Raw genomic sequence first — 72,089 nt, forward strand, 5'->3', positions numbered from 1 at the left:
GAAATTATTTTTTGGTCTTCGAATACAACCTCACAGAATGGGTTAAACATTAAATCAGATTCTGGTTAAGTTCCTAGTTAGACATTAAGTTGATAAAGATCTTTCTGGTCAGTTTTGTCTTTGCTAGGATAAGGCTCCAAGACAATCTGAAATAGATGTTGGCCTCTCCTTTGATGTCCAGTTCTAACAAGAAAGGCATTTGCCATTTAGGGTGGATCATTGGTTTTGTGTTAGAGGTACCAACACATTGTTAAACATATTTACAGACTGGAGGGTTATAAAAAAAAAACTAGCTACTTCAAAGAGAAACTGGATTGAACCAGATGCTTGGAAGCTAGGGTTAGGACAATGGACAATTAACCAAGTGATGAGAGATTTGTGTCTTTGTCTGATTGGTTTAAAAAAAAATCATGATGTCACTGAAAGACTGCATATAAACTGAGAATACTGAAATGTTCTTTGTATTGCTCTGATCCGTGCTTGGAGAGAGGATACCTGCAAACTGGTGTCACCATGTAACCTTTAAGAGGCCTGGTTGTAACTTTGCAACTCAGAACTTTTATCTTCAATAAACTACACTTATCTGGACTCGAAAGCAAGAAGCCTGCAACTTCTCTTTCGCTGCTGCTTCTTTTATTGCTTATCACAACAGTACGCTTTGTGCAAATCCGATGGTATAAATATTGTATTTTTATTTTTATTGTGAGATCAGGGTTGCAGTGATCCTTACACTCTGTCGAATGAAAATACACTTTAAATAAAAACCCCTGTCGGTACAACCTGCGGCAACGTTAGGTGATATGCAGGACAGAGCTCCCTAGTGGTCATGATGGGAATGAGGACCCATTCTTAGACCCTGGGGGCCCCACTAGGCTAAACAATCTACAGAGTAGAGAAAAACTCAAAATTAACACAAAAATGCATAACAGTACCAGATATGTGACCTTAAGTGGCATAGTCTGCTTCATGACAGGAGACGCTTTGAATAAAGGCCATGCTTTAACCCTTTCAAGACCAGTCACTTATTTATTTAAACCTGCAGACAATGTCAGTAACTGCTGGTGAGATGGTGATCAGCTATGACTTGGGAATTGTTACAAAGTGAACAGCAAATAGATTAATTTAGGAGTGTAGACAACAAACAGCTGATATAGATCCATTCAACCAGCACCCAGTCTCCTGAACCACACTGTATAGAAAGGCATCCCTCGCTATAGAGCAGTCTCTGTTCAGCCCCTGTGCTGCCCATCACCCAGTCTCCTGAACCACACTGTATAGAAAGGGATCCCTCGCTATAGAGCAGCCTTGTCAGAGGACTGCAGTCTCTGTGAAAATGGTAATAAAAAAGATACTAAAGATTGAGATTAAAACTTTATTGAAATAAATCAGAAAAAATACATTCAGAAATACAGAATATTAGAGTATCATTATCATGCACATCCCTTCATACAATACAATGACATGAATCACATATTTTCTTTGGTACAGCTCGTGTGATTTCTATGTGTTTGCATGAGATGAATGTGTTTCATGAATGCATGGATTTGGGCCCCCTCCCTTGCTCCCCTGCTCCCCTGCTCCCCATACACTATAATGGGAAAGTATTTTCCAGTGACCCTGTTATTTTTATGTTTTTACAGTAATGTAAATTAAATATCATCAGTAAAAATAAGACATTTCCATTGAAATCATAAGTTGTTGTTTTTAATGTACTGCAGCATCAAGACCTTCCAGGTGATTGTATAATTATACAGGAGCTTGCTCCCTTCCTCCCTCAGTAAATGTGTTTGTGGTGCCCTCTATGGGATTTAATAGTACACTGCAAGTTGTACATTCATTCTGTAAATCCATGCTCTGCCATGCCATGGTGAAGAGGCCTGTTACTCTGTTAGCACTCTGAATATATTCTTTACAAGGTGAAAGAAACTTGCACCAGCAACTAATGTAACCTCTATTAGAATCATTTACTACATTAAAACACACACACACCTCACCTTAATATAAATATGTGCTGCACCAGTAAATAATTTAACTTATATTTAAATGATCATTAAATTAAAAAAACACCCCCATCACCTTAATATAAACCAGTGCTGCACCAGTAGATAATGTCAGATTAATATAAACCAGTAGATAATGTCAGATTACTATAAACCAGTGCTGCTCTGAAAAGCCCCCGCTTGTCATTGTGGGTGCTGGTATCTCACGGCTTGAAGTACTTCTCCATCTCCTCCTCCTCCTCCTCCTCTTCCTCCTTGTGGAATATCTCCCCGTCTTGTTTTCTCCAGCGCAGATTAACACCGTCCATTGGAATGTTCTTGGAGAGGTGCTCCCGAATCTGAAACAGCAGCACAAGAAACACAGTGTTATCAAGGAGCACCACATCTCTCTGTGTATCTATCAGGGAAACAAGAGGACACTAGAAGGAACTAAAAGGGAAGCAAAGTCAACGTGAGATTAGCTCATCAGTGTCACACAAAGTCCAGTACACAGGAAGCAGTGTCAGTTTGGATTTCTGAAAGGGAATGTCACCTACCTGCTCTAAAATGGCTTCGCTCACTTTGGGGTCCTCAAGATTCATTCCTTTGGGTACGTTTAGTTTGATCCTTGCTGTTGCCATCTTATCTGTGCAGACAAACAGAAGAGTTCACACAGCCATTAAATAAACTTCATGTCAAACAATAAGACCCCACGTAGTGTGTAATGTGCAGCACAGAAGAGTTCACACAGCCATTAAATAAACCCCATGTAAAACAATGAGACCCCACGTAGTCTGTAATGTGCAGCACAGAACGGGAGCAGCGTTCCCTCAAAGCTTTTTAGATTCTGAGAAATTTGCCGTTTTCACTGAGAAAGGGTCCATTATCAGTGAGAAACCTTCTGCCACGCATTAACCCATTGAATGTATTCATTTTTTTGCACAAATTTGAAACAATATTCCAACACAAGTATCTCAAATTTTGCAATTTGCTATAGATTTAAACAAGACATTTATTGTGGATCTGCCTCTGATTCTGAATCATCCGCTGATTATAAATATAAAATGCATATAGAATTTTTATGTAGTGTATATTTACCTTTCTGAAGCCTGTCTGAGATCCTATCATAACTGCAGCCCTGTCAGTTGTTCTCATAGATATAGACAGCATGCTTAACTGGAGGCTGCATGGATTTGCTTTATCCTACCGTATCAAACACGGGCGTCTGCTCTGCCTTCAATTGGAACTATCTTTAGGGATACTGATTTTCCATTCTTGGGAATAGCAAATAATTTTTTTCCCCACAATTTTTATCAATGTATGAATAACTAAAATGATTTCCATTACACGAGAGTAGATGTTAAAACTTCATGCTGATTTGAACTCGGCTCTCGCCAAGATAAGCACCAACTAAGACGTAGCTTTACAGTAAACTAATGTGATCCATATGTGTCTCCATCCATTTATGTTTCCTTCCATATGATGATGTAGATATCCTTCTGTCTGGTGTTAATGGCTGAAGTGTAATGCTGGCTCCAGGGATCAGCTTATTTTGCCTCCCTGGCGCATCAGCACACACAACGGCTGCGATGCTGGCTCCGGGGATCAACCACAGTGCGGCCTCCCCAGCGCATCAGCATGAAAACCATCTGGATTGAGCTAAGTAGGGTACATCTCTGGGGTTTTCATTTGAACAAATATAATGTAAAATAAGTAAATTAATTCATATTACCACAATTATTTTACTAAGCCAAGAGTTATTTTAACAAGACTCTTGTTTCTGTAATAGTAAGTGAAGTACCTGAAGTCACTTCAAAAGAAACAAGGACCAGGGTTCACAAATGGAGATTAGATAAAGGGGCATTCAAAACAGAAACTAGGAGGCACTTTTTAACACAGAGAATTGTGAGGGTCTGGAACCAACTCCCCAGGAATGTTGTTGACGCTGACACCCTGTGATCCTTCAAGAAGCTGCTTGATGAGATTCTGGGATCAATAAGCTACTAACAACCAAACGAGCAAGATGGTCCGAATGGCCTCCTCTCGTTTATAAACTTTCTTATGTTCTTATAATGTTGATAGACATCATGGCTAAGAATTCTATTCGAGTTCAGTTCAGAAACCACATGTCCAGCACAGCTGTGAGAATCATGTTTACACTCTTCCACTGTCACTGTAGTTCTGTCTACAAATGAAGGTGTTTTGAAAAGACCTGTTTATCTTATTGCTGGCAGAACAATAACAATCCAAAATATTAAACCGTTTAGTAACAGTGCAGCAATGTCACGTGAGAGTAATTGTCACGGGGTGACGAGTTTAAGTGTTATATGGGCCCTTTATTATTTATTTGTGTTTGCACGTTTTATTTGGTTTATATTTATTGTGTGTATTTTTTGATATGTATTTATTTGTTTGTGTTGCACGAGATTGTTTGTTTTGTTGATGTACACTCTCTCTCTGCCAACCCAGACTGACAGTTATGGCAGAACCTTGATGACAGGGAATGTAATGTAGCGGTAATTGGGCGAGGCACTGGTTTAAACTACTACTACTACTACTACTACTACTACTACTAATAATAATAATAATAATAATAATAATAATAATACAGAAACAGAGGACGCAGCCAAGAGCAGAGGCAGGAACCAGGATAGAAAGAAGCTGTGGCGGATCGGGTGAATTGGATGCAGTGGCTGAGCGAGTGGAACGAGTATTTATGAGAAGAGCTGACTGGAGGATTCGGCTGGTGTGGTGAAGCGGCGGATTTGAGAGGAAGGCGAGAAAGTACAACAGGAAGGGCGTGTCGACTAGCCCTTCTGCAGAGTTAAGTGCCTCTCAGATTTTCAACCTTTGTTTTGGTGTTTTGCACCATAGAGGAACGCTGAAAACAGAAACCACTGTGAATTAGTATTTTAGATACCCACTGCATCTGGTTTTAGTGTGCTGTGTACTTACTCCCATACACAATTTTATACTCAATATACCCAATTTGGTTCCGCCTCTGCGGTAGTCGTAATATATGTATTGATTTGCTGCTGTAGTCGTAATATGTGTATTGAATCGCTGCTGTAGATAATATTAATTATTGATTGGCTGCTAGTAGTTACCTATTTTGGTCTGAATGATTTAGTTCTGCATAAATATACTACCACAATTCTACTGTTACCGTCCTGAACTTAGTTTTTCACTTTTTTTTTAAACAGTACTTGCCTGGGTTTTTATTCTTTTAAGACAGATTGGCTGCGTGTTTTTGTTTTATTTGTTAGTTTATTGTGAGTTTGCACAGAGAAGATCCTTTGGCTTCTGACGTGACCGGCAGCTACTCTAGTGGATTGGAACCACTAGTTTGCAGAACCACGCAACAAACCGACTCTCTATTTCTAATAAATGGTCCTTGCCTTGTGACTGACGTTTCGTCATTTGGACTGTGTGGTCTTACTGTGTATTGTGTCTAATTATTGTATTAACCCTGTTGTGTTTTGTGTGTGTATTTGATTTAGTTTGTTTTATTCAGTGTCTTTTCATTACTTTGCTGTTTTTTATATTAATCGTTTGTTGTTTTCTTTTGTTATTAGTGGGTTTAATAATTGGTGTATCTAACAAAATAAAACTGCTGTCCACTAATTACAGTTTTTTTGGTGTGCTGTCCATTACTGGGTGTTGGTTAGCCGGTGGTGTGGCTCCCCTCCAGAATATAATTGAACCTGTGTTTCTCTCTTTAGTCTGAATTGTTTAGATACTCAAATATATTTCTGGGGTACAAATCCCCAGTGGCGTAGTCGGAACTTGTATAATAGCATGCCCTGCAACATAATCCTATCTGTACAGTACTGCACAGCTTCAGTTTAGCGTTTTACTGATATTACAATAGCCAGGATAAATATGAAACACTGATAAAGGCGTGTTGAGTGACTCGTTGCTCTAAACTGGTTCACTGCTGTTTATCACCCGATTGTAATTTAAATAGCGCCCCTTTTAATGTAAACGCAGAATTAATCCTCCCAGTTGTTTCTTTGCTAATTCTGCATTTTTGTTATTTGCAAGATTTAACAAGAGGCGTGTCTCCAGACAGAATGTCTTTATGAAACAAATGGTGTGTAGTGTAGTGACCACATCCTTTACACAGTAAAGCAATCACTTTCCTTTAAGGAACATATAGCTAGAAAAATAGCTTTGAGCTTGTTTCTTCATTGTCAGAAAATCTAATTTAATTTAAAAAAATGCCTTGGTTTAATATTGCTAATTACAGCTTTATTAAAACACAGGTAGCATAGCAAGAAATAAAGTAAACAATAATTAAACACTTTGAACGCAGTGTCTTAGATCTCAGTTTTCAGTATAGTGAACGCAGTGTCTTAGACCTCAGTTTTCAGTATAGTGAATGCAGTGTCTTAGACCTCAGTTTTCAGCATAGTGAATGCAGTGTCTTAGACCTCAGTTTTCAGCATAGTGAATGCAGTGTCTTAGACCTCAGTTTTCAGTATAGTGAATGCAGTGTCTTAGACCTCAGTTTTCAGCATAGTGAATGCAGTGTCTTAGACCTCAGTTTTCAGCATAGTGAATGCAGTGTCTTAGACCTCAGTTTTCAGTATATTGAACGCAGTGTCTTATACCTCAGTTTTCAGTATAGTGAATGCAGTGTCTTAGACCTCAGTTTTCAGTATAGTGAATGCAGTGTCTTAGATCTCAGTTTTCAGCATAGTGAATGCAGTGTCTTAGATCTCAGTTTTCAGCATAGTGAATGCAGTGTCTTAGACCTCAGTTTTCAGTATAGTGAATGCAGTGTCTTAGACCTCAGTTTTCAGTATAGTGAATGCAGTGTCTTAGACCTCAGTTTTCAGTATAGTGAATGCAGTGCCTTAGACCTCAGTTTTCAGCATAGTGAATGCAGTGCCTTAGATCTCAGTTTTCAGCATAGTGAACGCAGTGTCTTATACCTCAGTTTTCAGTATAGTGAATGCAGTGTCTTAGACCTCAGTTTTCAGTATAGTGAATGCAGTGTCTTAGACCTCAGTTTTCAGTATAGTGAATGCAGTGTCTTAGACCTCAGTTTTCAGTATAGTGAATGCAGTGTCTTAGATCTCAGTTTTCAGCATAGTGAACGCAGTGTCTTATACCTCAGTTTTCAGCATAGTGAATGCAGTGTCTTAGACCTCAGTTTTCAGTATAGTGAATGCAGTGTCTTATACCTCAGTTTTCAGTATAGTGAATGCAGTGTCTTAGACCTCAGTTTTCAGTATAGTGAATGCAGTGTCTTAGATCTCAGTTTTCAGCATAGTGAACGCAGTGTCTTATACCTCAGTTTTCAGTATAGTGAATGCAGTGTCTTAGACCTCAGTTTTCAGCATAGTGAATGCAGTGTCTTAGACCTCAGTTTTCAGCATAGTGAATGCAGTGTCTTAGATCTCAGTTTTCAGCATAGTGAATGCAGTGTCTTAGACCTCAGTTTTCAGCATAGTGAATGCAGTGTCTTAGACCTCAGTTTTCAGCATAGTGAATGCAGTGTCTTAGACCTCAGTTTTCAGCATAGTGAATGCAGTGTCTTAGACCTCAGTTTTCAGCATAGTGAATGCAGTGTCTTAGACCTCAGTTTTCAGTATAGTGAATGCAGTGTCTTAGACCTCAGTTTTCAGTATAGTGAATGCAGTGTCTTAGATCTCAGTTTTCAGTATAGTGAATGCAGTGTCTTAGATCTCAGTTTTCAGTATAGTGAATGTAGTGTCTTAGATCTCAGTTTTCAGCATAGTGAATGCAGTGTCTTAGACCTCAGTTTTCAGTATAGTGAATGCATGCTTTGTCATTGTTGCCGTCTTGTTTGCTTTTTTGTTCTCTCTACATGTTTATGACTGGCAATATGATCTTTTAATGGTATTGACTCATACATGATCAACGGCAGCACAACTTGAACAATAGTGTCCCACCATCCTCATAGAGATAATCAGATTTTGTTAGTTTGTGCAGCTGTCATGTTGAGTTTCAGCAGAGACACGTGAATGAAGTCACCTAAACTCAACTTGCAAAAAAATGCATATGTATGTCGTCTTCAATTACTATACACTTAAATGTGTATTTTCGACTCTAAATTAATATTTTGATTACATTTTTACCAGTTTCTAAATGCTTGATATGATATTTCTCATATCAAAGTATGAGTATTGTGGTTTTTATTTATGTTGACTATTTATACTTCTAAATAATGCAGTAAGATTATGCTTCAAAAACGTTTTCCATTATACGACGAGTTAAAAACTGCGATGTTCCTAAACAGCACCGAGCAGCCCTCTCCATAGAGGCAGAATCTCCAGACGCCTGCTTCACCCGCCCTGAACTACTGGATTCACTGGAGCCCCAGCGAGCTCTGTATTAATGTGACGCGCATTTTAACAGAGAAATCAGAGAATCACCTGCAAGACACACGCAAATATGCTTATGTTAATGCTTTGCACGAATGCTCTCAAAATGAGATGTTGGAGTCTCGAGTGAGGTTGATATGTGATAACTTGTAAAAATTAGTAAACTGAGTGGAAGGTTGTTGCCAGTTACTGTGTAAAATGTGCGCATTTTAACCTTAGAGGAAACGCTGAACTTGAGTACCTAGTGCTGGTACACAAGAACACAAGAAGCAGACCTGTAGAGGTAGATTTTCAAGGATGAACTCTTGTGTTTAGATGTTCAGATGAGTGGCTAATGTTAGGGAAGTTTTCAACAGTACAGTATAAACAGTGTTAACTGTAGACACTGCAGCATAGCCTACTGATGAGAAAATCATCTGAGTGCAGGGTGCCATTGTCAGGCAATACTTTTTGCTAAAATAAAGACTAAGATTATGTGTCCTGGACAATATAATGTAACTCTATACATTAGGATTCCAAACCGAAAGACAACCTTCTGCTCTCCTAGTGTTGTTGCTGAATAGTTGCACACACTCTCCCACAACTCATATAGCTCTAGTGGATCACATGACACATGAGGGGGGCTGTCAATCACACTGAACAATCTGCCATCTTCAAACTGCACTTACCTTGAGAGAGCGGAGCGGAAGGGGGCCTTGAGGATTCTGCTTCTGTAAAAAGAAAAAAGAAAGTTATAACAATGCCAGATTCCTGCTGTGGGTTGTGAATCACACTGAAGTGTTTAATCTGCATACCTTGAGAGACTGGAGTGGAAGGGGGGCTCGAGGATTCTCCTTCTGTAAAAAAAAAAGAACGTTTATAACAAAGCCAGATTCCTGCTGTGGTTCTGAATCCACTGAAGTGATTACACTGCATACCTTGATAGACCGGAGTGGAAGGGGGGCTTGTGGGGTCTGAATCTGTAAAGAAAACACACAACAACAAGATTTAGTGTTTGTATTTTTCAAATGCATTTAAATGAAACTGTGTCTATGCTGCTGTCTCCACCTGGGCAATGCTGAAAATGACATTCTTTACTGTTTTCAAATAAATAAAATAAATGGACCATAAGAATGTAGAACAAGATTTAGGGGTAGATGTATTAAAGTGTTGTGCCTGTCGCAATAATCGCAAACCAGTTTCAAACGAGTCAGAAGTCCAGGGTGAAATGTACTAAACAAGCACAATGCTGTTAGCGACTTTTTAGGGAATGCTTTCCGGCAGCAGTTTTTCTTTAGATGAATATGTAATTATGGGTGTTCCTGCATAAATTCACATAAAGGGGCGGAGCTAGTGCAAATGAGGGTTCCATATAATAAGATGTACTAAAGCTGTTGACAATTGCGACAATTACAGTTGCATCAATTTAAGAACTTTTGAAAGCATGTTTTAAACAGTCGCAATTGTTGCTGGCATTTCCCAGTCTGCTTTTTCTCGTGCGTTGCTAGTTGTGCTCAATGCATTTTTGTAGTGAACACCCAAGTACCTCATTTTAATTAAAGACGGTGTACTTACAAGCCTTGGGAGCAATAGACTGCACACATGTGCCACTAACCCCTCCAGCTCATTCTGAGCATCTGTATAGGACCGTGATCTATTGTGTGTTAATTGTATTGGCTAGGCAATGTTAAAAAATAGTAATTTTTTTTTTTTTAAATCGCTAAAATCATTTAGTTTCAATTTAAAATAATCTTTTATTCACATTGTACACCAATGTATGCAATGCAGCAGCATGATGTATTTTGTGTTACCGGTAGGCTAAAGTAAAAAGAAAGTGTGCTATGTGGTGTTCATTTGATTTTACTGATGTACTGTATACTGTATAGGCCTACTGTACAGATTTCTATGTTTACATAATGTAATGTGTAGCATACCCAGAACACATTAGTGTTATTTCAGCACAATGATTTACATTTAAAATGCATAAAGCTCTATAAATGTATGTGTGAAGATCCACATCCCCAGTCTTCAAAAGAACTTTCTGCTGTTTTAAAAGTTCAAAGCCTGGTTGATGTCTGGAGGAATTTATATTAAAGCAGTACACTTGGGTTAAAAGTAATATGTGAGCACGGGGTTGCACAGAATTAATTCACGTGCTGGGATTCAAGTGAATAATTAATTAGTAATTGAATCCCAGCACAACAGTATATATAGATGCACGTTTCTTTCAGTCGGGGTTGGGTGTTCGAGAGTGGAGAACGGGTGAGAGAGAAGGAGAACGTAAAAGTAGTAAAGTGAAATCTAGAAGTGTTTGTACTCGCCGTGTTTGTTTGTCTCTCCGTGCACCGTTTGTTAAGTGTTTAGTACGTTTTGTTTGTCTATTTATTTTGGCTACAAGTGCCGTGTCCTGTTTTGTGTTTAAAACCTTTTATTTTCTGTCTGTTAATTATTAAATGCTGAGCGCGATCACGCGCTCAGCCTCACCAAAACCCCAAGTCTCTGTTGTTTATTTCCTGCATCTGGTCTGACGCCACCCACTCCGGCCGTCTTTGTGACACGTGGTGTCCTGCGTGGGATCTACAGCGCCTCCAGGACTCAGGCCAGAGCAGGAACCGCATTTTTGGATTAAAAAAAAAAAAAAAAAAAAAAAAAAAAATGGCAGAAGACGCCATCAAAGTGCGGGACTGGATGCTGGAAAATGCTGGGCTGGAGGCCCAGTCTATACCAGTAGTCGTCCGGTTCCTGCGGTTTATGGATAGGGAACGATGGGAGGCTTACGAGAGGGAACAGACCGTAAGCACCTGGGAGGAAGGTGTGGGGTTGGTCCTCAGCTACCTGGAGGCAATTATAAGTGGAACAGCAGCCCAGGTAGCAGGTCCACCAGCAGAGGAAGAATGCCTGCTGTCCCCGTCTCCACCAGCAGAGGAAAAATGCCTGCTGGTTTTGCGTCCACAGCCCGAGCGGGAGGAGCCAGAGCGTCCACAGCCCGAGCGGGAGGAGCCAGAGCGTCCACAGCCCGAGCGGGAGGAGCCAGAGCATCCACAGCCCAAGCGGGAGGAGCCTGAGCGTCCACAGCCCAAGCGGGAGGAGCCTGAGCGTCCACAGCCCGAGCGGGAGGAGCCAGAGCGTCCACAGCCCGAGCGGGAGGAGCCAGAGCATCCACAGCCCAAGCGGGAGGAGCCTGAGCGTCCACAGCCCAAGCTGGAGGAGCCCGAGCGTCCACAGCCCAAGCGGGAGGAGCCCGAACGTCCTACGCCTGAGTGGGAGGAGCCCGAACGTCCTACGCTTGAGTGGGGGGAGCCCGAACGTCCACAGCCCAAGAGGGGGGAGTCGGTGCGTCCACAGCCCAAAAGGGAGGAGTCGGTGCGTCCACAGCCCGAAGAGAGGGAAGTCGGGGCTTCCACAGCCCCAGGACCCAAGCTGCCAGCAGAGGGAGAATGCCTGCTGGTTCCACCTCCACCAGCAGAGGGAGAATGCCTGCTGGTTTCCCCGTCAAAGGCGGAGCCGCACCAGTTCCCTGCAAGAGAGGCAGAGCAGCACCAGTCCCCTGGAAAAGGAGGAGACTACACGCTGCTCCCACCTCCATCGGCAGGAGACTACACGCTGCTCCCACCTTCACCGGCAGGAGCAGAGCAGCCGGAGCTGCCTCTGCCTCCGCCACCTACACCGGCAGGAGCAGAGCAGCCGGAGCTGCCTCTGCCTCCGCCACCTCCACCGGCAGGAACAGAGCAGCAGGAGCTGCCTCTGCCTCCGCCACCTCCACCGGAAGGAGCAGAGCAGCAGGAGCTGCCTTTGCCTTCACCACCACCACCGCCAGGAGCAGAGGAGCAGGAGCTGCCTCCGCCACTGCCAGAAGCAGAACAGCAGGAGCTGTCTCTGCTTTCCGTACCTCCACCACAGGGAGTACGGTGGCCGGAGCCCCAGAAAGGGGAGCTGTCGGCCACGAAGAAGGGGGAGGAGGTCTGGAGACCACCAACCCCAGCAGCAGTTTCGCTGCCGGAGATCGTGGGGGAGGTCCGGAGACCTGCTCCCACTGCAGCAGTTTCGCTGCCGGAGATCGTGGGGGAGGTCCGGAGACCTGCTCCCACTGCAGCTTCTTCGCTGCTGGCAGTACTGTGGTCGGAGCCCCACCAAGGGGAGCTACCGGCTACGAAGGAAGGGGGAGAGGTCAGGAGACCAGCATCCCCCGCAGCAATTTCGCTGCAAGCATGGACCAGCAGGCTGTCAGCCGTGCCACTACCGGCAGGGGTGCTGACAGCATTGCCAGCCATGGGCCCACTGAAGCCTCCCTTCCCAGCCTGAGACTTTGTCCTGGACTGCTGGATTTTTAAGGGGGGAGGTGGCCGTTGAGGCCATGTGTGCTGCGCACAAGGGGGGGTATATGTGGCAATGCGCCCCGCCCCTGTGTGCATTTGTGTGTTATGTGTTGTGTGTTGCGTGCGTGTGTAAATGTTGGTGTATAGATTGGTACACGGGATATAAACGGGTCTGTGTTTCACGTGTATTTAAAAAATGTAGATTTGTATTTAGGCACGAGGAGGGCACAAATCACTTCACGTGCTGGTTAAAAGTAATATGTGAGCACGGGGTTGCACAGAATTAATTCACTTGCTGGGATTCAAGTGAATAATTAATTAGTAATTGAATCCCAGCACAACAGTATATATAGATGCACGTTTCTTTCAGTCGGGGTTGGGTGTTCGAGAGTGGAGAACGGGTGAGAGAGAAGGAGAACGTAAAAGTAGTAAAGTGAAATCTAGAAGTGTTTGTACTCACCGTGTTTGTTTGTCTCTCCGTGCACCGTTTGTTAAGTGTTTAGTACGTTTTGTTTGTCTATTTATTTTGGCTACAAGTGCCGTGTCCTGTTTTGTGTTTAAAACCTTTTATTTTCTGTTCTGTCTGTTAATTATTAAATGCTGAGCGCGATCACGCGCTCAGACTCACCAAAACCCCAAGTCTCTGTTGTTTATTTCCTGCATCTGGTCTGACGCCACCCACTCCGGCCGTCTTTGTGACAAAGACAAACAGTTTTTAGATTTTTAACAGCATTTTGGGTCTCCGGGAGGCAGCAGAGTATGAGATATAGTAGTATACGACAATGGTGAGACATTGGAAAAAAACAAATAAAAAATTCTTTCACCAATATACTTTAAATACAACCAGGGTTTTGAACCAGACAGTTGAAGAGCTTGATAGAGATATTGAGAATAGAATAAAAAATTACTCTCAATAGTGATGAAAACATATTCCGGTCTCAGAGAGAAAAAATAAACTCTGAGCAGCCAGCTGGAGGAAAGAGTGAAGGGTTCCCTCATCTGTTCTCGTTTCACACAGCTAAAGGACATGGACACACCCACCAAATTATTTTTCAATCTAGAGAAGAAGGTGGAGAGTAAGCAGTTGTTTTGTGTGCATCTGTAAGAAGAAATGAACAGAGCAGCTGTGTATTTCTACACCCAGCTGTTTAGTGCGGAGATGAGGAGCAAACCGCTCTACTGCACCAGAACCTGCCCAGCTTGTCTCAAGAAGAACCCCTAGAAGCCATTTTGACACTGCAGGAGTTGACGGAGGCAGTCACTCAGCTGTCACCAGGGAAAGCCCCTGGGATTGATGGCCTTCAGGCAGAGTTTTATAAAAAGCTCTGGCCAGTGATTGGAGACCGTTTCCGGGTTTTGCAAGAGTGTGTTAGAGAAGGAGAGCTGCCTTTGAGTGGTCGTCAGGCTGTGATTACACTGTTGCCAAATTCCTAATCTACATTAATGTGCTATTCCTAATCTACATTAATGATTTAGATTCTAGTATAGTAAGGAAACTTGTTAAATTATTTGCAGACGACACAAAAATAGGAGGAGTGGCAAACACTGTTGCAGCAACAAAGGTCATTCAAAATGATCTAGACAGCATTCAGAACTGGGCAGACACATGGCAAATTACATTTAATAGAGAAAAGTGTAAAGTATTGCATACATGCAATAAAAATGTGCATTATAAATATCATATGGGAGATACTGAAATGGAAGAAGATAACTATAAAAAAAGACCTAGGAGTTTATGTTGACTCAGAAATGTCTTCATCTAGACAATGAGGGGAAGCTACAAAAAAGACCAACAAGATGCTCGGATATATTGTGAGAAGTGTTGAATTTAAATCCAGGTTAGTAATGTTAAAACTTTACAATGCATTAGTAAGACCTCACCTAGAATATTGTGTTCAGTTCTGGGCACCTTGTTTCAAAAATGATATTGCTGCTCTAGAAAGAATGCAAAGAAAAGCAACCAGAATTATCCCGGGTTTAAAAGGCATGTTGTGTGCAGACGGGCTAAAAGAATTGAATCTATTCAGTCTTGAACAAAGAAGACTATGTGGCGATCTGATTCAAACATTCAAAATCCTAAAAGGTATAGACAATGTCCACCCAGGGGACTTTTTTGACCTGAAAAAAGAAACAAGGACCAGGGGTCACAAATGGAGATTAGATAAAGGGGCATTCAGAACAGAAAATAGGAGGCACTTTTTTTACACAGAGAATTGTGAGGGTCTGGAAACAACTCCCCAGTGATGTTGTTGAAGCCGACACAGGTAAGACCACTATTAAATGTATTTATCTTAATGCTAGAAGTCTCAGAAACAAAATGTTAGAACTTGAAGCTACTGCACTAACAAGTAACTACGACGTGATAGGTGTTACAGAAACTTGGTTGTCTGAGAGTGATGGAGACGAATATAATATTAGTGGGTACACACTATATAGGAAAGACAGGCAGGACAGAAGAGGCGGAGGGGTAGCGCTATACATAAGAAATAGCCTTGAAGCCCAGGTGTTAAATCAGGACAAAGAAAACAATGCAGAATCAATATGGGTCAGAATAATGGACACAAATACAAAGGGCATAATAATAGGAGCATGCTATAGACCGCCAAATTCAGACGCTGAGCAAAATAATCTGTTATACAATGACATTCGAAATGCGTGTAGAAAAGGAGAAGCCATACTAATGGGGGATTTCAACTTCCCCTGTATAAAATGGGAAAACCCAATGGGGGGCACGACGGACGAAATTGAAATGGTGGAAATGACAAATGACTGATTCCTAACGCAATTTGTCAAGGCACCGACTAGAGGGGAGGCATGCCTTGACTTAGTCTTTTCAAATAATGAAGACAGAATAACTAAAACAGAGGTCAGAGAGCCATTGGCAAACTCAGACCACAACATGGTCTCATTTGAAATATTTTTTAAAACCCCAAAAGTAATGACTAAAGCTAAGGTTTACAATTTTAGAAAAGCAAACTACAAAGGTATGAAACAGAGACTAACAGAAGTAGATTGGAGTAAAATAGAGAAAACATCCAAAGAAAAAGGGTGGCTGTTTTTTAAAAATGTAGTACTAGAGGCACAAAACAATTACATCCCAAAAGTAGACAAATCTAAATCTAAAACAAAATGGCCAAAATGGTTTAATAGATCAATTAAAAAAAATATTCAGCGAAAAAAGGCACTTTACAGAGCGTTTAAAAGGGAAAAACAAAGCACACAGAAAGAGTACTTGGAACTGCAAACACAAGTCAAAAAGGAAGTTAGAAAGGCCAAGAGAGAGATAGAAATCAATATTGCTAAGGGGGCTAAAACCAATTCCAAAATGTTTTTCCAATATTATAACAGCAAGAGAACATTCAAAGAGGAGGTTAAATGTCTAAGAGACACAAATGGCAAAATCATAGATGAAGAAAAAAAAATAGCAAATATATTAAATGATTACTTTTCACAGGTTTTTACAAAGGAGGACACGGACAACATGCCCCACATGTCGACCTGTTCCTATCCAGTTTTAAATAACTTTAGCATAACAGAGGCAGAAGTGTTAAAGGGACTAGGAGCTCTTAAAATAAACAAATCCCCTGGGCTGGATGAGATCCTCCCAATAGTACTCAAAGAAATGAAAGAAGTTATTTACAAACCGCTAACCAAGATCATGCAACAGTCTCTTGACACAGGGGTTGTACCAACAGACTGGAAAATAGCAAATGTAATACCAATCCACAAAAAGGGAGACAAAACCAAACCAGGTAACTACAGACCAATAAGCCTGACTTCTATTATATGTAAACTTATGGAAACTATAATAAGATCCAAAATGGAAAATTACTTATATGGTAACAATATCCTGGGAGACAGCCAGCATGGTTTTAGGAAAGGGAGATCATGTCTAACTAACCTGCTTGACTTTTTTGAGGATGCAACATTGAAAATGGATAACTGCAAAGCATATGACATGGTTTATTTAGATTTCCAGAAAGCTTTTGACAAAGTCCTGCATAAAAGATTAATTCTCAAACTGAACGCAGTAGGGATTCAAGGAAATGCATGCACATGGATTAGGGAGTGGTTAACAGGTAGAAAACAGAAAGTACTGATTAGAGGAGAAACCTCAAAATGGAGTGAGGTAACCAGTGGTGTACCACAGGGATCAGTATTAGGTCCTCTGCTATTCCTAATCTACATTAATGATTTAGACTCTGATATAGTAAGCAAACTCGTTAAATTTGCAGACGACACAAAAATAGGAGGAGTGGCAGACACTGTTGAAGCAGCAAAGGTCATTCAAAATGATCTAGACAGCATTCAAAATTGGACAGACACATGGCAAATTAAATTTAATAGAGAAAAGTGTAAAGTATTGCACGGAGGCAATAAAAATGTGCATTATAAATATCATATGGGAGATACTGAAATTGAAGAAGGAATCTATGAAAAAGACCTAGGAGTTTATGTTGACTCAGAAATGTCTTCATCTAGACAATGTGGGGAAGCTATAAAAAAAGGCCAACAAGATGCTTGGGTATATTGTGAAAAGTGTTGAATTTAAATCAAGGGAAGTAATGTTAAAACTTTACAATGCATTAGTAAGACCTCACCTAGAATATTGTGTTCGGTTCTGGTCACCTCGTTACAAAAAGGATATTGCTGCTCTAGAAAGAGTGCAAAGAAGAGCAACCAGAATTATCCCAGGTTTAAAAGGCTAAAAGAATTGAATCTATTCAGTCTTGAACAAAGAAGACTACGCGGCGATCTGATTCAAACATTCAAAATCCTAAAAGGTATAGACAATGTCAACCCGGGGGACTTCTTTGACTTGAAAAAAGAAAAAAGGACCAGGGGTCATAAATGGAGATTAGATAAAGGGGCATTTAGAACAGAAACTAGGAGGCACTTTTTTACACAGAGAATTGTGAGGGTCTGGAACCAACTCCCCTGTAATGTTGTTGAAGCTGACACCCTGGGATCCTTCAAGAAGCTGCTTGATGAGATTCTGGGATCAATAAGCTACTAACAACCAAACGAGCAAGATGGGCTGAATGGCCTCCTCTCGTTTGTAAACTTTCTTATGTTCTTCTTATGTTCTTATGTTCTAATGGGATCCTTCAAGAAGCTGCTTGATGAGATTCTGGGATCAATAAGCTACTAACAACCAATCGAGCGAGATGGGCTGAATGGCCTCCTCTTGTTGGTAAACTTTCTTATGTTCTTCTTATGTTCTTAAAAGGAGATCTAAAAAACTGAAGAATTGGCGCCCCGTCTCACTCTTGTGTTCGGATTATAAAATATTTTCAAAAGCCTTGGCCAAAAGACTGAGGGAATGTATTCACACCGTGTTTCATAAAGACCAGTCATATTGCATTCTTGGAAGGACAATATTTGATAATAGGATCTTGTTAAAACATTACAATCATATGTCTTTGGGCCTAATTTCATGTCCCTGTTATATAATAACGTTTAGTGTTTTAAAAACCTCGGGGAAGGATTGCACAGTTTTGAGAGATTGCAACAGCTTCCTGCACCCTCTCATGAAAAAAGGAGCTGTACACACTCTGTGTTAAAGTGTGTCATGTGACTGCGCTAAAAACACTGCCTGACTTCAGGTGGAGAGCTCATGTAGACTGTGCAGACAACACTGTTCCGGCCTGGAGGTCCTTGTATAAACCGCCTTTGCCTAATCACTCAGGCATCATCACCACTGGGCGCCATGTCCACCGTATTGACCCTGCGGTTAGTAAAGACTGTGTTTTGAGTAGAGAGGAATAAACAGTGTTTCACCTTTACTGGCTGTACAAGGCTGGACTCCTTGGTTAATGTTTTTACCAAGTTGCTGAATTCTTTAAATGTGATTTTTTTTACTAAAGAATTATTCATTTTTAACTTTCCTTACAGTGACAAGACACAATTTAAAAACTGCTTTAATTAATATTATATTTGGCCAAGGAAAACTGGCAATCTGAAAAACCAGGAAAAACAAGCTGCAGGGATCCAGAATTTATTATGCTGCATTCATGTTGAAATTGTTGTTGAAAACAAGAATTAAAATTGACTTTGCTTATTTTTCTTTAGTCCATGTGTAACAGGGGAGATCTGTGTTGACTGTCTGATGTACAGTGCCTTGCGAAAGTATTCGGCCCCCTTGAACTTTGCGACCTTTTGCCACATTTCAGGCTTCAAACATAAAGATATGAAACTGTAATTGTTTGTGAAGAATCAACAACAAGTGGGACACAATCATGAAGTGGAACGAAATTTATTGGATATTTCAAACTTTTTTAACAAATAAAAAACTGAAAAATTGGGCGTGCAAAATTATTCAGCCCCTTTACTTTCAGTGCAGCAAACTCTCTCCAGAAGTTCAGTGAGGATCTCTGAATGATCCAATGTTGACCTAAATGACTAATGATGATAAATAGAATCCACCTGTGTGTAATCAAGTCTCTGTATAAATGCACCTGCACTGTGATAGTCTCAGAGGTCCGTTTAAAGCGCAGAGAGCATCATGAAGAACAAGGAACACACCAGGCAGGTCCGAGATACTGTTGTGGAGAAGTTTAAAGCCGGATTTGGATACAAAAAGATTTCCCAAGCTTTAAACATCCCAAGGAGCACTGTGCAAGCGATAATATTGAAATGGAAGGAGTATCAGACCACTGCAAATCTACCAAGACCTGGCCGTCCCTCTAAACTTTCAGCTCATACAAGGAGAAGACTGATCAGAGATGCAGCCAAGAGGCCCATGATCACTCTGGATGAACTGCAGAGATCTACAGCTGAGGTGGGAGACTCTGTCCATAGGACAACAATCAGTCGTATACTGCACAAATCTGGCCTTTATGGAAGAGTGGCAAGAAGAAAGCCATTTCTTAAAGATATCCATAAAAAGTGTTGTTTACAGTTTGCCACAAGCCACCTGGGAGACACACCAAACATGTGGAAGAAGGTGCTCTGGTCAGATGAAACCAAAATCGAACTTTTTGGCAACAATGCAAAACTTTATGTTTGGCGTAAAAGCAACACAGCTCATCACCCTGAACACACCATCCCCACTGTCAAACATGGTGGTGGCAGCATCATGGTTTGGGCCTGCTTTTCTTCAGCAGGGACAGGGAAGATGGTTAAAATTGATGGGAAGATGGATGGAGCCAAATACAGGACCATTCTGGAAGAAAGATGGAGTCTGCAAAAGACCTGAGACTGGGACGGAGATTTGTCTTCCAACAAGACAATGATCCAAAACATAAAGCAAAATCTACAATGGAATGGTTCACAAATAAACATATCCAGGTGTTAGAATGGCCAAGTCAAAGTCCAGACCTGAATCCAATCGAGAATCTGTGGAAAGAACTGAAAACTGCTGTTCACAAATGCTCTCCATCCAACCTCACTGAGCTCGAGCTGTTTTGCAAGGAGGAATGGGCAAAAATTTCAGTCTCTCGATGTGCAAAACTGATAGAGACATACTCCAAGCGACTTACAGCTGTAATCGCAGCAAAAGGTGGCGCTACAAAGTATTAACTTAAGGGGGCTGAATAATTTTGCACGCCCAATTTTTCAGTTTTTTATTTGTTAAAAAAGTTTGAAATATCCAGTAAATTTCGTTCCACTTCATGATTGTGTCCCACTTGTTGTTGATTCTTCACAAAAAATTACAGTTTCATATCTTTATGTTTGAAGCCTAAAATGTGGCAAAAGGTCGCAAAGTTCAAGGGGGCCGAATACTTTCGCAAGGCACTGTATGTATGGTGCTGCAGGAAGAGGGCAGCAGCCTCGTAAGATCTGCCTGTCAGTCATGGCGATGACACGAAGAGGTGGGGAAGAGGGTGTGTTGGCTTTCCCTCTCTCTGAGTGGCTGAGAGGCGGGCCTTGGGGGATTGCTGGACCTATAAAATAACGTTCTGTTGTTCCCTCAGATCTGCCCCTCCAGACCAACAATTGTCTAGCGGAAGCACTGCTCTAAGAGACTGTGAACGGACGGAGAAAGAAAACAAAAGAAAAACAAAGGGAAGAATATAAAAAAGAGCGAGGGGAACCCTTGGGCAGACCCCCAACAGGGTATAAGAATAGGTGGAGGGAACGATAGAGGTATAGGACGGAGACCCGGGCCATACGGCTAGCGACGGTCCGGGAAATGCTGCGGAGTGCAGCAACTTTATTTTGTAGTTTTGATTAGAAGTGTATTATTTTCTCTTTTTCTTTGTACCTTCTGTTTTTGATTATTATTTATTTAGGCACCTGCAAGTGTCTATATGGCCATTCTTAGTTACCATTGCTGGTATCTGGGAACGACAGACCATTAGTAACAAATAATAATAAACAATAATTAACACCGAGTGGTGTTTAGCACGACAAATTTCTGAATTCCTCACCCTTCCACACCATGATCTGCAGAGTTTTCAGCAGTGTTGGTGTATGAATGAGGGATTGTGTGTGCTGGGGGAGGACGGAGAGCTACAGTTTTTTTGTGTGAAATTAATGTGTGTATTTGCATATACAGTCACCTCCAAAATTATTTGCACCCTTGATAGAGATGAACAAAAAAGACTGTATAAAATAAATACCAGTACTGAGCTATATTGTAATTTTTCAACATATGGAATATATTTGACTTTATTAATGAGTCAATGGAATCAACCAAAATTAAACATTTCTCAAATTATAAATTTATTTCCAAAAAAATGAAGTGTCACAATTATTGGCACCCTTGTTTTCAGTACTTTGTGCACCCTCCCCTTGCAAGGATAACGGCACTGAGTCTTTTTCTATAATGTTAAATGAGATTGGAGAACACATTGGGAGGGATCTTCGACCATTCCTCCATACAGAATCTTTCCAGATCCTTGATATCCTTCGGTCTGCTTATGGACTGCCCTCTTCAATTGAAACCACAGGTTTTCAATGGAGTTCAAGTCCGGAGGCTGAGATGGCCATTGCAAAATATTGATTTTGTGGTCAATTAACCATTTCTTTGTGGATTTGGATGTGTGCTTGGGGTCATTGTCTTGCTGGAAGATCCACTTGCAGCCAAGTTTCAGCCTCCTGGCAGAAGCAACCAGGTTTTTGACTAAAATGTCCTGGTACTGGGTAGAGTTCATGATGCCGTTGACCTTAACAAGGGCCCCGGGACCAGTGAAAGCAAAACAGACCCATAACATCAAAGATCCACCACCATATTTTACGGTATTATTATTATTTATTTCTTAGCTGACGCCCTTATCCAGGGTGACTTACAATTGTTACAATTATATCACATTATTTTTACATACAATTACCCATTTATACAGCTGGGTTTTTACTGGAGCAATCTAGGTAAAGTACCTTGTTCAAGGGTACAACAGCAGTGTCCTCCACCGGGGATTGAACCCATGACCCTCCGGTCAAGAATCCAGAGCCCTAACCACTACTCCACACTGCTGCCAGTAGGTATGAGGTTCTTTTCTGCAAATGCATCCTTCTTTCGACGCCAAACCCACCCCTGGTGTGCGTGGCCAAAGAGCTCTATTTTCATCTCATCTGACCATAGCACCCGGTTCCAATCGAAGTGCCAATGCCGTTTAGCAAACTCCAGGTGCTTACAGTAAAGGCTTTTTTCTGGCAACCCTTCCAAATAGCCTATTGGCATGGAGGTGGTGTCTGATTGGAGATTTGGAGACTTGGTGATCCCAAGATGCAACCAAGTTCTGTAATTCTCCAGCTGTGGCCCTTGGATTTCCCTTTGCCTCCCGAACCATCTGCCTCACTGTGCGTGGGGGTAAGATACACTTGCGTCCTCTACCAGGCAAGTTTACCACTGTTCCAGTGGTTTTGAACTTAATTATTGCCCTAATAGTCGTAAGTGGTATATTTAGTTTTTTAGCTATTGTTAGCTATTATACCCATTGACTGATTTATGAAGGTCAACAACCATTTGTTTCTTTTCATTTGTGAGTTCTTTTCCTTTCCCCATGGTGATGGATGACAAATGGATTTCATATTCGTGTTACCTCATTTTTATACCCCAGTGAAACAAGAAGCCATGGAAGGCCACAATACAGTTCCTTCTTCCTGAGATGAACTTAAACTTAATTTTGTTTGATTTTATTTATAAGAAACTTTAGGGGTGCCAATAATTCTGACACCTATCTTTTTGAGAACATTTTTTATTACTTGTTAATAAAAAAAACTCTGAGCAATTGTATTAGAATAAAAAATATGGTTTTCCCATATATTTGAGCATAAAATATAGCTCATTACCTTGGTGTTGTTTATTTTATACAACCTTTTTTTGCTCATCTTTATCAAGGGTGCCAATAATTTTGGAGATGACTAATATATATATATATATATATATATATATATATATATATATATATATATATATATATATATATATATACAGTACTTTGCAAATGTTTTAGGCAGGTGTGAAAAAATGCTGTAAAGTAACAATGCTTTAAAAAATAGACATGTTAATAGATTATAATTATCAATTAACTAAATGCAAAGTGAGTGAACAGAAGAAAAATTTAAATCAAATCCATGTTTGGTGTGACCACCCTTTGCCTTCAAAGCAGCATCAATTCTTCTAGGTACACTTGCACAAAGTCAGGGATTTTGTAGGCATATAGTCAGGTGTATGATTAAACAATTATACTAAACAGGTGCTAATGATCATCAATTCAATATGTAGGTTGAAACACAATCATTAACTGAAACAGAAACAGTTGTGTAGGAGGAATAAAACTGGGTGAGGAACAGCCAAACTCAGCTAACAAGGTGAGGTTGCTGAAGACAGTTTACTGTCAAAAGTCATACACCATGGCAAGACTGAGCACAGCAACAAGACACAAGGTAGTTATACTGCAATAGCAAGGTCTCTCCCAGGCAGAAATTTCAAGGCAGACAGGGGTTTCCAGATGTGCTGTCCAAGCTCTTTTGAAGAAGCACAAAGAAACGGACAACGTTGAGGACCGTAGACGCAGTGGTCAGCCAAGGAAACTTACTGCAGCAGATGAAAGACACATCATGCTAACTTCCCTTCGCAATCGGAAGATGTCCAGCAGTGCCATCAGCTCAGAATTGGCAGAAAACAGTGGGACCCTGGTACACCCATCTACTGTCCGGAGAAGTCTGGTCAGAAGTTGCCTTCATGGAAGACTTGCGGCCAAAAAGCCATACCTTCGACGTGGAAACAAGGCCAAGCGACTCAACTATGCACGAAAACACAGGAACTGGGGTGCAGAAAAATGGCAGCAGGTGCTCTGGACTGATGAGTCAAAATCTGAAATATTTGGCTGTAGCAGAAGGCAGTTTGTTTGCCGAAGGGCTGGAGAGCTGGAGTACACGAATGAGTGTCTGCAGGCAACAGTGAAGCATGGTGGAGGTTCCTTCCAAGTTTGGGGCTGCATTTTTGCAAATGAAGTTGGGGATTTGGTCAAAATTAATGGTCTCCTCAATGCTGAGAAGTACAGGCAGATTCTTATCCATCATGCAATACCATCAGGGAGGCATCTGATTGGCCCCAAATTTATTCTGCAGCATGACAATGACCCCAAACATACAGCAAAAGTCATTAAGAACTATCTTCAGCGTAAAGAAGAACAAGGAGTCCTGGAAGTGATGGTATGGCCCCCACAGAGCCCTGATCTCAACATCATCGAGTCTGTCTGGGATTACATGAAGAGAGAGAAGCAACTGAGGCTGCCTAAATCCACAGAAGAACTGTGGTTAGTTCTCCAAGATGTTTGGGCCAACCTACCTGCCGAGTTCCTTCAAAAACTGTGTGCAAGTGTACCTAGAAGAATTGATGCTGTTTTGAAGGCAAAGGGTGGTTACACCAAATATTGATTTGATGTAGATTTTTCTTCTGTTCACTCACTTTGCATTTTGTTAATTGATAAATATAAACTATTAACATGTCTATTTTTGAAAGCAATCTTACTTTACAGCATTTTTTCACACCTGCCTAAAACTTTTGCACAGTACTGTATATATATAAAATTAAGATCTGTTTTTAAAAAAGGAATTTTGTGTTTTTATTGTAAATTATTCTATTTAATGTTTTTCCAAATGTTTCAATAAAGGACCGTCAAAGTCTCTCTCTTATATATATATATATATATATATATAACAAACACCATGTTATTTTGATTCTGCAGCCTTGCATGTATAGATGTTATCCTTCGGGCACCCTCTGCTGCAGCAAACCACAACTCAATTGCTGCTATTTATTTGGACAACGTCGCCCGACTCTCGCAATGTATAATGCTAGAGATTGTACTAAGAAGACGCAACACATATTTAAATTAATATATTGCGGCTCTTTCGTTAACATGTTTTCTCTTAGTAGTATGAAAAAATGTAATGTATGTTGTAATGAAAAAGCAAATTGCAATATGTTCGCGCTCTGACTGGCCCATCTCAGTGCATCTACCCCTTAGTGTTATCTGTTTCAAGTGTATTGTTCAAATGCATTTCAATGAAACTGTGTCTATGCTGCTGTCTCCACCAGGACAAATAAATACTAATACATTCAAACAATAAGTAATTTATTACAAAGCCACATTCAAACTGTTCTGATACACTCCATACCTGTAAAGGCTGGTGTTGAGAGAAGGCTTGAGAGGTTTGGATTTGCAGGAGGTAAAAATACATCATTTGCCTTTCTACATTACTGTTTAAATATATTTGAGTGACATTGTGTGTGTGTGTGGTGCTGTCATCACCAGGGCAATGGTGAACAAACTGTTAAATTAGTGAGGTTGATAAAACACTAAGATTCATGGTTTGGGCTGTCAATCACACTAAACAAACTGCCAAACTGCACTTACCTTGAGAGACCGGAGTGGAAGGGGGGCTCGAGGATTCTCCTTCATTAAAAAGAAAAAAAAAAGAGAAAAAATGTTTATAACAAAGCCAGATTCCTGCAGTGGGTTGTGAATCCACTGAAGTGATTACACTGCATACCTTGAGAGACCGGAGTGGAAGGGGAGCTTGTGGGGTCTGAATCTGTAAAGAAAACACACAACAACAAGATTTAGTGTTTCCTGTTTCAAGTGTATTGTTCAAAAGCATTTAAATGAAACTGTGCTGCTGTCTCCACCAGGACAATGCTGAGAATGACATGGTTTATTGTTTTCAAATAAATATAATAAATAGACAGTAAGAATGTATGTCTCTCCTGGGTATAACAATGAGGGGTAGCTGTCCCCTCTCACGCTCTTAATGACCGGGCTGGTTTCTGGTTCTTCAGATCTCTATGCTACACCCTGCCCTGCTCTGGAGGTCAGACAGCTACTGTAGGATCAGATGGACTGAGCCTCTGAGTCCCTGCTCACAGACTGGGGTACAAACACTGAGCTGAACAAGAGCACAGACTGAACAGGGAGCCTTCAGTCACAGCAGAACAAGGGGTACTGATAGCTGCAATCCATATCACCCCATTACCTCTGGAAGGATATTGACCATCCCATCAGCCTGAGCAGGGAGCCTGTGATTGATTCTCAAAGTGGAAACTGTTATCTAATCATGCTTCCCACTTTCAACCTGAAGGTTTACACTGAATTAAATGAGAACACAGTCTGAACAGGGTCCTCACCCTCACAGCAGAAGAAGGAGATCGGATTGTTGCAGCCATAGTCAGTCCATTCACCAGTCTTACTCATCATCACACAGTTCTGATCGCCTCCCCAATTGTTTGGTTGCCCATTGCTCCAGCTGTGAAATATGTAGTTATCCCCCTGGTGTGACCACTTCCAGGGCTCATTGAACAGGCCTATCCAGAAGGGCTTGCCCTGCGCTTTCTTCAGTATTTCTTCATTTTCACTGGCGTTCTTTATACTGACGAGGTCGGTGTGGTGTTCTCTACAGTATTGCTGAGCTTCAGTCCAGGTTTTCAGTTCTTCAATCAGGGTGTATCTCTCAGTGATGTTGCTGGTCTCTGTAAACACAAACAGCAGATCAAAATCAATGTCAGATCTCCTGTTGTATAGTGATTGAACCCGAGTCACACCCGGCTCAGCTATCAAGGTCATGAAAAGCAGCATCTCTAGCAGTGCATAGGAATCTCTTTAATTTATGTCTGAAAAGCATTTTATAGCAAAGTGGGGGATGGGGGAGTCTATTTAATGATTTAGGAATAATGACTGTTCTTTATCAAATTGACCATTCATAATTTCCTCACAGTCGGTGCACAATCAATATGAAGCAAACAGTATCATTAGGAGCACATTTCCCTCCCATGTGCTTTCATGTCTTTTTTGTACTGGCTGCTATTTGTCTGTTTCGAAGTAAGCATGTTCCAATGACAGTTTCAACATTCTAAAGCTCCGAGAGGGTCGACTGCATGATAATGAGCACCCTACTGAGGCAGTGCAATGACTGCTTAGTTCAGGTGGCTGTGGTATTTATTATTTTTATTTTTATTATACATGGTGAACAATAATTTCCTATAATCGTTGTTATTGTACAGTCTTATTGTACACGGTGGTGTCATAAGATTGCCAGTGTATGATAAGCGGGATGATAAAACTGCTAACCTCAATTTCTAAAAACAAACTCTACCACCAGTCCTTGAACACAACAACACTGTTTAAAGAGAAATACAAGTTACATTTGTCACGAGCAACAAGACTGGCTCATCACTGTGGAGGCTGTACCTCATGAAACATGGCATTTATGTAGCCTAGTGTTGGTTATGGAAGCACCTGCCAACCGAGCACATGTTGTGCTATCAGTCTGTCAGATCCTTTGCTCATGGTGACTGAAAATAACTTGTAACATGGAAATGCAACTTTTATAGCACAATACCTGTCAGACCCATTATTATTATTATTATTATTATTATTATTATTATTATTATTATTATTATTATTATTATTATTAATTTCTTAGCAGACGCACTTACCCAGGGCGACTTACAAGATATCACATTATTTTGACATACAATTACATTATTTTTTACACATTGTTTTTCACATACAATTACCCATATATACAGTTGGTTCAATCACTATACATGTATGTGTGTGATATACATTCATGTGTGTGAAGGCCAGCCCACTACACATAATACAGCAAAACTACACCCCCTTTAATCACCTTTTATGCTAATACAAATAGTTATTTTAACTGTTAAACATATTTATTCTACACATCTAATAAGTGCTACATATTTAAGACAAGGATTTTGCTATCAGGAATATATAGAATATAAACACAAAAATAAGAACTGTCTTTGAAGAATACACATTTTCTTATGTTTCTTATGAAGGAAAAAAAATAAGAAGAAAATATGTATGAATAACAAATCTTCTTAACATGTTTCTTAATAACAAACTTAGAAACACTGTATTTAAGAAGGTGTTTCTTCTTTTGAACGTTTCAAGATTATGGCCCCTGTGCAGTATCCAGGGGACCTGGCTTCAACCCTCAGTCCAGTCAGCTGTTTCATTAACAAAGGAATTGAATCTCAACTCACCGCTATAGCACATGAAATAGTTTATCTGATGGCAGAGTGAATCATCCCACTCTCCCTCTGAATTGACTGAAGCACAGAAGAGGTATGGTTCCCAGTTGGAGTAGATGACATCACCTCCACTGGACCACTGCCAGTTCTCCTTGTCATGATACAGCCCGATCCAGTGACCCGAGTTACTAGTTGAAGGTATAAGACCTATAAGCTTATTAACCCTGGCCTGGTCTTGAATGCTGGGCAGGTCTCTGCCTTGGTTTCTGCAGTAGCTCTGAGCTCCCTGCCATGTCTTCCCAGTTCTTTCATAGAAACACTGACCAGAGGAGCCGCCTGGGGAGAGGGGACAGCACAATAAAGATGAGTGAAAACGTGTTCTTCACAGAAAAGATTTCCACTGGAAATGGAACCAAAAGTCACAGATTACTGGTCTTGTAAGAATCAGGGATACTAGTAGAACTGTATGGTGATTATAAATATACTAACAACATGCTTGTGGTCTGTACTATAACATGAGTAACATTCTGGCATGAGTGACGAAGGTCATGGAAACACCAGCTAGCCAAATAAATCATTGTGAGAAACACTCAATTCACTGTCAATTAATGCTAATGTTATTTTAGAATGTGTAAAGGTACATGTCTTGTTATTATAGGATATTGCACAGCACAGCACAATACCTTAAAGCCTAAGGAAATATAACTGGTGTTTTGTTTACCCTTTTACCCCATTTAGACTATGATTGATTCTCTATGATTGAATCTCAAAGTGGAAACTGGTAGATTTGTCACCACCAGGACCTATTGAAGAGATCTAATCATGCTTCCCTCTTTCAACCTGAAGGTTTACACTGAATTAAATGAGAACACAGTCTGAACAGGGTCCTCACCCTCACAGCAGAAGAAGGAATTCTGATTTTTGCAGCCATAGTCATTCCATCCACCAGTCTTACTCATCGCCACACAGTTCTCATCCCCTCCCACATTGTTTGGTTCCCCGTTGCTCCAGCTGTGAAATGTGTAGTTATCCCCCTGGTGTGACCACTTCCAGGGCTCATTGAACAGGCCTATCCAGAAGGGCTTGCCCTGCGCTTTCTTCAGTATTTCTTCATTTTCACTGGCGTTCTTTATACTGACGAGGTCGGTGTGGTGTTCTCTACAGTATTGCTGAGCATAAGTCCAGGTTTTCAGTTCTTCAATCAGGGTGTATCTCTCAGTGATGTTGGTGGTCTCTGTAAACACAAACAAACAGTAGCTGAGAGGCTGGGAGCTGTGGAGGTGAGCTGGCTCTAAACCCAAAACAAACGGTGTGTTTTAATCAATTCTACAATTTATCACAAACTGTGTCTTGTCTACAGTCAAGTACATGTTTGTGTTGTTTAAAAATAAGGGGCAGGGGCTCTCGAGTGGCACATTCGGTAAAGGCACTCCGTGTGGAGTGCAGAATGCACCCTATAGCCTGGTGGTCATCAGTTCGAGTCAAGGCTATTCCACTGATGACCATGGATGGGAGTTCCCAGCGGTATTCATTGTGAAGTCATTTTAGAGAATGGCTTATGTAAGTAATACAATGTCGTCTGCAGTACTAGTGGAAAATATTTTAAGATACGGAGGCAGATGTTTCGCTAGTAGAACATTGCATTTGAAGAGCCGAAAACCTTGTTTTGTGTATGGTAAGCTATGAAGGAGTTTCTATTGTAATTGCATGCAATTTACAGTTTTGAAGCTAAGCGATTAGAAGAGAATCTCTTACAGTGAAATCTATAGAAGTTGCTTTGACTCGAATGTTATTAGTTAGTTCATTGATATATTGTTGTCTAAATGCCTTGTTTGTCGTAACGTTGCTCAATGAAATATTGACTGTGCAATTGTTTTAATGTATTGCCTGCTTCATTGTTTATGTTGACATTCTGATGTTTTTACATTGCTTGTTTTTATTTTTCTGAACATACTATTAGATTGAATGCATGTTTAATAAATCCCCTTGTTTTAATAGATTCCTAATAAATCATTTGCCTGTGTAACAACCTCGATTTATGAACTAGATTGTGTTCTATTTGTAGTTTGTTGAGTAGAATCCTTATGCCTCTTCTATTGCCTATTATGTTTTCCCCTCATTTCTCCTTACTAAACTTTTACTTTTACCCACTTGAAACCCCAGAAATGTACCCTACTTAGCTCAATCAAGACGGTTGTCATGCTGATGTGCTGGGGAGGCTGCACTGTGGTTGATCCCCGGAGCCAGCATCGCAGCCGTTGTGTGTGCTGATGCGCCAGGGAGGCAAAATAAGCTGATCCCTGGAGCCAGCATTACACTTCAGCCATTAACACCAGACAGAAGGATATCTACATCATCATATGGAAGGAAACGCAAATGAATGGAGACACATATGGATCACATTAGTTTACTGTAAAGCTACGTCTTAGTTGGTGCTTATCTTGGCGAGAGCCGAGTTCAAATCAGCATGAAGTTTTAACATCTACTCTCGTGTAATGGAAATCATGAAGATCTGTATACATCCAGCGACTGCTGTGAATAGTGCAGCTGGCAACAAGGGAAAGACCTTGTGACAGCCTGGAGAGACAGCTGACAGGAGGAAAAAGACCCCATTGGGGCTGGTAAGGGTTAGCTACCCTTGTCGGCAGTATCCAGCTCTGTGTTTACAGGATGCTAGAGACACCCAAGGCTTCTAAGAAATTAAAGAGAAAAATACCCCTAGAGTCTGAGAGCGGGGGTGGAAGATGACTCAACGTTAGACAACACGGGTAACGACTTAGGAACGGAAACGGATATGAGTATGGAGAGTACTTCACAAAAGACTAGTTCAAGATCTGCAGTTAGCAAAGACATGGAACTCCAGGTTTGTGTCTGCGGCTGGAGCAAGGCGACAACGGTCAGGGGTTTGAAGATTCATCAAGGGAGAATAAAATGCTTGAGGGAGAAGGGACAAGGGCCTCGCATTGATCAGTACTTCTTACAAAGTCAGTCAAGTCAGTCGAATGAAATCCAGTGACAGGAAGCAAACCACAGTTCGCAGGATATCAGCACCCCCGTCATAGACGTGAGGACGACTTGCATGGACACAGTTAGTGATGAACTTAATGATCCTTGTCAACCCGGTCAGACGCATATGGAAGTGAGAGGTTTAGAGTTGAAAAAAGGAAGGAAAAAGTACAAACTTCTCCTGGAAAGTCTAGATGGCAACAGGAGATTGAACGCTTAGTTAGAGAAAGGAGACAGCTGAGGAAGCAATGGAGAAGAGCAGAACAAAGTCAGAAGGAGGGACTCAATCTCTTACAAAGGGTCATAAAAGATAAACTTGCAACATTGCGCAGAGCTGAGCGCCTACGGAAACACTACAAAAAGAAGAAGCGTGCGAGAGCTAACTTTTATAAAGACCCATTCAAATTTGTAAAGAAGTTATTCACCAGTGAGAAGAATGGCACACTAAAAGCATCTAAGGTTGAGCTGGAGAGATATTTGGAGGAAACACATACAGATTCAAAAAGGCAGGAGCCTATGTCAATTCCGTCAGACATCCCACCTATCAATCCACCAGAATACCAAATGGAGGACTGTGCACCTAAGTGGAAAGAAGTAGAGCAAGCGGTGAAAAAAGCAAGGGCTTCATCATCACCAGAGTGTACAAGAGTGCTTCAGGAGTTCTACGAATTCTGGGGAAATTGATGAAAGTGGCATGGGAAAAACAGGTTGTACCAAGAGCATGGCGCCGAGCAGGTGGAGTCTTTATACCTGAAGAAAAAGATTCTACAAGTATCAGTCAATTCCGTCCTATTTCCCTATTAAACGTAGAAGGCAAGATTTTCTTCAGCATTATTGCTCAGAGATTGTCAACTTACCTATTAAAGAACTGCTTCATTGACACTTCAATACAAAAAGCGGGCATTCCAGGTTTCCCAGGATGCTTAGAACACATCAATGTAGTCTGGCAACAAATTCAATCAGCTAAAAAGGAGAGGAAGGAGCTTCATGTGACATTCCTGGATTTGGCTAATGCATATGGTTCAGTGCCACATGAACTACTTTGGGCAGCATTTGATTTTTTCAGTGTACCGATTACAATAACAAATTTAGTGAAAGCCTACTTTGGAGATTTGCAATTTATTTTTTCAACCTCTGAATTCAGCACTACATGGCAATGCCTAGAGGTTGGAATAATGGCAGGACGCACCATTTCTCCACTGGCTTTTACCATGACAATGGAAGTAATCATTAGGGCATCAAAATGGGTAGTAGGAGGAGAGCGCTTGGCTTCTGGAATGCGACTACCACCAATTCGAGCATACATGGATGACATGACAACCATGATTACAACAGTAGCCTGCACTAATCGGTTATTGGGCAAATTAACCAATAACTTTGAATGGGCACGAATGCAATTCAAGCCCACTAAATCAAGGAGCATCTCTATAATTAAAGGCAAAGTAGTAGATAAAACATTCTTCATTAATGGTGAGGCAATACCAACAGTGTCTGAGAAGCCAGTGAAGAGTCTTGGGAGATGGTACGACGGGGATCTAAAGGACACAGTTTGTGTGGGAGAAGTTAGACAACAAGCAGTGGAAGGGTTAAAGAGCATAGACAGCTGCGCTCTACCAGGCAAACTAAAACTCTGGTGCTTTCAGTTTGGTCTACTGCCGAGGTTGCTGTGGCCACTGACTGTGTACAAGGTTTCTTTGACAACAGTAGAGAAGCTGGAAGCTTTAATCAGTTCATACATCAGGAAATGGTTGGGAGTTCCACGCTGCCTCAGCAGAGTGGGACTTTATGGTAAAGGAATACTGCAGCTACCAGTCTCCCCTGTAACCGAGGAGTTTAAGTGCGCCAAGGTCAGACTGGAAATGACATTAGTAGAGTCACGCGACAAATGCGTAAGGGAGGCAGCACCTGTGTTGAAAAGTGGAAGAAAGTGGGCGGCAAAGAAATCTGTGGAAGATGCAAAGGCTGCCCTTCGAATCGGTGATATCATGGAGCAAGTTCAGCATGGAAGAGGGGGTCTTGGTCTCAGTTCAGCTCCTCCTACATGGCACAAGGCAGCCCCAGCTCAAAGGAGGAAGCTGGTAGTCAACGAGGTGCAGGAGGAGAGGATGAGGTGTATAAAGGCCATTTCCCAGGCCAAGCAGGGAGAATGGATGAGATGGGAGAGTGTGGAACAACGCAAGATTGGCTGGCAAGACCTATGGTCAATGGAACAGAATAGGATCAGTTTCCTCATCAGGTCAACATATGATGTTCTCCCATCACCACAGAACCTAAACCTCTGGGTAGGAGAGGATCTCTCATATCCTTTGTGTTCATCACCTGCAACATTAAGGCACATTTTGACAGGATGTAAGGTGGCTCTCAGCCAAGGACGGTTTACTTGGCGCCATGACCAGGTGCTGCGATGTTTGGCCTTAGCATTGGAAGACAAGCGTAACATGACCAATAAGTTGCCACCTGTTCCATCAAAACATTACACACAAAAGACAACATTCCTCCGCCCAGGAGAGCAACCACCAAGTAAAGGTGTTAAAACCAATCCTCGCCCAGGACAACTGGAAGCTGCTAGAGACTGGAAAATGCTGGCAGATGTTGGTCAACGGCTTATTTTTTTGCCACCACTAACCTTTGACTAGATATTGTCTTGTGGTCTGGATCAGCACACCTTGTTCACCTGGTAAAGTTAACAGTGCCATGGGAGGATGCTGTAGATGAGGTGTATGAGAGGAATAAACTGCGCTATGCTCAACTCGCCACTGAAACGGAACAGTGAGGATGGAGAGTCCGGGTTTACCCAGTGGAAGTGGGTTGTCGAGGATTTGTGGCACACTCTACAACCCGGTTTCTCAGATACGTCGGATTCAGTGGCCAAGAGTGGCGTTGCACAGCGAAGAACTTATCTGAAGCAGCAGAGAGGAGCAGCAACTGGCTGTGGTTGAGACGGAAAGATTCTGGCTGGGGATCTCAAGCACAATAGAAAGAAAGAAACGCTGATGTACAGGTAAGTAAGCTGGGCTGAGTTGAGTGGGGGATGGAGGGGGGTGATGCTGGGACACCAGAATCACAGTCGAGCCCTCTTGAGGTGTCGTGGGCTAGTCGACGAAACACTGAGGATGGAAGGTGCCCACTTGAAGACCCCAGAGATGTACCCTACTTAGTTCAATCCAGACGGTTGTCATGCTGATGCGCTGGGGAGGCCGCACTGTGGTTGATCCCCGGAGCCAGCATCGCAGCCGTTGTGTGTGCTGATGCGCCAGGGAGGCAAAATAAGCTGATCCCTGGAACCAGCATTACACTTCAGCCATTAACACCAGACAGAAGGAAATATGGAAGGAAACACAAATGGATGGAGACACATATGGATCACATTAGTTTACTGTGAAGCTACGTCTTAGTTGGTGCTTATCTTGGCAAGAGCCGAGTTCAAATCAGCATGAAGTTTTAAAATCTACTCTCATGTAATGGAAATCATAATAACCATCAATAATATTTGTCTATATTTTAATATACCATTTTCCTTCAAATTTAAGCCGCACTTTCTGAACCATTTTTTGCTTCTCAAATAGACTGTGTCTTAAATGAGTACAGTATAGTGATGAGTGTATTAAAATCACCAGCAAAAGATGTGTCTACCCGAGTACACAAGCGGCAACGTGTATTCAGACAGTGATGTCTTTTTTTCTCTTTTCTCAGCAGTCAGTCACGTTGCTGCTTGTGTATTCAGGCAGTGATGTCTCTGTTCCTCATTTCTCAGCAGTCAGTCACGTTGCTGCTTGTGTATTCGGACAGTGATGTCTTTGTTCCTCTTTTCTCAGCAGTCAGTCACATTGCTGCTTGTGTATTCGGGCAGTGATGTCTTTGTTCCAATTCTCAGCAGTCAGTCACGTTGCTGCTTGTGTATTTGGGCAGTGATGTCTTTGTTCCTCTTTTCTCAGCAGTCAAAGACATCACTGCCCGAATACACAAGCAGCAACGTGACTGACTGCTGAGAAAAGTACCAAAACCTTCCTGTCCAGTCTTGAATCATCCATGACATACAGGCAGCCATTTTCAAAGAAGCGTCATTGGCTTCATGAGGAAGTAACAGGAACAGGGAACTCTGGACTATGTGGCTTGACACTTAATTCCGAGGGGTAAAAAGAAGTCGGTCACATAGAAAAGAGACAGAGCTTCGGTTCACTAATTCATTGACCTGTAGGGGAAATGATGTGGCAGCTGCAGATCATAAAAAGCAGCTGCAATCGTTCACCAAGGGGTCATGAGTGACGATGTAAATAGGGGTCAAAGCAATGTTATCTGTTCCTTCATTTTGGTTGTGTCATTGACCTGGAAGGACCCGTACTGTTGATGAAATAAATCGGGAGTGTTTGTTTGTACTGTCTGTTGTTGAGTGTATTAACTAGACGGCTAACATGTTCCGGAGCTTGATTATTTAACTGTCTGTTTTAATATTTTCTACAGTCAATATTTGAAGCTGTTATTACCTTTATTATTTGCATTATCCTTTAAATCAGTTTTACTATTATTGTTAAACTACAAAGTTCAGACGCCTTGAACATAGTCAGATAACCAATCGTTTGTGGAATTCTCTTTTTTTCTTGACTTGCATGGAGAAATGATTTAACTAATTTTGATACAAAAATTAGGAATAACCCAGTTACTCATTAAGGAAAAGATCAATTAGCTCTAAAAACCCTAATTTAATGACGCTGAGTGTGTGATGTGTGGGGCAAAAGGACATGGTCCAAAAGAAAAACCCTAACTTCCTTCCTTACTTCTGATGTAACAAGATTGGAGAGGAGAGTGGGTGAACTTGACCTAAGCACTGCAGCCGAGGATTTACAGAACTGAGAGGAACAGATCGAAGATCTCCAGCAACAGATGGAGCATCAAATAAACCACTAAGTACGCTGCTGCAACAAGAGGAGGACATTCCCAGACTCCATGCAGAGCTAGAACATGGAGAGGAGGAGCTCGAGAAAGCTAACGCAGAGATTTGCAGCCTCCGAAAGGGTCATCGGGAACTGATTTTTACTCAAATACTTTTACTTGGAATTAAAACAACCTCTCCAATTGTGAACAATACTGAGGCAGAGAGCCTAAAGGACTCAGTAAAAACTCTACAGGGAAGTAGCATGGCTCCAGGATAGACCAACGTCTCCAAGAAGCTGTTCCAAGCACTGCTAAGAGTGTAACCTCACTCCCTGAATACACTGCACAACCCAGAAGGCAAGTCCCTGGAGAGCCCAGAGCCCAGTCTACAACTCTGCAATGCGCAATGGTGAAGCACGCCAACTTGAACTGAGAACTAATGGTTTACACCACAAGTTAGCGTCAACTATCAGCAGCTAAAAAGAGCATCACCACTGAGGGACACACCAGTCATATCCAGGACATTTTTGACGATTGGAGACTGACAAGTGATCTGCATAAGGCCAGACTGCTCTTTCTCACACTTGTAGACACTGTACTGGAGTGGACATCTACAGTGTCAGCTAAGACCAGGACAAACTGATAAACTGTGCATTGCCTTAACAGGGAAATGCTCCAAACCACAGCAAACCCCAGCCCAGAGGGGAAGGTAAAACTGACAGCCCTACACCTCACCAGAGTGGGGAAACACAGTGTTATAGATCCATCCCTCTATCACTAACGAAATGTAGGTATTTTATGGAACTGCCTCTGAAACACAAACACATCATTGACTATATGTTTTTGTATCCTTTCAAGGGTAACTTGGATTCAGGTTTTGACTGAAAATATTTGCAAGTTGAAATAGTTTATGAGATATTAGCAGCTGTAGGAGTGGGTGGATTTGCAAACTCTACAAGCTCCCCTCACATGGATGCTTAATAATTATAATAACTAAAATAAATGAATAATCAATTGCAATATAGCAATAATTATGCCTTTACCTTTGTAGCACATGAAGGCTTTCTGAAGGTGGCAGGGTAAATCAATCCACTTTCCCTCTGAATTGACTGAAGCACAGAAGAGGTCTGCCCTCCAGTTGGAGTAGATGACATCATCGCTGTTAGACCACTGCCAGTTCTGTGTGTCATCACGATCCAGCCCGATCCAGGAATCCCCGAGAGAAGCTCCTGTAATAGTTAAGAGCTGCTTTGCTTCTTCCTGGCTGCGCACAGTGGCCAGGTCTGTGTGCTTCTCTCTACAGTAGCTCTGAGCTTCAGACCAGCTCTTCACAGTTTTCACAAACACGTGTTTTCTGATCTGGTTGTATGCAGGCACACAAAACCCTGATAAAGAAAAAAACAGCATGATTAACACTAGAACGAGCAAGGTGGGCATTTTGACCGGTTTTTGGATTTAAATTTAAATATTAAGATACAGAGCTGTGCTTTCCTGACTTTTACTAAATATATGTACCAATTACCCTGACAAAGAAAGAATTGTGTAGCTGCAAAAATTAGAGAGATAAAATAATGTCATACCTATTCCGACCAGGAGCAGACAAATCGACCGCTACATAGAAAACATATTAAAACAATGAGGTGTTGCGGTATTATTTGTATTCATCAGTCAGGACTTGCAGACATGTATTGAAGTTTGATTATATCAGTCTGCATTCCTCAAGTGAGCGGTCTGTTGACATTTCTATTGTTTCAATGAGCCTCCTGATAGCCCATCAATCAGCCTTGACAGCTCACGGTGCCAGGCTGTGTGTGGAGCGGAGCGAGCCCATTGTATATGGAGCGGGGGAGCAGAGCCTGCTCTTTCACAGCACTAACAACTGAACACGGGTTGATTTTTCTTAAATACATGTTTGGCCAGGGAGTTTGCACAGGAAATTAAAGAAAAAAGAAGCAGTCAGTATATAGTATTTTCCATCAACAATCCGGGAACAGCACTGCACTTGTATCACAAACAACTGTGTTTGCACCACGAGCACTACTTCACTCACTAACAGACTTGTGTATGTGTTTTGTGTTTCGTGTGGGTGTATAAAGAACAGGACTATTATTTCGAGACAAACCCAGGGATTACAATTTAAGTAACACACACCGCTGTATTACTTAGCAGCATTTATTGTTTACTGTTTGTTTTGCTGTCAGGCACTAGACATACAAACCCATTAAACAACTTTGCACCTGGATTATAATTCTCTGTCTGTTCATTGATCACCTGCACACTGTTAACCACTTTGCCACATGTTCTTATACAGTTCTACGATTATTTCCCAATACACCAGTACAGAACGGACAAGTAGTAGCATTGCATTCGATAGAACAAAACAATGTAGTTTAACAAAAAAAGGGAATAACTTTTCTGTTCGTTACTTCTTTTTGGGTTTTCTTTTGTAATGAGAGAAACAAACACTATGGTCTGAAACCCTTCTTGCTGGCTGCAAAAATCCACATTTGAATTTCCTTCAGCCTCCCGCATTGTACACGTTTACTTTTACCCGCCTTTCTTCTAAATTTCCAACCCCCAAATGAAAAAGGAAAGTTTCTCAAAATTTAAAAGAGGCATGCTGTGCACATCTGAGACAGGACATGTGTTTACAGTGCCTTGCATAAGTATTCACCCCCCTTGGACTTTTCCACATTTTGTAGTGTTACAACCTGGAATTAAAATGGATTTAATTAGGATTTTTTGTCACTGATCGACACAAAATAGTCCATAATGTCGAAGTGGGGAAAAAATCTACATATTTTTCAAAATTATTTACAAATAAAAAACTGAAAAGTCTTGATTGCATAAGTATTCACCCCCTTTGCTGTGACACCCCTAAATAAGCTCTGGTGCAACCAATTGCCTTCAGAAGTCACATAATTAGTTGAATGGAGTCCACCTGTGTGCAATTAAAGTGTCACATGATCTCAGATTAAATACACCTGTTTCTGGAAGGCCCCAGAGTTTGTTAGGGAGCATAGCTAAACAAACAGCATCATGAAGACCAAGGAGCTGTCAAAACAAGTCAGGGATAAAGTTCTGGAGAAGCACCAATCAGGGTTGGGTTATAAAAAAATATCCCAAACTTTGAACATCCCCTGGAGCACCGTTAAATCCATTATTAAAAAATGGAAAGAATATGGCACAACCGCGACTCTGCCTAGAGAAGGCCGTCCACCAAAACTCAGTGACCAGGTAAGGAGGGCATTAGTCAGAGAAGCAACCAAGAGGCCAATGGTAACTCTGAAGGAGCTGGAGAGATCCACAGCTGAGATGGGAGAAACCGTCTATGGGACAACTATAACCCGGACGCTCCACAAAGCTGGGCTTTATGGAAGAGTGTCGAGAAGAAAGCCATTGCTGAAAAAAACCCATATCAAATCCCGTTTGGATTTTGTCAAAAGGCATGTGGGAGACTGTGACAGAAATACAATGAGTTCTGGTGATAAATCTTCCTCCTGAGCTGTGAGGGCGCTAAAGAACGGGAGGAGAAGTATCTGGAAGGGCTGGCCTGACAGTTCGTTTCCAGGACCGGGAAGTGGGTCAGCCTGGAAGGAAGCGAGACTCTGTTGTAAGACCATATTGGTTTGACAGGTAAACGAGGGGCAGCTGCAAGTAATAAGGCAGCTGCAACCATTTACCTAGATATCATGCGGGATTACATATAGGGGCCAGGGTAACGCTGTTCTTTTCCTTCGTTTTGGGTAAAGCGCGAGAGAGAGAAGGACTGAGAGAGGAGCTCTCAATAATAATAATAATAAAAAAAGACGTGATACGTGTTTTTTGTGTTGTGTTTGTCTGTGTAGTAATTGTTTGTGTTTTACTTCACCAGACAGTTAGAGCACATCTCCGGAGCTGTCGCCGAGGGTCAGCACAATCCGGAGCACGACTGCACTAACTGTCACGAAATACTTGTGTTTGCACTAAGCACCAGCACGACTGCACTCACCCAGGACTGGTGACTGTGTGTTTATTTTTGTTCGGGACTGTGCCCCGTTTTGTTATCCCTGTGCTTTACACATTGGTGTGTATAGCCGGGGGTTTATTAGTTGACGGTCACCAGACCTGGATTATAAATAAAGCACTTTCTTTCCCACTGTATACCGTTGTCTGCCTGTCACTCCTGCATCGCATCACCGCTACACCTGTTCCCCTTCACTAGCCACTTTGCCACAGAGACACAGCAAACATGTGGAAAAATCTTCTCTGATCTGATGAGACCAAAATCAAACTTTTTGGCCTTAGCACAAAACGCTATGTGTGGTGCAAAGCCAACACTGCTCATCACCCTGAGAACACCATCCCCACGGTGAAGCATGGTGATGGCATCATCATGTTATGGGGATGCTTTTCATCGGCAGGGACTGGGAAACTGGTCAGGATTGAGGGCAAGATTTATGGAGCCAAATACAGGGAAATTCTAGAAGAAAACCTGTTTCAGTCTGCAAGAGACCTGGGACTGGGGCGGAGGTTCACCTTCCAGCTGGACAATGACCCTAAACACACAGCCAAAGCTACACTGGAGTGGTTTAAAAACAAGAACCTGAAAGTCTTAGAATGGCCCAGTCAAAGCCCAGACCTCAATCCGGTTGAGAATCTGTGGAAAGACTTGAAAATTGCTGTTCACCAACGGTCCCCATCCAACTTGACAGAGCTTGAGCAATTTTGCCAAGAAGAATGGGCAAAAATTGCAGGATCCAGATGTGCAAAGCTGATAGAGACTTACCCAAAAAGACTGTAATTGCTGCCAAAGGTGCTTCTACCAAGTATTGACTCAGGGGGGTGAATACTTATGCAACCAACAAATGACTTTTTTTTTGTTTAATTAACTTTTGTGTCACAATAAAAAGATATTTTGCACCTTCAAAGTGTATGTTGCGTAAATCAAATTGTAAAAATCTCAATTAAATCCATTTTAATTCCAGGTTGTAACACTACAAAATGTGGAAAAGTCCAAAGGGGGTGAATACTTATGCAAGGCACTGTAAATTGGCCCTAAAACTGAAATAAGTGAATACGTAAATTGAGCCTTATTCATACATTTCATCCGGCAGAGTAATGCCTCTGACGTAGTAGGACTAGCCCTTTGCAGTCCTATGTCGGACCTGGTCCGACATCGCAATTTTTCCTTTCCGGTCCAATGTCGGACCCTGTCCGACATCATCAAAAAGACGCAAAAAACAGGTCTCTAGTCGTATTTTCTCCGGAAAAAGCTAAGAAAACCATTCAATGGCCGAGTGAGACTGATAGGAGTCGAGAGAAGCCGAAAAAAAAGGGGGCGTATCTCATGAATACTGATAGACCCGATTCCACATAGATAACACGGACAAACAAACAAGATAGCTGCTTCCGCATCCAGCACTCAAAGAATATCACAGACATTTGCAGAGCTTTTTTTAGATGTTATAGTAATAAAATAACGACTTGGATCACATTATTGAGGAGTTTGGTGATAAAACGAGTGATCATATTTATCGGTATGTACTATTATTAAGAGTTATTTGAAAACTATAGTGAACGAGGGGTGGGGTGGTGCTGGAGATGCAGTACTGAGTGTCCTGTTGATATGCAGTGCCTTTTAAACCTGTTTTACTGTGAAAAAAACACTTTTAAACAGCGTGTCTAAAATAAACTGCTCGTGTGAAAATAAATTGGGCCTGACGCGCTTGACACGCGCTGAATAAATGGACCGCTAAGGGCTAAGGCTAAGCGCTAAGGACGGATAGAGTGCGTGGGGCATAAGAACATAAGAAAGTTTACAAAGGAGAGGAGGCCATTCGGCCCATCTTGCTCGTTTGGTTGTTAGTAGCTTATTGATCCCAGAATCTCATCAAGCAGCTTCTTGAAGGATCCCAGGGTGTCAGCTTCAACAACATTACTGAGGAGTTGGTTCCAGACCCTCACAATTCTCTGTGTAAAAAAGTGCCTCCTATTTTCTGTTCTGAATGCCCCTTTATCAAATCTCCATTTGTGACCCCTGGTCCTTGTTTCTTTTTTCAGGTCAAAGAAGTCCCCTGGGTCGACATTGTCTATACCTTTTAGGATTTTGAACGTTTGAATCAGATCGCTGCGTAGTCTTCTTTGTTCAAGACTGAACAGATTCAATTCTTTTAGACTGTCTGCATTTTGCAGTTGTGAATAACTTATTGTTGATTAACTGTTTACACATATTTATAATGTGTTATGTTGCTAACTTGCTAATACAACATTTATAGTTGTCCTTGCTTAAATGCACACATGTTGTTGGTTAGAATGTTTCCCATGTTCATTTTATGGTGCTGTGCTATTTAATTATTTTTTCTAAATGCAATGCATTGCATATTCACTGTTTTATGCCATGACATTTTTAAATAGTATTGAGTATTTATTTAGAGTTATTTGTCTTTCTGATGGTATAAAATGTTACTGTTATTTACCTAGTTATCTTTTTGGGGTTTTAACAGAATATAAATGGCATGGCATAATAGCAGTGAAACATCTGGGATATTTATAAATGTGTTCAAATGATTAACTTGAATGACTTTCTATTTAAAGATGTATTCTAACATTTATTAAATGTATTAATACTGTGAAATGAAAGCTGTGCTCATATTGAAATATTGAAGATCATGCTGTTAATAAATGGAGCAGGGTAATCAATTAGTCTTATTAATTCTGATCGAAGTTATAATAGGGTTTAGCCATATACAATGAGTGTTCTGCTGAGTCCTATAACAGTTTATATTAATACAGGTTATATTTAAACGTTTAAGCAAGGGTTAGAAGTTTAAATAATTAGAATCGTTAAATAACATTGATTGTTTACAACTAAAAGTGAAAATAAATCTAATACTTAAAAGTAAACCAATAAGAATTACTAAATTCTCTAAATTCTCTGTAAGTCTCTATAAGTTGCCTTGGATAAAGGCGTCTGCTAAATAAACAAATAATAATAATAATAATATATATTTTTAATAGAAACTAGTAGGAATTTTTGAACGTGCTGAAATGGAATCAACACGAGTTTCTGAGATGTACGTTTCCTCCAGGAAATGCTAGTAGTAACACAGTTCCCCCTTCAGCACAATAGCAAGTAGTTTGTTGTGGGTGCTCACACAGCAAGCACCCAGTCCTGAGTTCATGTTGAATGTCTGTACTGTATTGTTGGTCTCTGATTTAAAGTCCCTTTGTTGTAGACGATACCTGGAATGGTTTTCGATTGTTGAAACCCACATGAAGTCTGGAAAGTCTTACACAACTTTGTCATGTCAGTAAATCATTCATCTGAGTTACTTGTACTGTAACACTTGAAATGTATTTGCTTACGATTGTAAGTGACCCTGGATAAGGGTGTCTGTTAAGAAATAAATAATAATAATAATAATAATATCCCTTTTTAATCAGCCCCCCCCAAGCCCCCTTCAAGCCCCCCTCAAGCCCCCCCTACTGCCGCCCCTGAGCGTCAGCAGTATTCTCAGCTAAATAAATGAAATTTATAATTAAAAGGAGGAGGGGCACGCACCAATCTCCACGTCACCAATTGAATCATTCCATTTACATGTCAGCAATTAATTCCTGCAAACATTATAAATACTCTCTCCACTTACTCCTTGTATGCGTTTTGATTCATTCGTTCTCGTACAATCGTGGATAATATTTTGGATTTCTGCGTTTCGTCGGACGACGAATTGTTTGCTCATTCCCCGTAGCAGAAATCCCTTCTTTCAGTTCAACCAGCTCTCCCCATCTCAGATGTATCTACTCAAAGGCAACTGCAATCTACAGTTTCCAACTCCAACCTTTTCAGCCCAGATGTCCGCCTCTCCATCACCTTCATCGGATCCTTTGCCTGCTCTCCGCCACAACTGCAGATCAGCACAACATTCCGGTCATTCTCCTGTTCACCGTAGCTTCCGCCTGTATACTAGATCGGCTCCAGCTTCAGACATCAAAAACTGGACAATCCCAAAGCTTCAGCAGTTTCTCCGCAATAAAAATATTCCATTCAAATCGACAGCACGTAAGGAAAAACTGTTTAACATGTATCTATCTAGTCTTCAGATTTCCCCTTGTCGCAGGCGTTATGACAAAACCTCGGATCGTCGCTTTCCAGTCCCCTCCGCACCCTCTGAATCAGCCTCTCAAAGCCCCGCCTCCACCTCCTGAAGACCCAGTGGGTGGAGGCACCACAGCAGCCATCTATCAAAGGCTCACACAGCAGCTCCTGGGCAAGTGAGTACTGAGGCTTTTTTTTACAGTCAGAAGCGGCTGCTCCCGTGATTCGTCCCGGGTTTTCAGTGTCTGCTGCGGGTATTCTACAGGCCCCTGCCTTGCCTTCAACTATAACCTCCCAGGTTATTCTCCTCAGACGTCCAGCAAGCCTCGGCAGTTACATCTAGGACCACTACAGGTGTCCGCAGGCCCCCTCAGTGGTTCCTTTTTTGTCTAATTCAGGTGTCCAGCAGGCCCCTGCAGCCACTGTGGCCGCTGTGTGCGTCCAGCAGGCCCTCACAGCAGTTCCTTCTCTGTCCAATGCAGGTGTTCAGCAAGCCCCTGCATGCTTTTCTTCTGCCTTTCCAACTTTGGGTGTCCAGCAGGCCCCTACAGCCACTTCCTATTCTTTGCCTCTCACGGGCATCCAGCCTTTCTGTCCAATCTTTCCTCTATCCCAGCATGCCCTTCCTCCTTCACAGGCTTGCAACAGGCTCCTCCATTTCTTCTTTCTATGCCCAGTTCCCAGCAAACCCACACAGCAGGCTCCTCACTCCCATCTCAGCTGGGCCCAGCTCTTTTTTCCTGTTCTTTCCCCACAGCTATGGGCATCCAACAGGCCCCCATAACTGCACCCTCCTCTTACTCTCCCTCAGCATTTTTCCCCCAGCTGTCCAGTTTCTTAATAACCACCCTTTACTTCCTCCCTCAGCAAGTTCTGTTTTTTCTTTAAACAATGCTGTTGCTTCGCCTCCTCCTGAAAACTCCCTGATCTTCAACGCCAAGCCTGTCTCCCTTTTCCTGCTCCACCAGATTTTAGCAGGTGCAGATATTAATTTGGTTTCCCTCCTTACAAACACCCTAGATTCAGCCACTACCAGAGTGGTTCAGTGCACAGATCTTTGTTACCCTCAGAACATCTAACTCCCGCTTATTCAAAACTCTCACCATTCACCATCATCTGTGAATTCTATCCTGACCGGCGCCGTGAGCTGGATGATTACATGTCAATTATTCTAGACCTTTCCGTTAGATTCGGAGGATCATACTTCTTCGAATACCATAAAGCCTTTTCTGCAAAAGCCGCTGCAAAAACGTCTCCAGTAATGGAGCCAAAGGATTTACTGGGGAGCCTTGGATCAAGATTTATATTCTTTTTTTTCTCCGGCTGTTGGCATGCTCCATGTGTAACTCCACCTCTCACTCCACCATTTCCTGCTCCCTTACTGCCCCTCAGCCCCCCCTTTCTGTCCCTTCCTCGCAATCCTTCTTTTTCTTTCAATCCTTCCAGATCTAAGGATGGACATGGCCGTAGTATTACTTTCTCTGGCGGCCATCAGATTTGTAATAATTTCAACAAAGAAGCTCCTTTTCTTCCTGTAACTTCTTCCACATCTGCAGCCACTGTGAGTTAGAAAATCAATTCATGATAGGTCCTTTTGAATCTCCTCCTTTTTCTGTTTTGCATTAACCCCATTGGCATTGCAATAAGAAAATATTCTGGCAAAAAGAAACTGATAATTGACCTTTCTGCTCTCCATAACTCCTCTACTCCCAGCATCAATAGTTTAATTCCCCATGAAGATTTTTCACTACAATATGCAACAACTGACCATGCAATTTCATTAACCAAAGTCGCTGGGAGAAATGCATGTTTGTCCAAGGCTGACATTTCAAATGCATTTAAGATCATGCCCATAGATCCTACTCTATGGCACCTCTTAGGAGTACAGTGGCTTTCCAAATTCTTTTTTTCAGCTCGTCTGACTTTCAGCTGTAGAGCAGCCCCAAGATTTTTAACACTGTCAGAAGCCCTGTGCTGGATTCTTCTAAACAACAACCGCATTCCCTTCCTGCTGCATCTCCTGGATGACTTTCTCCTCATTGATTTTCCTCACTCTCCTATGTGTTTTCAAATTTAGGTGTACCCCTAGCATCAGAAAAAACTTTGGGTCCACTCACTTCCATTTGGGTTTCTAGGCAACACTCTGGACTCTCAATCTTTTTCAGCTTCACTACCTCAGGAAAAAATAGATTGCATCACATCTATCATTTCTACTTTCCATGTAGGTCCTCCTCCTACCAAACATGATCTCCTGTCTCTACTAGGCCATCTGAATTATGCCATGAGGATAATTCCCCAAGGAAGAGATTTCATATCCTATCTTCTCCAATTAGTCTCATCTGTTGATTCTCTCAATTATGTTATATGTCTAGACTCTTTCTGCCGTGAGGATCTCCGCCTTTGGGAACTCTTGCTGAAAGAATGGAACGGAATCATATTTTTTATGATGACTGCCTCCTGTTCCTCAAATACATTCAACTCTTTACAGATGCAGCTCCTTCCCTCGGCTTCAGAGGAACAGGTTTTATTGATTATAATCCCAGCCTGGTGACCAAACAATGGAAGTAAATAAACGGGTTACAGTCCCAAATAATAAACACATGTATCTTTCCCACAATGCACAAAACACAGTCAGCAGTCCTGGGTGCATGCTGTAGTGCTCGTGGTGGGTGATACAAGTTTATTCATGCCAAAAGTGAAGTGCTGTTCCGGTTTTTGTGCTGGCCCTTGGTGACAGCTCCAGAACGTATTAGCCGTCTAATAATAACAAACAAACAATTATAGATAAACAAAACAAAACACTCACGGTACTTATATCACAGGGTCTCTGGTGGGCCCTTACAGTTTTAAGATTCAAAACTAAGGAACACATTGCGATTCTCCATCCCCTTTTATGCTGTCACACATGACCCCTTGGTAAATGAGTGCAATCACCTCTCCAATATGCGGCTGCCACATCGTTTCCCTTCCGGGTCAATGCGTTTTTGCAACTGAGTCTCGTCCATTTCCAGACTGGCCAACTTCCTTTGAACCCTGGGAAAGAACTGTCAGACCAGCCCGTCCAGATAACTCTGTTCTTGCTGCTTAGCATCTTCACAGGTCGGGAGGGAGATTTACAACCAAGAATCATTGTACTTCTCTCCCAGTGCTTCAAAGAGTTTTATTCTGAATTGTATAAATCTAAATCTATCTCGAGTACCACAACTATTACAGACTTTTTAAAATCTCTTAATTTACCAAAACTGAATGACATAGCCAGAGAGACCCTTGATTAAGATTACACAGTAGAGGAAATACAAGACACAATAAAAGCATTTCCGAATGGTAAAGCGGCTGGACCAGATGGGTTTGTTATATAATTCTGCAAGTACAATAAGGAAATAGCCCCACTACTACTAAGAATGATAAAGCATTCCCTTTGCAGTTCATGTTTCCCGCCTACACTATATGAAGCGAGCATTTCCTTATTATTAAAGAAAGACCGAGATGAAACTAATATGTCATCATACCGTTCAGTGTCCTTATTGACCTCAGAAATAAAAATATTTAGAACATTTTTAGCTGACAGATTAAACAAACACATCTCATCTATTATACACTCCGATCAGACAGGGTTCATTCCAAATAGGTTCTCTTCTTTAAACGTGAGACGACTGCTGAATATTGTGTACAGTAAGTATGAAAAGAATGTAAGTGCCGCTGTCTTAGCTTTGGATGTCGAAAAGCTTTGGACCAAATTGAATGGAAATATATTCTTATAGCGCTGGAGGAGTTTGGGATGGGAGACTTTCATTTCATGGATAAAGACTTTATATGCATGTCCAGCGGCATTGATTCTCACAAATCAAAACAAGTTGGCCCCTTTTCATTTACATAGAGGAACACGACAGGGATGCCCCCTCTCACTACTGTTATTTGCAATAGCAATAGAGCCATTAGCAGTCAGTATTAGAAAACACACAGGTATTAGAGCTCTAAAGGTGGGAAATATTGAACATCGCATCTCTCTATATGCAGATGATATTCTGCTATATATATATATCACAACCAGAACTATCTATCCCTCCTTTTTTAAACCTTATTGAAACATCTGGTGAATTTTTAGGGTATACCATAAACTGGCAGAGGAGTGAACTAATGCCACTTACCACTGATATAGATCCCATTTTTTTAAAGATTGCATGGGATCAGATTAGTTATTTGGAAATGTAGCAGGGTGATTGCCCTGCACGTGTGTATTTAGTGTGGGTATCATTTGTATGGGGAAATGGGTCTGTGTGTCGTTTTGGAGTCGATTTGTTTAATTGAATTATTGTTTTACAGACGGGCGCTCGATTGAGACTTGCTGCCTGCTAGGCTTGGTTGAGGGGAAGGGCAGCAAGTGATTGGCTGTGCTGGACCTCAATCAGCAGGTGGGCAGGTCTTGACCGAGTGTCCGTCAGTTCAAAAGCATCCGCGGGAGATGGTTCGAGGCGACTGCAACGCCATTGCCAGAGGGGAGCGGCATATACTCGGGAGGAGAGGGTCCGCGCTGCAGGAACGACAGCTACGCAACCCTGAGACTGCAAGCGGTGCTTGTGAAGGCAATGCCCAGCCAAGGCCGTATGAAGCAGCACGAGTCGTTGTATGAATACCGGCTCATGAGTAGGTTAGTTAGGGGATTGTGATCCCATGTGATGTATAGCGAGGGTGACGTAGTGTAGCCGGTTCCTGGAGCGGGACGCCTCGTTTATAAGGCTAGCGCTCGCCCTCTGGGGCACCTTTTATTTGTAGTTTTTGTACTGTGTTTTATTTTGCCTTTTGTACAGCTTGCTGTATGTGTCCTCTGTGTGTTACCATGGCTGGTAACGTCACATGACCACTTTTACTTTCTTTTCTGTTTGTGAATAAATCCTGTGCGCCTGTGCCGGCGTGTCAACTCCACCCCCAGTTGTCTCTCTGTTTTGCTAAACAGCGGCTATCCACGCAAGTGACACGAGGAAGACCCGGTACCATATGGTGTCGGAAGGGGATTCCGCTGCATCCTGCCGAAGCAAGGCTAGATCGCTACAGAGAGACATGGAGGAGCAAACCCCTGAAATTTTTTGGGGGGGACAAGGGCAGACCGCAGGTAACCCTGAGGGGCTGCTGAAGATGGATGGAGCCGCGAGATCCCGAATGTCAGTGAGGCTGAGGGAGGTCCGTCCCCGAGAGCTGCAGAAGGAGGAGTTCCGGTCCTGGAAGCTGGCGAGGGAGGAGCCGGAGAGACTGCCTGCCTGGAAGCCAGCGGGAGGAACTGCCTGCCGAGCGTCAGCGAAGGAGGACCTGTCGTTCGTGAGAGATCGTCTCAGAAGGAGGCGGGGCAATCCTCCGGAGCGGAGCCCCGTGAAGGGACACTGGGTTTAGGGGGTAAGCGGGGTTGAATGGGCGCCCCCTCACAGAAGCCCAGGGGTAATTAATTGTTGGTGAATAGTTATAAATGTTAGTTGTTTATTGTTAAATGATTTATTGGATAAATGATAGTTATTGATAATGTGAGATTATTGTAGTGATGTTAATAATTGGTAATTATAGGAATGATAAATTAAGGTTAAATGATAATAGTTAAATAGTGATAATAATGATGATCATTTATAATGATAATAGTAAACTAGTGATGTGTATGGTGAAGGTAATAGTAATAAGGATTATGGTTAAATTTATAGTAATACTTGTGGTGATGGGAATATTGATAAATGATAATGATGGTAAATAATAGTGAATGATAAAGTATAGTTATAATTGTGATGATTAACATTGGAGCCAGTGAGCTGTCTGGTGGCTGGATGGGCTCTAATGTTCCCTCCCACCCGCCCATATGTGTTAGAATAGTATATTTAAAAAAAAATAAAAAAAAATAAAAATTGGGGGGGATGGGGGAGTAGATATAAAGAGTAATTTTTTTGTTTTGTTTTAGACTGGGTGTTTTTGTAGGTTTAAGGTGTCTGTTAGTGTAAATTGTAATATGGTAGTAGTTATATATTAAATGGGAGGTATGTAGCAGGGCGATTGCCCTGCACGTGTGTATTTAGTGTGGGTATCATTTGTATGGGGAAATGGGTTTGTGTGTTGTTTTGGAGTTGATTTGTTTAACTGAATTATTGTTTTACAGACGGGCGCTCGATTGAGACTTGCTGCCTGCTAGGCTTGGTTGAGGGGAAGGGCAGCAAGTGATTGGCTGTGCTGGACCTCAATCAGCAGGTGGGCAGGTCTTGACCGAGTGTCCGTCAGTTCAAAAGCATCCGCGGGAGATGGTTCGAGGCGACTGCAACGCCATTGCCAGAGGGGAGCGGCGTATACTCGGGAGGAGAGGGTCCGCTCTGCAGTAACGACAGCTACGCAACCCTGAGACTGCAGGCGGTGCTTGTGAAGGCAATGCCCAGCCAAGGCCGTATGAAGCAGCACGAGTCGTTGTATGAATACCGGCTCATGAGTAGGTTAGTTAGGGGATAGTGACCCCATGTGATGTATAGCGAGGGTTACGTAGTGTAGCCTGTTCCTGGAGCGGGACGCCTCGTTTTAAGGCTAGCGCTCGCCCTCTGGGGCACCTTTCATTTGTAGTTTTTGTACTGTGCTTTATTTTGCCTTTTGTACAATTTGCTGTAGGTGTCCTCTGTGCGTTACCATGGCTGGTAACGTCACATGACCACCTTTACTTTCTCTTCTGTTTGTTTGTGAATAAAACCTGCGCGCCTGTGCCGGCGTTTCAACTCCACCCCCCAGTTGTCTCTCTGTAGTTTGTAAACAGCGGTTATCCACGCAAGTGACACGAGTAAGACCCGGTCACAGGAAATTATAGTCCCTAAAAATCCTAAACTTATATTCAAAAATCTAATATAATTCAAAAATCTTATAGTCTAAAGCAGAACATTGAAGAGTGTAGAATTGTACCACTTTCGCTGATCGGGTGTGTAAATGCCATTAAAATGGTCTCTCTGCCAAGATGCTATACCTCTTTCAGAATGTACCTTTTTTTTTACCAAAATCTTTCTTTAAGACTGTAGATTCTATAGTAATGCCATTTATTTGGGGGTTTAAAGCGCACAGAATAAGTAAGAAACACTTGTGTAAACCAAGAGCAGTAGGAGGTCTGGCACTTCCTTTCAGCACTATTACTGGGCAGCCAATCTAGAAGCACTGGTGTGCTGGCAAGATGGCTTTCCTGAGGCAGATGTTAACTCTAAATCCTCACTTCATGCATTGCTATTCTCACTGGAAACTTCATATAAAATAACGAATAACAATTGTGTTACACAATTCTCTGAGGATATGGAAACAGATAAAGACTGCCCTTAATTTAGCAGGCACCTCAATCCACAGCCCTATATGTTTTAATCACTCTTTCCCTCCATCCCAGTCAGATGCTATGTTTAAGATTTGGAGAAAGCTAGGAATAAACTTTAGAAGATCTGTATATACAGTAGATGGCCACTTTGCCTCATTTGACCAGCTGAGGAAAAAATACCTTGCCGGCAACCCATTTTTTCAGATATTTACAAACAAGGAATGAAACCAAAAGAACCCGAGGTATATAGACTTTCACTGTGTCCTCCTGATGCTAAAAAGCGTATAACCCGTTTCTATGACTTATTTTCTAAACAAATAGATAGCTCTATAAATTTTATCAAAAGCATATGGGAGAAGGGGATTGGACAATAATGAATACAATCCTGTTCTGTTAATGCCAGACATCATGTAGAATTTATAAGAGTATTTTGCTACACCATTTCTGGACATGCCCTAAGCTTTATGAATTCTGGTGATATACATTTAGGTGTTACTCTGAGATGTTTCAAAGTGATTTTCCACCTGATCCAGAGACAGCAGTGTGGAGTAGTGGTTAGGGCTCTGGGCTCTTGACTGGAGAGTCGTGGGTTCAATCCCAGGTGGGGGGCACTGCTGCTGTACCCTTGCGCAAGGTACTTTACCAAGATTGCTCCAGTAAAAACCCAACTGTATAAATGGGTAATTATATGTAAATGTAATTGTATGTCAAAATGTGATATCTTGTAACAATTGTAAGTCACCTTGGATAAAGGTGTCTGCTAAGAAATAAATAATAATATTAAATCATATACTGGGATGTTCTGAGCTCATTATGAATAAAAGTAAGGAGGAACAGAGTGCTGTAGTATATGGGATGATTATTACTAAAAAATAAATCATCCCATATAAAAAATCAGCATGCTTAAAGACATTTATGTTATCTAGCAGTAACATTTATTTCTTTGTTAATTATTTTATGAAACATTGTAACCAAAAATGCTTTGAGTTTGTGACCCATCTATTCGTAGGGGGAATGACTGGAAACACATGCAATTTACTTACCTTAGACAGCATTGACATGGAAGAGCATAGGTGTGTATGTGCACATATGTTGCTGTTTTTTTTAAATGATCTATGTAACATGTAATCTGATGTTAATGCTCTGTTCTACCCCAACAGTGTATACTTGTAAGAAAAATTATATAAATAAAATATTGAAAAAAAATATTATATATATATATTGCAACCATTAACTGAGAACTGAGCTAAGAATATAAAAACAAGCTGATCATTTAAAAAAAGACAGAAATTTACATATTTAAATTAAGCAGTTGCTTTAATGGTATTAACATAGAATTAAATCTGAAACAATTTATATTTATCCCAATTCAAATCACCTGACATTGTCAATTCATACAGATAAACATTATAAACAGATATATAATTTCTACAATAGATGCCGCTTATTAGCAATTCTGATAAAGACAACTTTTGGTTATTAACATTTTTACAGGAACCAATCCTAACCTTTGTTTTTCACTAAACAACTTTCAGATAATGACAACTTTTAGAGGACTACAAAGCAGCATCTACTGTATATAAATAAAAAGCTGAATTCAGGAGTTGTAAAACTTACAAAAGATCATCCTGTGGAAAATTGAAAAGGGAGATTGTGACAGGATTGACCGAGGTCTGAGACTCAGAGACAGTATAAAGTTCAAAAATAAAGTTTTCAATAAACAAAAATACAAAATAAACCAGCACAAGGGCCAAACAAAGAGATTTAAACACAAAATACAAACACAAAACAAAAACTTACAAAATGAAGTTTCCAGGCTGGGCGTTGCCTTCACTGGAACCAAAAACTTACAAAGACACAGCACAAACAAAACACTCTTCTGGAACTCTCTTTCTCCTACTCTCTCTCCTAGCCAGGGCCTCTCCCCTGGCTTTTATTCCCTGTGGCTGGAGCCCAATTATTCAATAATTACTGATTAGTCAATTAGGGCTCCAGCCACATTCTCACATGTTTTTCTGGCAGGGAGGAATTTTAACCCCCTCCCTGCCAGTCCCAACATTGATCATAAAGACGGGGCAGTACCCCGTCACATATCCCCCCCCTTGTGCCAAGCACAACATGGCCTAAATGGCCACCTCCCCCCTCAGTCTCAGTCCCGGAAGAGGGGGAAGCACAGTGTCCATGGGGGTGGCCATGGTGGGACGTCCGGCATCACCCAATTCTTCGTTGCCGGCAGCTCCCTCTTCCGGGGCTCCGGCCACACACTATCTTGCCGCGAAAGTGCCGCTGGGGGAGCTGGTCTCCTGACCTCCCTCCCCCTCTTCATGGCCAGCAACTCCCCTCCGTGGGGCTCCGGCCATAGTGTAGCGACCCCAGGCGAAGCAGGATCCCTGGCAACCCCAGGTGACGGCAGCAGCAGCGGACCCTCGGGAGGCGATGGCAGCAGCAGCGGACCCTCGGGAGGCGACGGCAGCAGCAGCGGACCCTCGGGAGGCGACGGCAGCAGCAGCGGACCCTCGGGAGGCGGAGACGGGAACGGCGGCCCGGCTCCCTCTGCTGGCGGAGGCGGGAACGGCGGCCCGGCTCCCTCTGCTGGCGGAGACGGGAACGGCGGCCCGGCTCCCTCTGCTGGCGGAGGCGGGAACGGCGGCCCGGCTCCCTCTGCTGGCGGAGGCGGGAACGGCGGCCCGGCTCCCTCTGCTGGCGGAGGCGGGAACGGCGGCTCGGCTCCCTCTGCTGGCGGAGCCGGGAACGGCGGCTCGTCTCCCTCTGCTGGCGGAGGCGGGAACGGCGGCCCCTCTCCCTCTAGTGGCGGAGGCGGGAACAGCAACTCGTCTCCCTCTGCTGGCGGAGGCGGGAACAGCAACTCGTTTCCCTCTGCTGGCGGAGGCGGGAACGGCAACTCGTCTCCCTCTGCTGGCGGAGGCGGGAATGGCAGCTCGTCTCCCTCTGCTGGCGGAGGCAGGAACGGCAGCTCGTCTCCCTCTGCTGGCGGAGGCAGGAACGGCAACTCGTCTCCCTCTGCTGGCGGAGGCGGGAACGGCAACTCGTCTCCCTCTGCTGGCGGAGGCGGGAACAATGGCTCGTCTCCCTCTAGTGGCGGAGGCGGAAACAACGGCTCGTCTCCCTCTAGTGGCGGAGGCGGGAACAGCAACTCGTCTCCCTCTGCTGGCGGAGGCGGGAACAGCAACTCGTCTCCCTCTGCTGGCGGAGGCGGGAACAGCAACTCGTCTCCCTCTGCTGGCGGAGGCGGGAACAGCAACTCGTCTCCCTCTGCTGGCGGAGGCGGGAACGGCAGCTCGTCTCCCTCTGGCTCTCGGGACGATAGCTCCTCCCCTTCTGGCTCTCGGGACGGCAGCTCCTCCCCTCTCTGGCTCTCGGGACGACAGCTCACCCCTCTCTGGCTCTCGGGACGACAGCTCACCCCTCTCTGGCTCTCGGGACGACAGCTCCTCCCCTTCTGGCTCTCGGGACGACAGCTCACCCCTCTCTGGCTCTCGGGACGACAGCTCACCCCTCTCTGGCTCTCGGGACGGCGGCTCCTCCCCTTCTGGCTCTCGGGACGGCGGCAGCAGGGGAACCAGCAGGCATGCTCCTTCTGCTGGTGACGGTGATGGAGGCAAAACCAGCAGGAACTCTCCCTCTGCTGGTGGACACCTGGACCGTGGACGTTGGGCCTTCCCCCTCTTGGGCTCTGGACGCACCGACTTCCCCCTCTTGGGCTCTAGACGCACCGACTCCCCCCTCTTGGGCTCTGGACGCACCGACTCTCCCCTCTTGGGCTCTGGACGCACCGATTCCCCCCTCTTGGGCGCAGGACGTTCGGGCTCCTCCCACTCAGGCGCAGGACGTTCGGGCTCCTCCCACTCAGGCGCAGGACGTTCGGGCTCCTCCCACTCAGGCGCAGGACGTTCGGGCTCCTCCCACTCCAGGTCTGTGTCCGGTAACACCTCCGGGTAGTGGTGCTCCTCATGCCCGTACTGCATGCACTGGGTGCACCACTCCTCTTCCTCCCATGTCTTCCTTCCTCTCTGCCTCCTTCTTCTCCCCTCTGTTTGCGTGGGGCAGATGGCCACTGTGTGCCCATATGCCCCACAGCCAGTGCACAACTCTGCCGCGAGACTTTTTAAAAACAACTCCCCGTCATCATCTGCCTCCTCCTCAGACTCCTCCACGTCTGGCTCCCAGTCGAGCTCTCGACACGCGTTCTCTTCATGCCCGTACTGGCAGCAGTGAGCGCACCACTCCTCTACTTCACTGACGGGAGCCCCTCCCATGTCTACCTCCAGGTAATCCAGCACCATGCTGGCAATATCCTGAAGGGAAACCGGGTGGTGTCGTCTCTCCCACTCTTCCCACCTCTCCCCATCTCGACGCCACAGCATGCGGATGGCTATGGGAAGGTCGTGGGGGAGGTCTGCTTCGGGGTGCACCGGCCACTCCCAGATCTCCCATGATGGTGGTGAAGGCGGTGATGTTGGAAGTAGTGGGGTGGCTGCCGAGAACAGGGTTTGCAGCTGCTCCTGGTTCCGATTGTGGGGGCATCCTGCCCAGTTGTGGCCATCCACCCCACAGCACCCACACCAGTCAGCTGGTGGCCCATCTGGACAGGACCTCCACCGATGATCCAGCATCCCGCACCATGAGCACCAGGGGAAAAGACTGGCTGGGTCCTCCAGCTGGGGTGGCTGTTGTTGCAGCAGCCTACATTTCTTCGGCTGCTGCTTCTCCTGCCTTTGCCGCTGTCTGCTCTTCCCCATTTTCCAAAAAAAAAAAAACTCCCAAAATTCAAGAGAAAAAAAAAAATTACTGCTCTGAGCCTCCAGGTGGCGCTCTCCCACTTCTGACATCAACTGTGACAGGATTGACCGAGGTCTGAGATTCAGAGACAGTATAAAGTTCAAAAATAAAGTTTTTAATAAACAAAAATACAAAATAAACCAGCACAAGGGCCAAACAAAGAGATTTAAACACAAAATACAAACACAAAACAAAAACTTACAAAATGAAGTTTCCAGGCTGGGCGTTGCCTTCACTGGAACCAAAAACTTACAAAGACACAGCACAAACAAAACACTCTTCTGGAACTCTCTTTCTCCTACTCTCTCTCCTAGCCAGGGCCTCTCCCCTGGCTTTTATTCCCTGTGGCTGGAGCCCAATTATTCAATAATTACTGATTAGTCAATTAGGGCTCCAGCCACATTCTCACATGTTTTTCTGGCAGGGAGGAATTTTAACCCCCTCCCTGCCAGTCCCAACATTGATCATAAAGACGGGGCAGTACCCCGTCACAGAGATATTACTATTTTTTTTTACTGTGTTGCCACAATTAAATGAGGAACACCCCCGAGGCATTAATACTATTTGTAGTAGTGATAGTAATAATAATAATAATAATAATAATAATAATAATAATAATAATAAAAGGCCTAATCTACTCGCCACCAAACCAAACCACACCCCAGTCTTGACTGCTCATGAATATGCATGCCAGTGGCAATTTCAGACAGCACTTTGGCGATAAAGAGCTCTTGTCAGGCCAGGTGAATACATCGATCGTAGAAATAATAACACGTATGTGTTAAGGAGTGTTATCTCTAAATAAATATAGGTGAATTGTGTTTAAAAATGCAATCGTTTTAAAAAGAGAAGGCTTGGAATAGGAAGTGAGGCAGATTTTACATTATATAGATAGAGGAAAAGTCGCTACCGGAACTCTTTGGATTCCCATGATGCACCGCTTAGGCACGGATGGAAGTTCCAATGTTAAATCAGCAGAGCTGACCATCTTGTGTAGATAGAAGATCTGTGTCCTTATTAATTACCACCCATGAATACCTATTTTATACACCCGTGTCTGGAGCCTAATTAATCACTTAATCATGTATTCACTTCTCAGCTCCAGCCACATTCAATTGTGTCCTGACAGTGAGAAATGTAACCCCCTCCCTCCCTGCCAACCCCCACCCCCTACACACACACACCCACACACCCCCCCCCCCCCCCCACACACACACACACACACACCAACAAACACACACACACACACACACACACACCAACAAACAAACACACACACCAACAAACACACACACACACCCACACACACCCTGTGACAGGCAGACTGAACACAAGAGGACTGGGAACCTCTCTCGATATATGGAAAAAAATGTGGAAAATATCAAAGCAAACAGTGAGAAAAACAGAAATAAAGGAAACCCACCTGCAAGCAGAAGGATGAGGAACCCCCTCTTCTCCATCACAGCAGACTCTGCATTAGAAACAGAAGACTTTCCATTAATCACCTTCATAGAGGGAAAGCTTCAAATAAAAACACAGCAAAACAAAATAACAATAAAACACTACAAAAAGAATATTCACACGTTCGAACCTCAATATAATTTTTTATTTTTATTATTTATGGAGGAATTACATTGTATATGTGTTCCATGTTCCAAGATTGCAGTTTGCAAAATAAAGACCACAATATATTTGATAGGTCTGTGATACCACAGTGCTGAAGAGAAATAATATAATTAGAACTGAATATTTTAGTTTGTTGAGTTCAGTGTTCAGTATTGAAGAGTTTGATGTATGCCCATGCTTAAATACATAAAAAAAAAAAAAAAAAAAAATTCTTTTGGTTCATGATGTATTGGTACTTTCACAGTTATGTTTTACTTGTTAACAATTACAATAGGAACCTGCAATATCCAATTTAATTGGTTCCAGGGGTCTGCTGGATATGTGACAATAACTCAGAGGGAGTTGTTATACTACTTTGTAGTTTCTTAATGTCAGTGCATTATAAATGAACAAATTCAGATAGAGCAGTGTGTCTAAAACACCGCAGTGCAGTATTGCACATATACTATACAAAGAAAATCTGTAAAACTGACTGCAAAAGAAGTGCAGTACTAAAATCAAAGCATTGTAATACACTATTTGACAATTTATAAAACTGCGTTCCAAAAACAGTTCTTACTTTATTTTACAGTCCATGCCAAAGTAATTTGACAGTTTGGGTTTTCTTTTGGACCAGTGTGTGTGTTAACCCAAGACAGAAATGGAGTTTAAAAAACAACAAAAAAAAATATTATTTCAGCTTTTTAACGGTACAGCGATTATATTAATCACTCGCTTTCTTGTTCTGTTTTATGTGAACTTAGTGACTACTGTAATATATAAAAGGTGAAAGTGAATTGCCAAATGCACCGTCTTTCGGACTCCCTTTTTGACTGCAGCAATGCCCCTCGTCTTTTCTAGTGCCTGGTTTTTCTATGCAACTGAACACATTCTGTCCCGCTAAGAGCGAATTTACTGTTTTAGACACACAATAAAATGTGTGGTGATCAGTTTCCATCTGTACTGTTATTATTATTATTTGTTTATTTAGCAGATGCTTTTATCCAAGGCGACTTACAAAGACTAGGGTGTGTGAGCTATGCATCAGCTGCAGAGTCGCTTACAACTACGTCTCACCCGAAAGACGCAGCACAAGGAGGTTAAGTGACTTGCTCAGGGTCACACAATGAGTCAGTGGCTGAGATGGGATTTTAACCGGGGACCTTCTGGTTACAAGCCCTTATCTTTAACCACTGGACCACACAACCTCCTGTTGGTACCAGCATATGTACTAATATGGACCGATTGGCCTCCTCTCGTTTGTATGTTAATGGGACAGGCCAGAGATCCATTGGTTAATAGAGGAGATCATACAGGATCAAATGCATCTGCTTTTTAAAAGTTAACTGCAGGAGATTTTAACTCTTGAACACTTGTTGAAATGTATTTTTCTTGCATTTCATTTGTTCTAGTCTTCATGTTCATCATTTGTTGTAGCCCGTTTTTTTTTTTATTCAAAATAAACCTGCATCAACAAGACACATATAGATACTGTAAAGTATATGCTCTTTCAGCATTGCTTTCTTAACATAGTGAGCCTTCAGTGTTTTCGAATACACGCTTTTAATACAGTTTACATGAATGACCCAGTTTGAAGTAAAGGTTTTTATATTTCTTATGTTTGTATGTATGAATTCACCTCTTGGTAACAGGACCTGGAAAACATTGGGTTCAGCGGACCTAGAACCTATTGGAAAATACGCAAAGTGTATCCCTGAAGTGTGACTCCAGGATAATGCGAGAGCCAATCCTGGACTAGGTCTGACAACACTGAATCTGGTACAGCTCAGTGGGGACCTGGCCAGCTTGTCCCTCACTTGCCTCAGGATACTTATAATTGGTACAGAAGGTCTTTAGTTTAACTGCCTGTTTATTTTGATATGTTTGCTGCTTTAACTGCATAGGTAGCAGTGGTTAGCTTGTCTTTTTAGATTGCACAGTGGGTTAACACAAACAAGCAGTAATGATGGCTTCAAAATCCTGACGAGGGGTACAAGATATAGGTCTCTGCACTGCTGGTCAGTTTCCAATGTTCTTGTCATATTTACTTATAACAGTAGGAAACATTCAGCAAACTCCCTGTCACTGGATTAGCTATTAGAATGTCTTCATGGAAATGTATGTATTCTTATATTATTTTGTAATATTCCAGGGGGGTCTGAGGAGCTTGACAAACAAGTGGACAACATTTCTTAAAGCCAGACTGGTTTGCTCCATTCCTGGGCCAGATGCACATTTCGATTAATTACGTAAGTGATGCTCCAGATCAAACATATGTCTTTTACATTGTTAAAGTTAGAATGCAATGCATTATCTACTCATTATCTACTACTACCAGGTACAGGATGTATTATCTGTTATTCAGCCTTTCCAATCCAGTACATTAATAAGTGAAAAAAAACACAAATAGATTTCCTTGCTAAGTTCCCGCTGCGTCACCACAAGCAAAACGTTTTCCCTTCTGGCTCAACTATTTTGCATCAAGTTCGCCACGGTGGCAAAGGCTTTGAAAAATGTACTTGTGTAAGACTGCCAGCATGATTGTTTTTAATGTGTGCTGGTAGATGAATCAATACAGACACTGTTTGGTTTGAATTAATTTCGCCCAATGAAAGCACTTGATCATGTAACACATGCATGTCACAAATGTTGTGTTTGGCGGTAGGACAGAGGTTCAAATTAAAAACAGTCAGCGGACGGCACCGTTTGTAAAAATTATTTTTTTAAAAACATGGCATCAAAAAGGAAAAATTCTTGGCATGTTTTTAAAATAAATTTCTACAAACGAATGATCAGAATCATGTCCCGAAAAATGGCAAATGGCCAAAAAGAACACAGCAAGCCAGAAACACACAAAAGATTACAAGTTATTTTTTTCATTGTTTGCTATCTCTTTAAAATATGATAAAATATATTATTATTATTATTATTATTATGTATTTCTTAGCAGACGCCCTTATCCAGGGCGACTTACAATTGTTACAAGATTTCACATTATGCAGATATCACATTATTTTTACATACAATTACCCATTTATACAGTTGCTCAAGTACCTTGCTCAAGGGTACAACAGCAGTGTCCCCCACTGGGGATTGAACCCACAACCCTCCGGTCAAGAGTCCAGAGCCCTAACCACTACTCCACACTGCTGCCCTACTACTCCACACTGCTGCCCTATATGTTGGAAATAGTAACATAGTGGATTCAAAAGAGGAGTAAATTAATAGAATTCTGGCAGAGGTAGAGGGGACCCGACCAAGGTGAAAGGCAATCAAGAAGTGTACCAGCTCCTGCTTCCTAAGGTCTACAAAAATAGGTGTTAACATGACTGCATGATGGTAATGGCCATCAAGGGGAGGAACGAACGATGCAGCTAGTTTGTAATCGCTGCTATTGGCCAGGTATGTACAATGATATTAAGCAGTGGTGTCGAGATTGTGAGTGCTGTACCTTGGCAAAGGAAAGGCACCCCTCTGTTCATAAACATTTGAGTCATCTACTAGCTTCGCAGCCTCTTGAAGTCTTAGCTATTGATTTCTGTAATGGAAGTTTTCAACCTCCCTTGAACCTAAGAATGGTAAGGGGTTATTCTTCCAGGTTCTTTATCCCAACCCGCGTGTTAACTCAATGAGGAGACGTTGTAGTTCTTATTCAAAACATGTTTAATAAGTTTGCAAACTGGAGCGTTCAACAGAGTGACACAGACTCTGTTAGCAATCGCAGAATCGCACACCCAGCTAATTTTTTATGCAGCTTATATAGTTTTCTGGATCATCATGCAAAGGAGGAAATAAAACAGTGTAACCATATAAGGAGTGGCTATAGAACTTAAAAGAAGTGGGGACCATATAGGGTCACAGTCAAGTTATAGAACAAGAAATTATCTCCATTTTTGGAGGATCATAAAACAGTCATAAGATGCGTTTATGCTAAACATGACAGCTAAAATTAGTTCACACTGGTTGCTCCTTGTTACCCACAAAGTTGTTTACTTTTAGATCCTCATTGGTTCATCCGAAAAAAAGATTAATAGTAAGTCTCTGATTGGCTGTCGGTGGGGGATGGTTCCCCCCCCCCCCCCCCCCACGAGTTCCAAGGAACAGTCAGTTCAGTATACTGCAAATTATACATTTTATACTTAATAAACATAAAGATATTATTTCTTATAGCTCGTGTTCTACTCGTCCTATTGACTCGGGACAGGTCTCTACTTAAACTTAACGTTACAACCTATATTGTTATCTAAAAACCTATTTGTTTGCTATTGAGCAAGCTAAGCAAGTGCGATGTTATAAAAATTCCATTACATTTCACACTCTTAGAACCATCTAGTGATGGGAGAGAACAGGTTCTAATCATGACCGACTTGCTGCGTACCCTCCTCCCTGTACAGAAGCGGAACTGGACTGAGCATCTTCCCAAGGTGACATTTGCCTTCAACACTTCAGTACACCAGTCCACCGGTGAGTCCCCTTATCTTTTAATGTATGGACGTGAACCCCAACTCACTGCAGATTTTCTGCTGGGTGCTGTTGAGGAACCAACAAGTGGCCAGGTGGAAGATTGGATGATGGAGCATCAGAGACTCAGAGTGGTTGTGACAGGGTTTTACGTCACTTGCGTGGATAGCCGCTGTTTACAAACTACAGAGAGACAATGGGGGTGGAGTTGAAACGCCAGCACAGGCGCGTAGGATTTATTAATGCAAAACAGAAAAGAAAGTAAAGGTGGTCATGTGACGTTACCAGCCATGGTAACGCACAGAGGACACATACAGCAAGCTGTACAAAAGACAAAATAAAACACAGTACAAAAACTACAAATAAAAGGTGCCCCAGAGGGCGAGCGCTAGCCTTAAAATGAGGCGTCCCGCTTCAGGAACCGGCTACACTACGTAACCTTCGCTATACATCACATGGGATCACTATCCCCTAACTAACCTACTGATGAGCCGGTATTCATACGACTCGTGCTGCTTCATACGGCCTTGGCTGGGCATTGCCTTCACAAGCACCGCTTGCAGTCTCAGGGTTGTGTAGCGGTCGTTCCTGCAGAGCGGACCCTCTCCTTCCCAGTATACGTCGCTCCCTTCTGGCATGGCGTTACAGTCGCCCAGAACCATCTCCCGCGGATGCTTTTGAACTGACGGACACTCGATCAAGACCCGCCCACCTGCTGATTGAGGACCAGCACAGCCAATCACCTGCTGCCCTTCCCCTCAACCAAGCCTAGCAGTCAGCAAGTCTCAATCGAGCGCCCGTCTGTAAAACAATAATTCAATTGAACAAATCAACTCCACAACGACATACAATAAACCCATTTCCCCATACAAATTATACCAACACTAAACACTCATGCAGGGCTATCGCCCTGCTACAGTGGTCTATAAAGGGACAAGAAGTCGCTTGGAGGCAGCTGCAGCTCAGAGAGGGGAAAGGCACAACGACAAAGTGAGGGATGTTACAATACCTGAATGGCAACTGGTATACTTAAGGGATCATAGTGTACGGGAAAGGAATAAGATTCAGGATCATTCAGGCCCAACAGTATACAGAGTAGTGAAAGCTCCAAAGGACGGAGGGGCTGTTTACACTGTCGTACCTTTGGATAACATTGGAAATGTTAAACATGTGCACTGAACGCAGATGCGCCCAGTACCTAAATCTGTACCCTTAGAGCAGTAAAGTGCTATTTCCCTAGATCCAGGCCTGGATTCCTCGGGTGTTGCAGAGGAAGACGATTCCAAGGGCAATGACCTGTGGCTACTGGTGACGCAAGATGAGTCTGCTGCATGGTCTGAAGTGCCACCAGTGGCTGAAGAAAATATTCCCCTTGCAGGAGAGGCAAGCCTGTGAAGAACAACTTGCAGCACTGCTGGAAGACACCATAACGTGCAGCACCTTCCTAGAACCACAGTCTCTGGAGTCCTGGGAACTATGTTAGAGGGGTTCCAGTAGCTGCTTTAGTGCTTCTGCCATATTTCGACCTTGACAGTAATGGTAGCCATCGTCGTGACAACGATGCAAAACCTGGGGGTAGATTGTAGCAGGTGGGACTCGTTTCTATTTGAGTGCTTAACAAGCACTCATTAACAGCTTCTGTGCCTATAAGCTGGCACCTCAGCTTTGTTAGAAAAAAAGCATTCATTTCGCTGAAGGCTGGGGATGCTAGCTAACAGCTGAAGCGAGTCCTACCTGTGTTGAAGGTATGTTCCAGTGTCTCAGTACAATATTTGTTTTATTTTATTTTTAAAATGTTTGTAATAATCATTGCTATAATTACTTACTGGTATTTGTAGGTTGAACTGTGCAGGACGCTGCTAATATTGCTGCTTATCGAGGTAATGTTCAACTTATTTTGATGGTTACAGGTACTGGTAGGGTAAGCCTGGTGCTGCCCAAGGTAATGTGGATAATATCTTAGTTAAAGTGTAGCGGGTATTGTAGGGTGAGTTAAAGGGATCCCGAGGTAATCAGATTTAATGTAGTGCTGACATTGCTATTAATTGTCATTCTTGTTTTTGCAGATGGAGCAATTGTCAGCTGCTGTTTCTTTTACGTTTATTTTATACAGTTTTGTTTTCTTTTGGTATTGGTAAATGCGAGGGGTAATCATATATTTAATTTGCCTCTGTTAGTCTGTGTCTCTTGTTGAACAGGTGGTTGGGTTTTCTTTTAATTTGTTTGTTGTTGATCACTGTGGTTTTGTTTGATTTGGATTGATTCATTATTTCACTTTCTTATTTTGTTTGCACATTTTTATTTTGGTTGGAGTTGTTTTCATTTCGTTTTAATTGGAATAGCACTGCTAACCCTTCTCCGCCTGGTGGCACTTGAGACTTTATCACAATATGTATACTCTTACCTTACGCATTATAAAACTGTTTTAATAAAAGGAAAAAAAAAGATTTATTTGGGTGAAATTCCAAAAGTGAAATAGTCGAATATTCATTCGTTTAACCCGCCACTTTGTCACACTAAACTCAGATCGCTCATTTCATACACCTGCATATAGATAACGTTGAAAAACAAACCAGTGTTTTTATTTAATAGATTATATGGGGGGCATTACAGCTATGGCCAAAAGTTTTGGGTTACATACTATAGAATTAATGATCTTACGCTGACATATTAATTACATATCGCTTTGTAGTTTTCCAAACATTGAAAAATGTGACATTTCAAAATCTAACATGAAATACTGTACTACTATTGTAGTTTCCGGTAGACTTTTGAGATACCATTGTGTAGTTTCTTAGATTGCATGATGTTGAATAAAATCTCAATTATGTTCAGGTAGTTTTTTTGTTTTTTGTTTTTAAATTCTATCTGCATCCTAATATTCTTCTAGGTGATGCAAAACTGTATGTAAATTATATTTCAGTACATAGCCTACGGTGTGGTACTGACAACTATTGTTCCACATAGTGCATACCGCTCCTGTGTGTCCGGGTGCAGACTAGCGGTACCGCACCGTGGAAATGCGCAGCAGTGCCATGCCGTGCCGCTCCTGTCTGTCCTGGGCTTCTAGGAACGTAGATTTCCTTGTAGTGAATTTTTTTTTTTTTTTTTTTTTTAATTTAAAATCTCACAGTAAGGTGTGACTTGTTTTGTACTTTTACGTCACTGCCATGCCCTTCACCTTTACATCCATGAACTGCAATTGTTTTAGACACCTCAATTGGAGCGAGGTAACCAGTGGAGTACCACAGAGATCAGTATTAGGTCCTCTGCCCTTCCTAATCTAATCTACATTAATGATTTAGATTCCGGTATAGTAAGCAAACTTGTTAAATTTGCAGATGACAAAAAATTAGGAGGAGTGGCAAACACTGTTGCAGCAGCAAAGGTCATTCAAAATGAGCTAGACAGCATTCAGAACTGGGCAGACACATGGAAAATTATATTTAATAGAGAAGTGTAAAGTATTGCATACAGGCAGTAAATATCATATGGGAGATACTGAAATTGAAGAAGGAATCTATGAAAAAGACCTAGGAGTTTATGTTGACTCAGAAATATCTTCACCTAGACAAAGTGGGGAAGCTATAAAAAAAAAACAACAAGATGCTTGGATATATTGCGAGAAGTGTTGAATTTAAAATCAAAGGAAGTAATGTTAGAACTTTACAATGCATTAGTAAAGACCTCACCTAGAATATTGTGTTCAGTTCTGGTCACCTCGTTACAAAAAGGTTATTGCTGCTGTAGAAAGGGTGCAAAGAAGAGCAACCAGAATTATCCCGGGTTTAAAAGGCATGTCGTATGCAGACAGGCTCAAAGAATTGAACCTATTCAGTCTTGAAATAAAGATGACTACGTGGTGATCTGATTCAAGCATTCAAAATCCTAAAAGGTATAGACAATATCGACCCAGGGGACTTTTTTGACCTGAAAACAGAAACAAGGACCAGGGGTCTCAAATGGAGATTAGATAAAGGGGCATTCAGAACAGAAAATAGGAGGCACTTTTTTACACAGAGAATTGTGAGGGTCTGGAACCAACTCCCCTGTAATGTTGTTGAAGCTGACACCCTGGGATCCTTCAAGAAGCTGCTTGATGAGATTCTGGGATCAATAAGCTACTAACAACCAAACGAGCAAGATGGGCCGAATGGCCTCCTCTCATTTGTAAACTTTATGTTCTTAATTGCATGCCACACGCTCAACGTTATTACTACTGCTCCTTTGACTCATGCTTACATCTGCATGGGTGTTTGCATAATTATATATAGAGGTTCGTCACACATCCCATGTCATTTACTTTATCACTTTTTGTATCTTTCATACTGTAACACCTGCAAGGTAGCCCTGACTAGGTCACCGATGGACTTGCACCCTCAAAAATTAAAGTTCTTTTTTTTCCCCCCCAGAGGGCAAATCAGGGAAGAGAGCAACCAGGACACAGTCAATTAAAATAATGTTTTATTGCACAGAAGAAAGAATTAGCAGCAGATCGAATATACATCAAAACAAATCTAAAGAAAATAAAAACCAATATAAATCCCAAAACACAATCCGTGACAACAAAAATAAATCTTTAAGATGAAAACAGCGATTGATGCTCGCTAAAAACAGAAACAAAAACACACAAACATCAGCTCTGCTATCAAGTTACGTACCGATATATTCCCCTACTTCAGACACTGTGCCTATACGTTTATTGATGCAGAATAAAACTAGATAGCTGCCTTTATTGCACACATCCTTAAAGTCTCGTAAGAATACATTTTACAATTTCAATCCCAATCAAATCATTGCATGCTTAACTGTATTGCCATTATAAAAATACAATTAAAAAAAACAAAACAAACAAAAAAAACACACACACACACACACACACAACCCGCAATACTTCCCCAGGAATCAAACCATGCTTAAAAAACCTTACAGTAACATACCAAAAAGAAAGAAAACAATATTTACCTCGGGCAAACACAGCAGGGACGCATAATCAGTGCGCCACCCAGCCTTGCCCCACAAATTACCAACATAATAAACAACAAATCCACAAAAATACACCGAAACGTAGACGATGCAATCACGCTCACCAAAGCCAGCAAAACGAACCGTTCTATCTAGTATGGCGCAACCCCCACAGTGTCTCTAATCAGGTCGTGTTTGAATATAGTGCAACAAAACGATAGGTTTATATAACTCGCCCAAATTGGTAATAAAAAATGAGTCAATGATAATAAGAAACAAAAATTAATAGGGAAGCCAATGTGTCTATAGACAGGATTCCCCTGGGTCCTACAATCCTATCTGTTGCAGTCCACCTGCTACAATACAAAATAAAACTCATGCTAAAACCATAGCAAGTGTAGTAAAGCATAGTGGATGCATGACAAAGCGTAGACAAGCATGGCACAAACCATCGTACATTTATTGTATAACCCATGTAAAAAATGCTAAAACAATTACAGTTCAAATTGAAGAAGGAATGAAAGTGGTCTGCAATGCGCTGCGGTCACAAGATATTTCTATTAAATCCGATGCTCGGATACTTCAGTTCTATGTTTAAAGGCTCTGCAGTCTGTGTGTGCAGAATGGCTGATATACCAGCTGTCTTTAATGACCTGTATGCTCATAAAGAAGGCCCAGACCGTCGATGGGTAGAATATGAGGGGAAAACACCTTATCCGCGTCCTGGAACTGTACCTATTTGAATAACCTCAGTGTATGGAACTGAAAAATATTAACAAATCACTTCTATGGGCCTGATACTGTAACATACATTTATAAGAACCCATTATGGTTACAAAGTGTTCTAAAGTGTTCTAAAGTGTTCTAAAGTGTTCTAAAGCTACCATTTCACAGCTAGCTGTAAGAGTGTGTGAGGAGCACATCAGTGATGCTGTCAGCACTAGATGCTTATCACAGCTTTAAAAAGGAAAGCGCTGAATGATTTCCCAATTCTGTTGAGTCTAAATAAAATAATGAATCTGTCTTAAAAAATTAATCGGTTCATTAGGTAAAAATGTGTATTGGTAACACATCCATGAAATATTACAAAGGCCTGAAAGTGAGGTGACAACAATCAACAATGTTTCCTTTCTGAAAACGAGGTGCACCCTGGGTAATAAAACATGTTCGATGAAAGTCGGACAATAATTGCTTTTAATAGTTTTCTTTTTTGGTGTTCTTAACAAAGATTGGCTTGAGCATTACAAATAGAACCAAATAAAAAGTAAATATATGACATTTTATAACGTGCCCTGTACTGGGTCTTCATGTTTACTAGGGTCAACATTTCAAAATTATTATTATTATTATTATTATTTATTTGTTAGCAGACACCCTTATCCAGGGCGACTTACAATTGTTACAAGATATCACATTATTTTTTACACATTATTTTTACATAGAATTACCCATTTATACAGTTTTTACTGGAGCAATCTAGGTAAAGTACCTTGCTCAAGGGTACAGCAGCAGTGTCCCCCCACCTGGAAAATCAAACAACCACATCTTCCACATAAATGCAGTGGTGAAAATACAACTTGAGACACTAAACAGCACAGAAAAAAGAGACACACACCAAGTATGTTAAGTTTAAAAAAAAAAAAAAAAAACGCTAGATTTATTGACACCAAATCAAATGTGAAAAATGTTAATCCCTGCCCCTGAGGCTGAAGAGGTGGGGACTCATTTGAATAGTAGTGCTGAGAGCAGTGATTCTTCATGTTGTATGGCTCTGTTCACTCTCTCTAGAAAGATCATGTAAGAATCCTGCAGGTTTTTAGGCAGTCTGATGCGTTGTGTGCATAGCTATCATTACATTGAAACCATTGCTCATCTTTTCACACCCAGGCAACACAGTGACCGTGGCTGATGGTTTCCCTTTGTGGGAATTACAACCCTGTCATGCTTGAAATTGACAAGTGCTGTATTAATCGTTGAAAGTTCTAGAAGTTACTCCAAGTTTACTCAGCATTGAATCTATCTGGAATGTTCTGGAAAATAGGTAAATTTCAAAATATCACTGTCCTGGTCACAAAAGCAAAGTTTGTGGGGAATAATAGCCATTTTCTATACTTTTGAGGCATAAGCAATTAGGAAATAACACTTACTACCCAGGAACAAAAATTGTGTTACATAGTGTTATCAATGTTTTATCCAGACAGAAACACAGATGTGACCTGAATTGTATATTCCATGTCTCCCTATTCAGTGCAATGGAACGGTCGCTAGTTCCTCTGCCTAGCAACGACGTCAGGCAGCAGTGATGTCAGACCGTTATCTTTGGGGTTCAGTTTCTGTAAAACTAGGGTCCACCCAAAATATATGAATACCCCGTTCCACATGTACACCCTGGGGGGCTATTTGTATGTTGAGCGGGGTTTCTTAATTTGCTATACTTTGAGATACAGGTGTATAAAAAAGCGTCTTAATCATTTTTTTAAAAAAGAAAGAAAAACAGCAGTTTTTTTGCCACTCTGTATCTCAAAAGGGATTCAACCAAATGCTACCCCGTTCTCAGGGTTTGTTGAGCCTGCCAATCCGACCACACATAAACATTTTCATCCATATTGGTGGGGTTTCACCCCCGTTTTGAGCTGGTTGTAAAATCGACTTTAAACAGGACCTTCATTCAAACTATGCCTGTGCGACCGCGCAGACATAACATAAAAAAGTTCTACAACCATCTCCATTCTTAAAGAACAATACTTAATCACAAAACCGTTTATAAAAAAATCTACATATTTCGACAAGAAACTGGGATATGATGAAAGTAAATACAAGAAGCTAAGGTTTACTTTACAGTTTTGGCTCGGTTCCTGCTGCCCTTAAGCTTGCCCGAGTTACGCCGGTACTCAAAAAACCCTCCCTTGACGCGGATGACTTATCTAATTTCCATCCCATCTCCAAAAACTCTCGAAAGGGATGTAGCCAGTCAGCTGATGAAACATCTCACGGATAACAATCTGCTTGAATCTATAGTCTGGTTTCTGGCCGCATCACAGAACTGAAACTGCTCTGCTCCTGATTGTGAATGATCTCCTGCTTAATGCTGATGCTGGTGCTCCCTCTGTGCTTGTCCTCCTTGACCTAACAGCCGCTTTTGACACCATAGATCATGGCATTCATCTTGACCACCTTCATAAGTATGCTGGGATCTGTGGAACCTGTCTCTCCTGGATGTCCTCTTACCTATCCGGACGCATGCAGTCTGTTTTCTATGCTGGACGCAGTGGTGTTGCAAACCCAGTCATTTGTGGTGTCCCCCAAGGAACTGTTCTTGGGCCCATTCTCTTCAATATCTACATGCTTCCCTTGGGTCACCTCATCTACCAACACAGCCTCATGTTTCACTCCTATGCTGACGACACCCAGCTCTAGTTAAAACTAGACCCTGGAAGCCCCTCTGCCACGGTCCGGCTCTCATCTTGCATTCAAGACATCGAGGCCTGGATGTCTGCCACTTTTCTTCAGCTGAACACTAGCAAACCTGAACTCCTAAAACTCAACTTAAGAATCTCAATGTAGCTGCTCTGAACCTCGGAAACTCTCTGCTGCTGCCTTCTCCAACAGTATGAAACCTTGGGGTACTTCTTCACAGCAACCTCTCCTTTGATGTCCACATCTCCTCCGTGGTCAAATCTTCCTTCTACCATCTTCCAAACACCTCCAAAGTCCATCCCTACCTTTCCCTCCCGGATGCGGTGATACTTTGTCATGCATTTGTCTCCTCTCGACTCGACTACTGCAACTCTCTATATGGTGGTCTCCCGGCATGCACCATCAACCGACTGTAGCTAGTTCAGAATGCTGCTGCCAGGATCCGTACCAGATTTAAAAACAGTGAACACATCAACCCCCGCCTTGCTCAGCTGCACTGGCTAGCTGTAAAGTTCAGGATTATTTTCAAAACTCTCCTGCTCACCTACAATGCCCTTCATCACACAGGTCCTGAGTACCTCCTCAACCTGCTGACCCGCTATGTCCCTGCCCGCAAGCTGAGGTCCTCCAACTCTGGCCTGCATGTTATCCCCAAGCAAAAGTGCACCACACTTGGGAGAACGCTCGTTTAGCTTTGTGGCTCAGATTCTTTGGAACGCTCTCCCAGCTTTAGAGCGTGATGCTCCCACCGTCAGTCGCGTTAAATCAAAACCCACCTGTTCTCTCTTGCTTTCCATGCTCTTTGAGCCTGATATCTGCTATTAGCTGCTGTGTTGCTGCTACTATTTCATGTATTATGCACTTTCCACTGTATTTAATGTACTATTTCATGTATTATGCTGCTATCATGTATCATGCACTTTCCACTGTATTTAATGTATTATGCTTTTTTTTTTAAACTGTATATCATGAATTATGCATTTCTCCGTATCTAAAATATTATGAATTTTCTTGTTACTGCATCTTGTAAACGCTTTGTAATGGTGGTCCACTATGAAAGGCGCTATATAAAATAAAGATTGATTCATTGATTGATCCTAAGTGTTTATCCGCCATGATAAACCTCTTCAGCAACGTTAGTTTATTATTGAACAGAGAAGATTAATTCAGAGATTGTAGATCCCACCAAAGTTTTTGTATACTGTATTGTATGTATTCCGTGCACTGCCATTGCTGGTAGTGTCACATGAGCTGTTCAGTGTGTTGATGTGAAAATAAATCCTGTTCGCTTGCAGGGGGCGTATCAACTTCAACCTCTGTCTCAATACACGGCAGACGACTACTCTGTCACAAACATTAATGTCTTTCTAAACAAGGTATTTAAGGTAGCTCCCTAATAAAAGCTGAATCTCAAAACAATAATGTATAATTTGCTATTATTATTATTATTATTATTATTATTATTATTATTATTATTATTATTATTATTATCGCCTTCTTGTTTGAAA

The 72,089-nt window shown here is 42.1% G+C and overlaps 1 protein-coding gene across 1 annotated transcript; it reads right to left on the minus strand.

Annotated features, from left to right (window-relative positions):
• Nucleotides 1–1,569: 1,569 nt before the first annotated feature.
• Nucleotides 1,570–44,844, minus strand: LOC117422808 (macrophage mannose receptor 1-like). The gene is made up of 12 exons (XM_059015708.1): nt 44,832–44,844; nt 36,997–37,338; nt 28,968–29,309; nt 28,088–28,411; nt 26,207–26,548; nt 25,576–25,617; nt 25,440–25,478; nt 9,250–9,291; nt 9,127–9,168; nt 9,001–9,042; nt 2,537–2,625; nt 1,570–2,338 (listed from the first exon to the last, which is right to left on the minus strand). The coding sequence occupies exons 1-12, from the start codon at nt 44,842–44,844 to the stop codon at nt 2,204–2,206; spliced, it is 1,794 nt and encodes a 597-aa protein (XP_058871691.1). The 3' UTR covers nt 1,570–2,203.
• Between the last annotated feature and the right edge of the window lie 27,245 nt (nt 44,845–72,089).

Source organism: Acipenser ruthenus, chromosome 51 (genome assembly GCF_902713425.1).
Source record: "Acipenser ruthenus chromosome 51, fAciRut3.2 maternal haplotype, whole genome shotgun sequence".
Taxonomy (NCBI): Eukaryota; Metazoa; Chordata; class Actinopteri; order Acipenseriformes; family Acipenseridae; genus Acipenser; species Acipenser ruthenus.

Coding starts and splice junctions, on each gene's coding strand:
- LOC117422808 (XM_059015708.1), bottom strand. Junction 25,479..25,575: donor TTCCACTCCGGTCTCTCAAG/GTATGCAGTGTA, acceptor TTTTTAATGAAG/GAGAATCCTCGAGCCCCCCT. Junction 9,043..9,126: donor TTCCACTCCAGTCTCTCAAG/GTATGCAGATTA, acceptor TTCTTTTTACAG/AAGCAGAATCCTCAAGGCCC.